This window comes from Pelecanus crispus, chromosome 9 (genome assembly GCF_030463565.1).
Source record: "Pelecanus crispus isolate bPelCri1 chromosome 9, bPelCri1.pri, whole genome shotgun sequence".
Classification (NCBI taxonomy): Eukaryota; Metazoa; Chordata; class Aves; order Pelecaniformes; family Pelecanidae; genus Pelecanus; species Pelecanus crispus.
This window is the reverse complement of record NC_134651.1, coordinates 38457008-38523226: the sequence shown is the minus strand read 5'-3', so window position 1 is coordinate 38523226 and position 66219 is coordinate 38457008. Positions and strand designations below refer to the sequence as shown.

The 66219-nt window shown below is 49.5% G+C and overlaps 3 protein-coding genes across 4 annotated transcripts in view; all 3 read right to left on the bottom strand.

The window, feature by feature from the left end:
* EXOSC2 (exosome component 2) overlaps positions 1-3551 on the bottom strand; it is a 4547-nt gene extending 996 nt beyond the window's left edge. The window contains exons 1-8 of the mRNA XM_075716480.1: positions 3412-3551; positions 3222-3323; positions 3060-3105; positions 2703-2792; positions 2300-2365; positions 2066-2134; positions 1023-1199; positions 711-839 (exon numbers count right to left, since the gene is read on the bottom strand). Of these exons, the coding sequence (XP_075572595.1) occupies positions 711-839; positions 1023-1199; positions 2066-2134; positions 2300-2365; positions 2703-2792; positions 3060-3105; positions 3222-3323; positions 3412-3536 (804 nt within the window). The 5' untranslated portion in view covers positions 3537-3551. The remainder of the gene's footprint in view (positions 1-710; positions 840-1022; positions 1200-2065; positions 2135-2299; positions 2366-2702; positions 2793-3059; positions 3106-3221; positions 3324-3411) is intronic.
* A 2628-nt stretch (positions 3552-6179) lies between these two features.
* PRDM12 (PR/SET domain 12) lies at positions 6180-14327 on the bottom strand. The gene is made up of 5 exons (XM_075717006.1): positions 14114-14327; positions 13029-13219; positions 11869-12024; positions 7570-7681; positions 6180-6562 (listed from the first exon to the last, which is right to left on the bottom strand). Exons 1-5 carry the CDS (start codon positions 14325-14327, stop codon positions 6180-6182), a joined length of 1056 nt encoding a protein of 351 aa, XP_075573121.1.
* Positions 14328-25684: 11357 nt separating this feature from the next.
* FUBP3 (far upstream element binding protein 3) lies at positions 25685-65960 on the bottom strand. 2 transcript variants are annotated; one of them, XM_075716327.1, is made up of 19 exons: positions 65874-65960; positions 58882-58987; positions 52507-52557; positions 51987-52020; positions 49985-50034; positions 48294-48365; positions 47490-47547; positions 44704-44866; positions 43705-43803; positions 41596-41700; positions 41101-41203; positions 40329-40429; positions 38898-39039; positions 33968-34128; positions 33038-33111; positions 32497-32573; positions 28347-28418; positions 27517-27644; positions 25685-26345 (listed from the first exon to the last, which is right to left on the bottom strand). In XM_075716327.1, exons 1-19 carry the CDS (start codon positions 65958-65960, stop codon positions 26337-26339), a joined length of 1692 nt encoding a protein of 563 aa, XP_075572442.1. In that variant the 3' UTR covers positions 25685-26336. The 2 variants fall into 2 exon arrangements, with proteins under 2 accessions (XP_075572442.1, XP_075572443.1); XM_075716328.1 differs by lacking the exon at positions 28347-28418.
* Between the last annotated feature and the right edge of the window lie 259 nt (positions 65961-66219).

The window sequence follows — 66219 nt, the reverse complement described above, 5'->3', positions numbered from 1 at the left end:
AGTTTTTACAGAGACCATAAGAAATCAAAGGAGGTGCTACTGACAACTCCTAATCTTTCCTGAAGGACACAGACCAGTATTTGGGAAGAGGAGAGATGACTTAAACAGAAGTATAGTTCAAAAGGAACATCCAATCTAGCTGAGTAGGCTGCCACTGTGAATGAAAGCAGAAGACAATTCAGATCTTATCCGTTCATGAAAAGAGAATTGCCACTGATCGTGCTGGCAGAAATCACAAAGAAAAGCTGTACAGCAAGAGGTCAAATTGAGGGAGCCTTCCAGCAGCGCAGGATATGGATAAAAACAGAAGACCGGTCTCTGTACCAATACATGAGACCTGCTTTTTCATTTGTTCTTGAAGTGCACCTTACCCTCACACAATCCCAAATTTAACACTATTTTCACAGGGATCACAGAGGGTCCATAATCCCAGCAAGGGATACACATCTATCAAAAACCGGAACTATTTCTCTGTAGGAATAGTTGGACTTTGCCAGAGGCAGAACCCTTCAAACTATCCCTGAAAATTTGCAAGGCATGTTATGTTATGCAGAAGGGGGGAAGTTCATATTGTCACTTACTACAGGATCCTTTGGAAAGTCAAAAGGAAGCCCCACCAGCTGAAGTTGCTGACTTCAGCAGCAACTGATGCGGCCTTTCCATTCCCTTGTCACAGTGTGGAATAAAGTAAACACCACTGGTTTCTATACCTGATGAGGAAGGGATGCTTCATAGCAATACAGGATGCTGGTGTCAAAGAGCATCAACTTCTGAGTAACCAGAGCCACAATGCAGTTTCGGAGCCGTGAGATCACCTCCCGGTCAGACAAGGGAACTGGCTGAGGAAGGGCAGAGGAGAAGAGATGAATACACAGGGAAATAATGCAAGTCTAGTGTAAACAAGCTTTGCCATGAACCTCATACCAAATCTTGAAAGTCTCAGGTTATTCATGTGCCTCTGACTATGTCAGACTAACAAAACATCATTGGTAGGAGAAGGTTCATCTTCCCTGAACCCTCACCTCCAAGTTGGTGGTGAAGCCCCCTGCCTCTTCATCTTTCTGCTCTGGAGTTGGGTAGATCCAGATGAAACCATTGTTGCCGAGGATCACAGATGCACCACAGGGCAAGTCATGGAAGTGAGTCTTCTGGCGTTTCACAAGGGAGGGCGAGACCTGAAGGAGCACACCCTGGCCAAGCTGAAGAGGAGACCATGAGACTCAGCATGAGAGACATGAGCCACCGTAGATAACATCAAGTCACCGACATGCACTCCGCTCCTGGTCTAGGAACCAGTCAATTTTAGCACCTTTTCCTGGGAAACAGTGAACATAAAACCTGCCTGCCTCTGGGAGTGCTGGGAGGATTAGCTAATGCCTCTGCAGTCCTTTGAAGATGAAGGACACTCTAAGTGCTTAGCACAAATGTTAATAATATCTTGATCGTAATTACACATCAACCATCCCTGCAGAAAAATGAGAAGTGAGAGGCCAAATTTAGCAGAACACTTTCCCTCTTAATCCAATCGCTGTCCTTCACCCTTTGTGCAATAAGCACACTTCGCTTTCATCTTTTAAGTGCTAATACCCTTGGTCTGGTAATCCCAAACTGCAGCGTACGCTCCAATGGCCCCTTGGCTTATTTCAATGCACAAAACCATGAGATAAATGCCAACTGCGTAAAGCCTACAATAGAGCCCTGGAGAGAGAAACAAGTCACAGGGGTAATGGCCTGCAGAAGAGTAGTGATGAAGTTTGAGAAGATTTTTCTCCCCGGGGTTTAATTCCCAAGCGGCTAGTGGGGGAAACAGGACTCACAGGCTGCAATTGTGGACAGGGAGAGCAGCAGCTCAAAGCGCGACTCAAGGGCACTCCCTCTGTTTTGGGGAAACTCTGCTCAGTGCTCCCATGTGGGAGCCAAGGTTCTTCCTAGCCCGCAGGAATGGGTTGTAACAACATCCCGCTCTACTCCAGAGCCTTTTTCTTAAAAAAATCCCTCCAAAAGGCCTTGCACAAGTCAACTGGAGCAGAAATATGCCAAGACTGAGAGCTTCTGAACAACTTACCTTCCCGTATTTCAGACTCCGGGTGTGCAGTGATACAGCCCCATCAGAAAATACAGACTGGACCTCTGCCTGTCAGTGCCACTTAAGGAAACAAGGTCCGTAATGCTGCCCAGTGCCAACAGCTGCTGGCCGCCCCCGGCAGAGAGCTCTCGCTACCAGCCAGGCTAGCCGAGGTCTGGCTGTTCTCCCCACGCCCTCGGCTCTTCTGTCTGAGCACAAGCGGTGGAAGGATACACTGATGAGGTCCCCTTCCTGCAGATAGTCCCTCATCGCAAGCTCATCTTCTGCTGATCTCCTTCTCTGAAATGCACAATACAAGAAAAATTACATGTAGTTCAGAATGAGAAAACATCAGTTAATACCTACGCTGTGGGGGGACCATAGGATGCTATGCAAAACGCAGTCTGGTCACCAAAGGCAAATCAGGCAGATGAGCACGTCTTTAGATCACCAATGTGTTTATGTCCAAATAACACTAAGAGTTAAAGATATAGGAGCACTACAGACCCACCCACAAAACCCAACGCTACCCTGTGGGAAGGGCTCCAGAGCTTCCCAGCTTCCCAGGGCCTCAGCTTCTGCCATGGAAGCAGAAGACGACGGGGCTCTGGCACTGCTCTGCGTCAGCTACACTCACCAGTTCCCCACCAGGTAAATTCACAGACGACAGCAACAGGACTGAATCTAGCCTGGAATTCGTTTCCACTTTCCATCGCTTCTGCTGAACCTGGAGAAGAAAAATAATCTGTTGATATCCACTCAAAAACCGAACAGAAGCTCTTCAGCAGAGCGGGAGGTCCTGCAGCCAACCGAGCCTGCAGAAGGAGACAGCTCTGCTGACGACTTCCAGCTTCATCTCGTTGAAAACCCACGCGCTCACGGCACCTCTGTGCAGCGACACTGAGGTGCTTTTAGGAGCATCAGAAGCGCTCCGGATCGGACCGAGACGCGCCAGCCTCCTCCTCCACACCACGCCAGGAAACCCCAGCTTTACCTCCGTGATCCTCCCGACCACGATATCGCCGACCTCGCCGTTGTACCTGGGAGCGGGGCAGAGAGAGCAGCCCGTCAAACTCCTCGTCCTCCCCAGAGAACGGCCCAGCCCTCGCGCAGCGCAGGGCTTCGCACCTTGCGCGGTGCAGGCGGCCACGCTCACCTGGTCTTCAGCGCTCTGACGCACACCAGCTTGTTCACCCTCTCCACGGCGCCGGCCACCGAGGCGATGAGCTTCTCCTCGTCCACGTAGGTGCCGTGGCCCCTGCGGAGAGAGCGGCCGCCTGAGGAGAGCCCGAGGCCGGCCGGCCCGCGTCCCCCCCGCGCCGCCTCGCCTCCGCCGCTGCCCTCACCTCATGTAGCCCGTGTCCGTGGTGATCGTGTCCCCCGGCGCCACCAGGTGCTTCTCGCCGCCCCGGGGCGCGCTCGGCCCCACCGCCTTGCGAGCCACCGGCAGCCGCATGCTGACCGCCGCCATCTTGAGTGCGGGCGGCGCGGCGCCGGCGACCCCGTCCACAGGCGCCTTCCGCCCGCCATATTGGTCGCTGGCGAGAACGCGCCTGAGGCTCTGGCGCCGCCATTTTGAGTGAGGGCAGCGCTGATGGGAAGGCTGTGAGGCTCTTGGGCGGCCATTTTGGTTCCTGGCAGGAAAGGGCGTCGTGGGCTTCACTGCGTTGGGATCCAAAGGGAGAGAGAGGCCATGTTTAGTGCGGGCAAGGTGCCTCGGCCCACCGCGGGCCTCTCCCTGCGCCCCCAGCCTGGGGCTCGCAGGGCCCCAGCACCCCGCTTTGGGAGACCACCCCCAGCTGAAGGGCAGCACCGCGGGCGAAGGGTGCGCTTGCCCTGGAGGGAAGCAGCCCCTCCAATTTCTGGGGGTGCCCGTGCAGTTGGGCGCACGCACCCGTTGTTCCCCTCGTGTTCTGAAGATAACCCCCTGATCCGCTCCCGAGGTGAAAGGCAGGCTCCTGGAGCTGCGCCTGCAGCCCCGCCAGCCTCGGGCGGGGAGGCCGAAGGGAGCCGGGTGGGCCGGGGCGGGCCGGGGGATTTCAGCCGGTGGTTGCGGCAGCAAGCCCACGGCCGGGGACCCCGCTCAGGTCTGGCTTAAACCTCTCCAAGGCACGAGGAATTACCCCTTCCCTCGGCAAAGCTGTTCCCGATGGCAGATAATATGTTCGTGTGGAAGTTTTAGTCATTTAATTCAAACACCAGTTAAAGTCTCAGAGCTGCTGAGAAAATACCCAGGAAAAAGAAGCCAGCGATGACCTTCAGCGAATGCTTTGCTTCCTCAGGACCGAAACCAAATGTTATTCTCTCAAGTAAACACTTGCACCTGTAGCCCGTCGCAGCTGAAATATGACCATTAATTCATGGAAGATACCAAAGGCTATCAACAGCTGTTGCTTCAAATAGAATCATAGAATCATTTAGGTTGGAAAAGACCTTTAAGATCATCCAGTCCAACCATTAACCTAACATTACCAAGTCCACCACTAAACCAGTTAAGGGTAGAGCAGCAATTTCATGTTTCCTGGCTTGGTAGCTGGATGACTGTACACCTGGAGACAGGTACCAGACTAAATAATACCACCCACTCCCCAGTTTGCCAGCGCTCACCCCTTCTCTTTCAGACCTGCAAAAGGGCTTCTATGGCCCAAAGCTGATCTTTCTTCTTCCCAACTGCGCTATTTGGTCCATCAGATGATGCTACCTCTCCTTATTCACCTTGTGCTAGTCTAAACATTCACTTATCCCAACTATGCCATCCTTCCCCCAGCACAGAGCAAAATAAAGCTCTCCAAACTATCCATCTTCTAAATGATAAATGTTCCAAGTAATTTTTATTTAGAATACAAGAGAGAGGTACAAATGTATTTACACTGTGTACATATACAATCAAATAATATATAATATCAAAGTTTTGTAAATAATGTTTACATAAATATTTACAAAGTTAAAGTGACAGTTCGGGGCTTGGTTTTTTTTTCTTTTTTTCTGGAAGTAAAACACAGTTTGTCAGAACTTTATACATCTTAGACTTATAATTAATATTAGAATACCTTCTTTTAAGCTTTATGATACACAGCCCTCCTTCACGTGTGGCAGGACTCCAGAGGGCGCTTAGAATTGTCCTTGGGGACAGAGCTGGCCCGGGGACCGCTTTTCTCTGTCCCCAGCGGGCAGTAGAAGTAACAGCTGAAATGTTCCCTCAGGGCTGCGGGGAGCGATGGGGAGCGGTGGGGAGCGATGGGGAGCGATGGGAGCCATGGGGAGTGATGGGGAGCCATGGGGAGCCACGGGGAGCAGGCACAGCCCGGCAGAGCACAGGGTCCCTTGCAAAACCTGCCTGTGGATGGGCATTTCCAGCTGGCACATGGTGCTGGGGGTGTCCCCATGGCACGGGGCCTGTCCCCTCTGCCCATGGCATCGCTTGGAGGCGTCGGGCAAACGCCAACGCGTGGCTCGGGCTGGAGGAGGGCAGGCAAGGGGATCTGGGGTGGGAACACGCAACTGTTTGCTAAATCAGGGCTTCCAAGGAGGGAAATGTGTCCCTTGGAAAGAGCCCCCAGGACCAAAGCTGCCCCTGGGGTAAACAGGCATGAACGGCGTGGGCGCAACAGGGCTGTGCCAGCCTTTCAACAGGGCACGGGGCTCTGCTGGGTGCTCGCACAGGAGGAAGGAGAAGAGCAATTTTTCTTTCCATCAAATTATCTGTAAAACACAGCCATGACTCATCCAGGCCCAGCTTTTAGGCTGCTCCAGCCCTCCCCCAGCGCACCAGCAAATCCACACAGGTTGTCCCACTGTGTCCCTTCGCCCCTCTCCCCCTGCCAACCCCAGGGACCAGCAGCCCCCCCTACACCACATCTCCCCGGGGAGGATCCCGCACGATGCGGCTGCACCGGCTGCTTGCAGAGCCGGGGATGTCCCCTCACTCACTGAACAGCCTGCCAAACCCCATGCAAACAATGATGCTCCAAAAATAAACCAGCACCCTCCCCTTCAACACACAAAGCAGCCCTGCCTCTGCCCCCCAGCTCTGCCAAGAGCCAACACCCCCCAGTTCATTGCATGTCTCGGCGCCAGTCTTTGCTGTCCGAAAACCCGCTGCCACGCCGGGGCTTCACAGCACCATGGTGGGGATGTGATGGGCCAGCGAGGCGGGATGGGGCACGGGCAGGGCCGGCGAGTGAGCCTGCAGGGAGGCGTTGGGGGGCCGATGGCGGGCGCTTTTCTGGTGTGCCCGCAGCCCGGCGAGCTGGGAATAGGCACTTTGGCAAACCTGGCACTTGTAGGGACGCTCGCCGGTGTGCAAGCGGACGTGGTTGCGGAGGGTGGAGGACTGGCTGAAGCGGCGGTTGCAGAAGCGGCACACGAAGGGCTTGTCCAGGGTGTGGATGCGCATGTGGGAGCGCAGGTTGCTGCGGGAGTTGAAGCCGCGGTGGCAGATGACGCAGCGCATGCGTCCCGTCGTGCTGGCCCCCGTCTCCACCGCGTGGAAGTCCTCTGGGGACAGCAGGGGACAGTCAGGCACTGCCCTCCGGCACAGCGGCTCACCCCCTCCTGTCTCAACCCTTAGGCTGTCCTAAATAACCACCCTGTGCCCCCTTGCTGGCTCCCCTGCCCGCTGAGGATGCCCATGAGCAGAGACACCCACCCCGGGCAGAGCGGGGTGGCAGGCTGACAGTTAGGGCTTTGGGATGGGGCCAGAGCTGGGAACGGGCTCGCCCAAATTTAGGTGAGGGGGGAGCACTCAAGCCGACCTGTCTCCCCTAGAGATGGGCACAAAAAGTGCTTTTCTCCTCCCTGGGCTGCAAGCAGAGCTGGAGGGGACGAGTGCAGGAACCCCCAGCCTGCAGCCGCGCTGCCTGGGCCCTTTGGCAGCAGCACGCCGTCCCCGTGCTGGTCCCGGCTTCTCCCTCTGCTCCACTGGGCTCCGACCCATCTCTCCCAGAGTGGGGAGCCGGGCTGGGGAGCGCAGATGGGGTCTGGTTCTGAACACAGCATCCCCCAGAAGCACCCAAGAGCTCTGCTGCCTTCCCACAGAGGAGCGCCTCGGGGAACCAGCAAGACAAGCAGAGAGCAAAAGCCTGGGGAAGGAAAAGCCTCCCGTGATGGTGATTTGGGGAAAGACCTGTTAAATGCAGAGTGGGGACATAGGCAGCTGCACCCACTGGGCGTTTTGCAGTGCGTTGGGGCTGCCTTCCTCCTGCTTACACCCCTGTCCTGCTTCTCCCTGCCCGGCTGGGTCAGGCAGCGACTGCTGGCTGCCGCACCAGCAATAGCTGTGGGCAAACTGGCCTGGAGGCAACCCCCCGAATTACTGGGGACCTGCTCAAGCCGTATGGATCTGTGTCATAGTCCCTGTGTTTGCCCCCAGAGAGTTGGAGGAACTGACATTTCCCCTGGGGTGTCCCTGCCCCATGCCCACCCCATGGCCTCAGAGGTGGGAACAGGATGAGCTGAGAACGGGCAGGGATGCTGCACCCATGGCTGTTTCCAGTGTCACCTACCGTGTTTGTTCTTCTTCTGCTCCTCTTCCAGCCCCGGCACACCTGGGATGCCCAGGAAGGTGTTGTGGGAGTTCCCGTACCAGACCAGCAGCTCTTGGTCTGGAGGAATCATCTAAAAAGAGAGAGATAGAGAGGGCTGTCAGGAGGTGACAGTGAACGGCTCCCCGTGCATCCTCGGCCAGTCGCTATGGCCACACGGGCCATACCCCATCTCCTGCCAGACCCTGCTGCCAGCTGGGACCTGCCAGCGGCCCCCAGCACCCCCCAGGCAGGCACAGCACAGCCCAGGCTGCAGCGCTGGAGGCGACGGCACGGCTCAGCACCATCCACCACCGGCACGAACCTGCGCCGGCGTCTCCTCCAGGCTGGGCCACAAAGACCATGACAAGCAAATAAGCAGCTACAGAGCACGCAGATGGAGCTGAGTGAAGAACCCAGAGGTCCCTGCAGCTTCGGGAGATGAGGACATGGAGGCACACGGGAAAATAAGCCATTTGTGGACCCACAAACTGCAGTGAGGCACAAGTGACAGGGAGCAAAACAAGGAGCCATGACACAGAGCCCCGGCTCAGTGCTCCTGCGGAGCGTTTCGGCTCCGGACAGAGCCATCGCGCCCTCCCGCTGTAGGGCACAGGCAGCATCTCCCACCCAACCCTGCTGGGGCTTATTTCAGCAGGTGGAAATACAGATGCGCCAGTGAAGGACTCGTCAGCCCGGGGATCGGAGGAGAGCTCGGCGGCTGCTATAGGAGAGCGTGGCGGGTACAAGGTGCTGCCTACGTCCCAGACCAAAGCCCTGGTGCCTGCATCAGCCCAACGAGGTCTACAGGGCCAGGGAAGGACTTTGCAACACCCACACTCCTGTTTCCCTGAAACGATGGCACTTCTACTTCCCCTCTTGTTCCCGTTATGTTCCTGCACTGCCGGGGTGGCCGGAGCGAATGGCCGGGAAACACCGTTCAAGCAGCCGTGGCTGGGAAGACGGATGCTCTCACACCAGAGCAGCTGCTTCAGGCAATGCTAATACCAACATCACTTCATAAAAAATACACATATTTTTCCCTTGCAGGTCCCCGGTGTTAAGAACCTAATTTAGAAATGGGAAAGTCCCCTGTTTCAGAGGACAGCTTTCCATACAGAGTAGTCCAAGAAAAGTATCGTCCACATGAAGTACAGATCGTAAGTTAGACCACCCGAGTGCTGAAAATGTGCCTCATTTTAAGCACCTGAAAGCAGCTGGAATTTGACTTCATATGTTTAAGTGTCTGTCTGCATAAAGACCTCACTGGGGCTGCAGAGTAGGAATTTGGGAGGCAGGGGAGCATCATTTCGCATCCCAAATTGGTGCTGTTTCTTGGTGTCATTTTCTCTTAACAGAAAATGAGTTATTTTTAAATACAAGCAAATAGAATAAAATATTGCCAAAAGGATAAAAGGCACTGCATGTGTGCATACATGTGTGCATGCATGTTTATATTCTGCTGGAGCTGGTGCACATATGCCAGCAGCGGGTGAGCACCCATGTGCATGCACCCCAAAGCAATTTAAATTGCCCCCCAGGAACCTCATGGCCTTCAGATCAAAGGCCAAAACTTGCTGCCCTCACTTTATTTTCCAGCAGCGGCAACTTGAAATTGGTGAGGAAGAGGATGGGAAAAACAAACTAGCAAGTAAGGGCAGGAATGGGCAAAACACATGAAAATATTAAAGGCAAATAGTGAAAAAGGCACCAAATAAACCTGATTTTGTGGCAGGCAGGTGAGAAAGGCGTCCTAAGGGATATTGTGCTGGAGTCATGGTGCAGTGGAGGTGGGTGCAGAGCGACAGGAGCCAGGCACAGCCCACGGTGCCCGCCGGGAGGGGATGCAGTGGGCGCAGGGATGGAGGGTGACAGCGCCCGTGCACGGATGCGTGTGCTGCTGGGAGAGGGCACCGCTAAGATCAGATCGGCGTTTGCGTATCCTGCCCGAGACTGAGCTACTCCAGCTGGTCTCGGGCTGATGCTGCGGTCTCCATCCAGGATTTGTGGTGAGGGAGGCAACAAGGCAGGAGCAGTGGGTAACAAGCGGGGAGCTCGCTCAGGTCCGAGATGCTGCGTTTGCGTGCCCCTGCCTCCGCGCTGGGGGATTAGAGAGCGGAGCAAGACCCACGAAAGGAAAAATCCTCCCTTGCTTTTCCTTTTCTTGCTGGATGCACAGACCCCAGTGAGTTTGAACACGCGATGGGTTTTGGACTGCATGTGTGTGTGCATGCACACGTGCCTGCAGGCGTGTTGCACAGGTGGGAGTGGGGACCCCACGAAAGATGCAGATCCTCGACCTGTCATGCCCGGTTGTGACCCGGCTCCTTGCACACTCCATGCTTCCCTTCCTCACACGGAAAACCCTGGCCCCTTCTGCTCCTCCAGGCACGGAGGGGCCCATGCCGACCTGGCAGCAGGAGAACCGCTGGGCGCCTGCCATGCCCAGGGAGCACGCCGCAGCCCGACAGCGGGCACCCTTCATCCCCACTTTCACCTCCCTGTCACTCAGGGCTCAGCACTCTCAACATTTCAACTTTGCTGCCTGTGCTGAGGGAATTAAACTCACCCCTCTCTGGCGCTCGGTGCTTCAGCCCCAGGAGCAAGCCTGTAGATTGACTGTGACTGTACGGGGCCTCTACACACACCTCCCCAAATATCAGCTCACCTGCCCCGTCATCCGTGCATGCACAAGGTGTGAGAAACACAGCTGTACTCCTAATTGCACCACGGCTACCTGGAATTATTTTACTTCTTTGCATAATTTAAGAACGGTAATTAAAAGCAATTAAGCTGCTGTCACAACAGGCGCAGCTGCCCGCAAGAATAGAATATCAGGTCTTAAAAGCGGGTACAGCTGAAGCCTATGGAGGGGTGTCCAGGATGGGGAGAGCAGCACAGAAGCACTTGGGGCTTTTGCAGCGCTGCACAGGGAAAGGTGGCAGAGCCCTGAGGAGGCACACAGGACTCTCCTGCAGCAGCAGAAAATACCCGTTCTCTTCTTACCCACCCACTCGCCTTTCCCATCCCACTGCGGCAATCCCAAACCCAGCCTTGATGCTGGCTCAATGCAGGATTAAGCCGTGGAGCATTTAAGCGTTTACTCTTCTGTAAGCCAGCGCAGGAGCCCAGATAGATGTGGGGAGCTGCCCCACGGAACCAGCGGGCACTGTGCTCTTTCCCAGCTAAGCCCCTCTCCCAGCTTCGAGCAGCTGCAGGAGCCCACGCTCCCAAGCGTGTGAGACTCTGGACCTGATACTGGAGAGGGACAGTCCCACAGTGCTGGGATGGAGTGGGAGATGTTCCCTCTCACGACTCTTAAGCTGCACAGGGACACCTCCCCAAGCGACCACCTTCCTCCACCTGCAACAGTGCCGGGGTATGGGGACACTGTACACAAGCAGGGCTGGTCCCCGCTGTCACGCTGCCGGCACTGCGTGACTTGTACGCACGTGGCATCAACGCTGCCAGGAAGCTGGACACAAACCTCCACCCCAGCATCTCTCGTGGGGAGCTGTGGGATGGGGGTACCTCCAGCCTTCACCCCGTGGCACAGCAGCCTGCACCCTGGGACCCAGCACCTGCCCCTGCTTCCCCGCTGGGCCAGCACCCACCAGCGCATCGTATGGGAGTGCATGGATGAGCCGGGCAGGATGAGGCCCTTTCCCACAGCCCACTGCAGACAGCCCGAGGCACGGCTGTGCCAGTGCCGCACCCTGCCTGCTCTGCGGCTCCCTGCCCAGCTCCGGCAGCCCCGATCCTCCTCTCACTCCGTTCACAGCCAGAGCTCCTTGTAACCCCTGGGTGAAAGCTGTGTGGTCAGGCACAGCCTGCACTCAGCACCTGGATTTCACAGAAACCCCCCCCAAACTTTTCCCTGCTACAGAGAAGCAGGTTCTGCACAAAATCCTATTTTTCAAGAGAGCATCAAAACCCCGCTCCTGCCCAAAGCCCCGGCTTAGCTGGAATTGCAGCTTTTTTCACACTTTACACCCCAAAGCAAGCTTAGGCAGCATTTGCACTCTCTCTGCTCAGCACACGGCACCCCATGAGCCCACCAAAAGGGGACAGAGAGGAGAAGGGCCACTCGCAGCTCCCTGGGGTCTCCCTGAACCCCTTGCAAAAGCCTTTCCCAGGAGATTTGGGCACCAGGGATGGCAAAGCCACCCTGTGCTCCCACAGACACCCCAGCAACAGCCCAAAGAACAAGGCAGGGTCTGTGGGGTGGGGGGGTCCCAGCGCCCTGCTCCCCTCCTGCGGCTGCCCCCCAGCCCTGCTTACCTCAATGGCCTTGTAGAAGATGCTGTTCCCGATCTGGACCACCTCCAGGTTCTGCTCCTGCTCATTCCGGGCACATTTGATGTAGGTCATCCAGCTGCGGTGGTCCTCCTGGCTGGCATCGATGAAGTACCGCACCGTGCCATCTTCGTTGAAGACCTGGGAGGGGGAGAGTGCAGTTGGTAGCGATGCTGCCCGCAAGGGACTGAGCTCCTCCACCTCCTGCCTCTGGGATAAAGTCCCCGGCTGCGGACAAGCTCAAAGCCAGCACAGCCTCGGGGCTGAGACCCTGCTGGCAGCCAGGAGCTGCCCGAACCCTTCCTGCTTATGGTGCTGGACCACGCATCCGCAGCGGGGCTGGGGAAGGGTGCCCTGCTCTCGCGGGGCGGGCGCGGCTGGCCCCACCAGCCCATGCCCACCCGGATAACCCAGCTGCCTGCCGCAATCCCCCTTCTCGGCAGAGCCCCAGCGGCAGCTCGGCCCGAAGGGGCTGTTCAGCCTCCTGCGGCTGCCCGCGGGAGCGGAGGCATCCCAGGGTGGAGGAGGAAGCTGCCTGCCAGACGTGGCCCTTGGGGGAAGATGCTTTGCAAGGTGGCAGGAAAGGTGAAGCAAGTTTCTATTAGGCATAAAATTATAATAATAATAATTAAAAAGTGCAAGTCTGACACTCAGTGAAAGGAAAAAAAAAAAAAAAGAGAGGAAAACCCCCTCTACTAGCTGGGCATATTACTGTGTGGTGTCCTGGCAGCTCAGATCTCCCCAAACCCCATGGCTTCAGTCAGGGTTAACCGCACTGGGGCTGGGACAAATTGGGGGACGGGGCAGAGCTGGTTTCGCCCGCCGTGCACGGTGCAGGCAGCTGCCGGCCGGGTGTTCCACCATGACGGCAAAAGGCAGGGCAGGGTGTGATCCTGCTGCGTGGGACATGAGCAACAGCGTTTCGGGGCTCCTCCGAGAGCCGGCTGCACCCCGAGGGCTGAAGAAGCCTCGCCCTTCTCCCGCCCTGCAGGAAGGCAGATCTTTGCGTGAACGGGGAAACTGAGGCACGGGGAGGGTGCCTGAGGGCACACAAGCAGAGGGCAAAGCCCCGGGCCCCCAGCACCCCGTCCCTGCCTCTCCCCGGGCCAGCCGGGGCTGGGGGTACGGCGGGGGGGTGTCGTTACCTCCCACATGAGGTTGTTGTTCTTGCACAGGTCCACATGCTCCGGCGAGATGACCCTGCCCGTGAACGGTCCCATCTCGGTGCCAGCCTTGATCCAGGTCTTGGAGAAGATGCCGAGCCCTTCCCCGGGGATGGAGCTCTGGGCGATGATCACTTCCGACGGCAGCACCAGGCTGGACAGCTTCTGCACCTCTGCGGGCGGCGGCAGCGGGCTCGGACCGGGCAGCGGCCGCCTTCCCCCCCAGCCCCGGCGCCCCCCGGGCGGGCCGCGGGCAAGGGCCGGGGGCTCGCCGGGGTGCCCGGGGAAGGGGGCGGGGGGCAGCGGCGACCCCCTCCCAGGCCCCAGCCCAAATCCCGGCTCTGAGCCTTTTAAACGCCCAACCGAGCTCCTACAAAGCGGTACAAGGTTTCCCCCCGGGGCATTGAGGAGGTACCTGGGAAAAGCAGCCCGGGCTGGGCGAGGGAGCGGGGCTGAGAAAGGGGGTTAAATGGTGTCTATTTCGGCCCATCCAGCAATTTGTCATGCTGTTAAAGTGATCTGCATTCATTAAACTCAACTAGAAAGAAATTGCTAATTCTAAATTCATTAGTCCTTTAGGAATGCTGTAGCGGTACATTGTGCCTGAATGGCGCGAGGGCTTGTTTAAAAGGGCCCAGGAATTCCTCTTACAAAATGGGGAGATGAGATGGTTGACATATCGTGAATGGAAATGGAATTAGCCTTCATGGTAAATTAAGAGAGGAACAGAAATCCGAGAGGGGGAAAAGGGAGCCGGGACGCCCCGGCGATGCCGGGGCGAGAGAAAAGAGATTGTCCCGGGCGGCTGAATGCGGGGCGGCCCCGGCCCCCCCCGGCCCCCTCCCCGGCCCGCGGTTTAAGTGGGAACTTTCTCAGGTCAAGCCCAAGTTAACCAAATGAATTTAAAGCCCTTCTTCCCCAGTCAACCGCTATTACACGCCTGGGGAGAGCGGGGCGCCGGGAGCCGCAGCGCGGCACCAGGGGCCCGTCCCGGGGCCCATGGGGGGGTCCGGGAGGTGGTGGTGGTGGGGGGGGGGTGCCCGTGGGGGTCCGGTGCCGCCACTCACCTCCGGAGAAGGACTGAGCCAGGACCTCGGCCGTGAAGGCGGTCTTGGGGCTGCTCTTCTCCTCGAAGAGCTGCTCGCCCAGGACGTTTCTCCAGCGGCCGTAGAGGAAGCTGTGCAGGATGTCGGAGGTGATCACCTCGGCCAGCGAGAGCCCCTGCGGCTTCAGCCCGGGCTTGAGCACCAGGGCTTCGGCGGGCAGCACCGAGCCCATCATGGGGGCGAGGCGGCGGGCGGGCCGGGCTCGGCGGGGCGCGGGCGGCGGGCCGGGCTCCGTGAGGCTCGGCGGCTCCCGCCCGGCTATATATGAGCTTCATTGACCCTCCTAATTGGTTATTAATGACCTCCCTGACGTTGGCGGAGAGACTGGGGCTGCCGAGGCGAGGCGAGCCGTCGGAGCTCCCCCCCCCCCCCTCCCGCCTCCCCTCCTTCCCTCCCCTCCCCGGGGGTGGGGTGGCTGGAGGGAGGGAGGGACACGGCGGGCACACACGCACATGCACACACATGCACACGCACATGCACACACATGCACACGCACACACACACATACACAGGCACCGGCTCGGCCCCCCGCACCTCCCGGCCCAAGGAAAGGGAAACCCGGGCACCTGCCCCCCGCGCAGGGCGAAAAAGCCACGAAACCGGCAGAAATGCCCACGCCGCTGCCCCACGGACGGGGCGTACCCTCGGGCAAGGTCCCGCCCGGTCCCGTTCCCCGTCCGCTCCCCGCGCTCGTTTTGGGGACGAAACGCCAGGCTTCGGGGCTGCCACCGCGCTACAACGAAATCGGCGGCCCCGACGCCGCCAGCCCCGGCTGCTCGGCGGCGTTTGGGCCCCGAGGCCCCCGGGGAACGGGCCGGGGCTCCCCCGGAGGGTCCCGAGCCGCCGCGGCTCCCCGCTCCCCCCCGCATCCCCGGCCCCGCGGGTCGGTACCGGCGGCCCCGGGAAGAGCCGGGGAGGAGCCGGCGCTGCCCCCCAAATCCCGGGGAGGGTCGCCAAGCACAGAGCGGGGCGGGACGCGCCCCCGGCGCTGGGTCCCCGCTTGCACCCGGGGCCAGGCTCGCCCGGCTGCGACCTCCAGCCCGGCCGGTCCCCAAACCCGCATCCCCGTTGCGTTTCCCCGGGGAAGGTGGGAAACGGCCGGGAATTGTGCCCACGGGTGTAAGGGGCCGGAGTGGATCCCCCACCTCCCCGCAACGGCAACCGTGTCCTGCCGCGTCCCCCCGGGGCCGGGCCCCCGCCCCGGGGGGGGCTGCAGCCTCTCCGGGGCTCTGCCGCCGCAGTATCCCCATCTCCGCACCCAAAAATATCCCCGGGCCAGCCCCGGTGCCCTCGCCGCCCCCCGCCCCGCCGAGCCCCTGGAGCCCCGCAGCCACCCCCGTCCCCCGGGAAGGTGGCACCGGAGCGGTCCCCACAAATTCCGCGCTCCCCTCCCTCAGGGCCCGCAGCCTCGCCGGCTCAGCAAAGGGTTAATCTTTCCTGGATTTAAACCCAATCCTGCTGTGTCGGAGCTTAGAGCCCTCTCCTCAGCCTTGTTCTTTTGATTTTCATGGGGACGAGGGGCTGTAAAGGGCTGGGCTAGGGGGAAGAAGGACGGGTCCCCAAATTCCTCAGGCGCTCCAAGGCCGGCTCCTGCACCCCAAACCCCCGGGCAGCCCCGCGGGGTCCAAACCGTGCCCGGAGAAGGCGCTGGGCACAGCCAGACCCCCCCGGCCCCCCCGCCCCAGCTCCCGGGTGGGTATTTCACGGGGTGAGGCTGTCGGGCGGCTTTTCCCCTCGGCAGGGCTGCCTGGCCAAGATGATCTTACAACCCGGGTGCAATTATTTCTATTAACCCAATCAAGAAGAGACGCGAAATGTCAGGAATCAACCCAAACCCGCCGTTACTGATGGTGTTTGCCCGGAGAGAGGCAGCGCTGCCCTGGAAAGGGGAGGGCGATAACCTGCCGGGGTTTGGTTTGGGTTTTAAGACGCCTAAAAATAAGTTTATTCTTGGTTTTCGGGACTTTGGCTATAGGAGCCGTCAGCCGACGCGGTGCGTGAATATTGCAGCTTTGCTCAGTATAACGCATCAGGTGGAAAGCCTGCACAGCACACCTCTTCCTCCGGCCGCCGAGGCAAGCGATCCCCTCGGATTGCTTTCCCCCACCCCAGGAAACACATCAACCCTCAAGTTATCCCGGGACAAAAAAAAAAAAAGAAGGAAAAAAAAAAGAAGAAAAAAGAAAAGCTCTTAAAAACCCCCGCTGCTCCCTTGCGAGCTGCGCTGCAGCCCCGGGCCCGGCTGTGGGGGGGTGCGGGGGCTCGGAGGGGGGGGGCGGTGGAAAAAGGTGACCAAAAAAAAAAAAACCTTCCATTTTCTGCGTGGTTTTAAATATCCCCAGCTGTTTCCCAAAGCTTCTTCCCGGTCCTAGGAAGGTGCTTTGGTGTGTGTCGTCGTGTCGTGTCCCCCCCCCCCTCCCCTTTTCTCTTTTTTTAATATCGCAGCTATCCCTCCTTTTTAACATTTAAGAGGAAACAAGTTTAATATTCATGGCTGTTAATAGAGAAGGGCCATTATCGCCGCCCCATTGTTCTGAGCCCCGCACAATGCTGCTTGTATTTTCATGTGTATATTCCCAAAGTTCCTTCTGAGCGTTTAGTGAGCACTTTAATATTCATGGGTGTTAATAGAGAAGCCCTCAGTATATTGGCATATTGTTGGGAGGTGTACATATTGGTCTGACTTTGAATAGCCACAGTCCTCTTTTCTTTTGCTCTGTTTTGCAGGGTTGATGGGCCAGGAGTAAATGGGCATTTTTCCCCCCCGTCTCCCCCTTACAGAGAGAACATCTTTATTCCAGTCCCAGACTTTCTGGTTTCCCATTCAGGACCCTCAGAAATAATGTCAGGCAGAAGAAAAGTGGAGCAAATCAATCTTTCATGGTCTTTTTGAGACCAATTTGACATCCATGGACTCTTCTTTTCTTTCACAGCCTACAAGGGGATGGTCAGGATCTGGACAAGGTTGGGGTCTGATGAGGGGAGACATGGGATCATAATGCAGCAAAGAGAGAAAAGAAAAGCAAAACAAGAAAAGATTGCAGGGATGGGGTGATGGAGGAAAAATGAGGGTGAATGACAGTGCAAGAAAGGAGATTAGAGCCCAGCAGCTGCTTTTTGGGGGGCGGGGGGGAGGGGGGCAGCTCTCTCCCCTCTTCCAGCCCTTCGCATGAATAGGATTTGAACAGAGCGGAGATTGATTTATAGTTATTGCAGTTGAACATTTATTGCTCTTAAAGAGTGGCGGGGAGAAAAGAGAGAAAAGGGGGCTGAAAAGCTCCTTTCTGTATTAAAGAGGTATCAAATGAAGACTGCTGAGATAATATACAGTGGCCAATGGGAATTTGATTTGCTTTAAAATTTAACTCTTCTGGGGCCGCCGCTGGCGGGGATGGAGGCGGCCCGGGCGCTGCCTCCGCGGGCGCGCAGGGGCGCGGAGCCGCCGCTGCCCCGGGCCGCCTCCATCCCCGCTCCGACCTGCGGACCGCAGGCAGCTCCGGGCGGCTCCGTGAGCGGCTACGGCCGCGAAATTAGGATTATTTCTTCGTTATTACGATTTTTTTTTTTTTTCCCCCCTGTAAGGGGGGTGAAGGCAGGCGGGATGCGGAGCTAGGAAACAACCGGCGCAGGGAAGAGCCCTTTTCGGAGCTGAGTTTTCCTGCTCTAAAATCGGAGGTTTCGCCTCCCCGGCAGCAGAAACGCGATCGCAGCCGAGTCCCCCCGGGCGCAGAAAGGAGCCCATTGTTCAATGGGGAGAAATACATTTTTAGCGGTGATTGAAAGCTCCCCTCTCGTTTGAACTCTAGAAGAAAGTCCCTGGCAGGGAAGAGCATCCCCCTCCCTCTGCCCCAACATCTGTTTGGAGCAATCCAGGCTCTAGGGCAGAGCCGGGCTCTGCCCCCCTCCCAAAGTCATTAAAAAGATATTAGTGGAGCTGAGAAAAGTCCAGCGCAGCCGTCGATCCGGGGTGGCGGGGGGGTGGGGTGTCATTAAAGACGATTTTGGATTTGCCAGCGCTAACACCAGGCGAAGGACACACGGGGTCCGAGTTCAAAAGCCCCCCGTCCCCGGCCGCCCCTCTGCGCCCTGCCCGCTGCCCGGGGCCCTGGTGCCCGGGGCCGGCGCGGCGCGGCCAGCCCGACCCCATCGCCCGCCCCGAGCGCCGGGGGAAGGGGGAACGGCGGCGAGAGCCGGGCTGGGAGCCGAGGCGGTCAGCTGCTTGGCCGCATCCCCCGCACCTCCACGGGCTGCAAATGCCCCGGGAGCCGGAGGGAAGGCGGGGGCGGGGGGCAGGAGGGATCATTGCACCCCTGCGGCTGCCGCAGGAGCCAGGCGCCTCCGAAGTTGCTAAATGTGTCATTTATTAAAGCATTCAGGGGGCTTTTCTTTGGCGTTTGCTTGCAAACTCACAAAGGCCGAGCTGCTGTTTGGGGGTCTTTTCTGATGGAAAAAGGGCTCGGAGACCCCCGGCACAAAAGAAATCCTGGCAGTGCTTTCAATGGCCAGGACTCAATGAGGGGGACCCTGTGCGCAGCGGGCGGGGGTGAGGGGCCGCCCGGTGCTGCCTGAAAGGCAGGCCTGAATGTAATGGGGAGATCTGCGTTTATTTGTTGGGATCACATTTAATTAGCTTAGTACAACCCTTGAAAGACAAAGGGACCTCAATCTGGATCCAATCTGAAGCTCGTTTGGAGAGCGAGGGCTCCTGGAAAAGTCAAAAGAGAGAAAGGAGAAAGAAAGGGGAGGCTGGGAGAGAAAGGGGCTGGGGGCCCAGCCAGGTGACTGGCACGCGTGAAACAAGGGGGCCTTTTGGGCACAAGGCAGGGCTCAAAAGGGAGGGAGGAAAATAGCCTCTTCCTCAGGTTTTACCTACTTAAACCCCCTGAAGGGGCCGGAGCTGAAAAGCCTCAATAGGGGCTAAGGAGGCTGCAAAGCAAACAGCGGCGCTGGAGAGGGGGCTCCGGCCCTGCCGCGGCAGCAGTTGGCGGCACTCGGTTATGGGAATGTGCCCAAATGTTACCTGCGCCCGCGAACGCTCCCACCGCCACCGCCGCCGCCGGCTGCCCCGGAGCAGGAGGTGTGGGGGGACGAGGTGATGCCTGGGGTGAGCCTGTGCTGGGGGGTCGGGTGGGCTGGCTGCCCCCCACCCCAGCACAGGGTCCCTCACTGGTCCCCATGCCCCCCCATAGTGTGAGAACCCCCTCACACCCCTCTGGGGCCCACGCAGCACCCCTGCCCCATCGCTTGGGGTGCTTCCTTAGGTGCTGATGGGGCCGCAGCTGGCCTGGGGCACCGAGGGGGGTCCTCATGGGTGCACCCCTTGCTCCTGGGCAGCCCCCAGCGTCTCCCCTCCCTGTGCCAACACAGGGCACACGGGGTGGGTGGTGCAGGGGACGCGTTGCCACCTCCCCAGGGGCAAAAAGGAGGGGAGCGGCCGTCCCCAAGGCGCCACATCCACAGGATGGGGCCGAACAGACCCTCGTCCCCCTCCAAACCGCGCACTGCCTGTCCCTCCCTGCTCTTCTCCAGCGGTGGGGTCAGGAGCAGTGGGGAGGGTTTGGGGTCCCCTGGAGCAGTCCCAGCCCCTCAGTGGGTGCCCAGCAGCTCTGGGCGGGGGGGGGGGGGGGGGCTTGGTGAGGTGAAGCCATGACCCTCCCGGCGAGCGCTCCGGCGCAGAGCGCTGCAGCCCCTCCGAACCAGGCGAGCTGATTGCACTGCTCGGAAAAGGAGCTTTAGGGCATTATTTGCCTCCATTTCACTCTGCGGGAGGCCGCGGAGCCGAGCAGAGATGTTGAGTGCTCGCCCCTCCGCTCTCGCTTGCTTTCTTGTCTTCTTGCCTTTTTTTTTTCCCCCCTTTCTTTTTTTTAAGTAGTATTTCCAGGATTATTTTGGAAAGGGGGTCACAGTGCATGAAAGCAAACAGGGAAGGAAAAAACCCACCATCCGCACCTTCCTGGCCGCGTCCGACTGCTTCGCGAGGCTCAGGCAGCCTCGAAACGAAACACGATTGTGGCAAATCACAGCGGTAGCTCCTCGGCTGCCTCTGCAGCGCTGCAGCTCGGCGAGCGGGGCCGGTGGCACAGGGCGGCTGGATGCCAGCCCCTGCCGAGGCCACCCCAGCACCGCAAGGCCCTCGCTGAGCTGGTGGGAAACACCAAGTGTAAAATAGCCTCGTGATGGCTTTTCTGCCCACAACCAAACGTGTTGGCTGGGGGTGAACGAGGCATCGGGGGGTTCAACCTCCTCGAAGCAGCCGGGTGCTCCCTGGGGGTCCTGGCGAGGCCGGGGCCAGGCTGTGGGGCCAGGCACAGCCCCACCTTGCTTGCCCTCATCCCTGTGGTCTCTGCACCCAGGGTGGATGCCAAAGTGCTCCCCACCGTGAGAGGCTCCTCCCCGACAGCACGGAGCAGGAGGGAGCGAGGGGGGATTTGGACTGGAGAACCAGGAAAATCTCGGCACCTTTTCCTCCCCTCTGGCAGTGAGCTGGGGATGGGACAGTCGCATCCCACCACCATCTCTCCTGCATCCCATCGCCGTCTCTCCCACACCCCACTGCTGTCTCTCCTGCAGCAGCAGCTCCAGCTGCCGGACTGGGACCCTCGCTGGTGACTGCACCGGCACCGGCTGGCCCGCTCCAGCGGTTGCCGTACCCACGGGCTGGCTGCGATGGGGGGATCGATGGCAGGAGCCGCTCTTGGGAGATGGCACCCAAGGCTGGGCAGGACCAGGGTCCAGGGTGTCCAGCCCAGCCTCCCTGGACGGCGACCGGGCAGCATCCCCGGGGCCAGGGGACGAGGGGAGGGACGAGCCCGGACACGCTGGAGGCAGCGAGGCCGTGCTGGCCGAGGCGGAGGGCAGGGATGGGTGCCGGGAGCAGGGCCGCCCCGCAGACAGGTGACCCCGGCCGCGGGGCCGAGGAGGCAGGCGGGAGAGACGAGCCCTCCCGCGGCTCCTGCCCTTTGCCGGCCCTATTCTCTCCAAAACAAACAGAGTGGCGGCCCCTGCCTCCCCGTGTAATGACTCCATGGCGGCAAAGTTTAATATTCCCCGGTGAATGGCCCAAACAAGGAGCCCCGCCGGTCGGTGCGGCTCGCCAGGGCACGGCTGCCGGTGAGTGACAGCTCGGACAAAGGGACGGGACCATCTAATCCCCTGGGACTGTGGCACCTGCACCCCGGCCTGGCCGGGATTAAAGGGGAGCGAGCCGGCCTCTGCGAAGATCAGAGGCTTCTTTATAGCGGCCTTGAAATAGGATTTCCTCAAGCGGTAAGGGGCAGAGAGGGGAGATGATAACCTGGGGGTGCTGTTGGTACCTGCCCCCAGAGGTGCTCTTTTGGGTCGCCTGCCTCAAACCAGGTGTCCCAGACCTGGAGGGAGGTGGCAGGGGGGACCCGGCCACCCCATTCCCCTCGTCCCAGGGGTGGCTGGTCCCTCCCCGCCATCCCCAGCACCCGCTGAGGTGACACCGAAACAAGGATGGGGGCTCGGTGCCCACCTGCTCGCTGCCCTCGGCTCCAGGGGCTGCCGTCCCCTCTCACCAAGGGACCAGGCAGCCGTGGCTGTTCCAACTCATCCTCACGTCACCTAATTCCGGTGTCCGTCCTGTAAGCAGTTTCCCAGTGCCCAGTTTCTGCTGATTTCTAGCGTGAAAAGTTGCGGAAAATTCCCTTTGTTTCTTTTCCAGCCCTAAGAGGGCAGAGAAATGCCCCGTCTGCGACAGTCACCCTGCACCGCTGCTACTTACAGCTAATCCAGGGAAAAAACCTCCAAACCTGCCAAATGAAGCCTAAACAGCTCCTTAGAATAAAACACCCGTGTGCTGCTTGACAGGATACACCAACACCTTTATCTGCACAGGAACAACCTGCCACCGTGAGATCCCCATTCCTCACCCCGCGCCACAACCCTACGAGCACCAACAGCCCCAAAACTCCCCCCGAGAGCGAGATGAACCAAGTGGGTTTGCAGGAGAAGGAGCAGCACAGGTGGGACCTCACGAACATCCTCATTGTGTCCAAAAGCCACAAGTTAAATACCACGAGCTCTCCCTCCAACCACGCTGTCCACCACCCCCCCAGCTTACTGTAAATATACTGTTGCTCTAATGCAATTAAATATTTAATACTCGGGGAAGAAAAAAAAAAAAAAAAAGTCGCATGCCTGGTTGTCTCTTTCAATAATCATTTCGGTTTAACTCGCAACGTCCATAATGTAGTTCGTTCTCAAATCATGCAAAATTAAAGAAAGTATTTTAGACCATCTTAAAGTCTCCCCTCTGCTCCCAAAATAGCCTTTGCCTGTTCAGGCACACTGAATATAGAGCACAGGAGAGCATCGGGGTCATCGCAAACCCAACAAGATGCTTTAGTGACGTGCTTTTTCAGGCTGCTGCTCAGAAACGGTTTGCGGAAGGACCGCAATAAATCTCTACTTGGAAAGAAGTCCCTGTGCCCGAAGCGCGGGGCAGGTGCCGCACGGCCCGGGCAGCCCCCCGGGGCTGAGCCGCCCGCACCCACCCGTGAAGGATGCGCCGCTGAATGTAACTGCGACGGATTCATGCCAGGAGGGACCGAAGCCATCGTGTGCCTGTGCCGAGGCCTTGGGAAAGGGATCGTGCTTGAAGGAAGGAACGTTATTTGTAAAAGATAGGAAAGAGCAGGAGGCAACAAGCCGGCGCTGGGGACCTCCCGCTGGGGCACTCACCTGGGATGTCCCTTAGCTCTGGTTCCTCCGTCCCCAAGTGCTGCGCTCCAGAGGCAGAGCGTTCCCCAAATGCAAGGTCTCCTGGCAGGAGCTCCTCGCTGTCCCCCACGATTAACACCCAGGCACGGCCCCGTGCCAGGCGCTGGTCCCCCGTGAGGAGGAAAAGGCTGTGCCGTCCCCACCGCCCTTCGTGGACCCCGAAGCCCCGAACACGGCCCATGTGCCGGCTCCTACACAGTGCCTCGGGGACCCACCCCGCTCCTTGCAGCATCCAGCTTCTGCCCAAGGGGCAGACGAACCTTCCCTGCCGCAAAAACTAACGCGGCCAGTGCTTAATCCACTTTATCTGGGGATTAAATTTGCCCAGAGCTGAGCGGGAGACTCTGTTCCTCTCTTGGAGACCACAGACTTGGCTTGAAGGCATCACAGCAGCTTCTGGGCTGCACAAGACACCCGCGGCAGGAGACAGGAGGAGCTGCCTACAGACCCCAGAGTGAAACGTGAGGTGCCCTGGCCCACCCTGGGCTGGGACCGGCCACCGCACCGGTCCCCAGGACCCCCCCACGGCCGGAGACCGGGATGGCGGCAGGGCTGGAGCGGAGTTTGGAGGAAGCCAGAGGTCACCAGCCCCTCGCGAGGTGCCAAGGCGTCTCTTCGCCTCCTGCCCTGCCCCTCTCCAGCCTCAAAACAGAAAGAAGTTTAATGGCTGCGGCCCCGCCGCCCGGAGCAGGCAGCAATAATGGAAAACAAATTGCTGAACTTGGGAACGTTTCAAGCACTTTAGCCTTCCAGGACACCAGACTGCTGATGAAAACCCAGCTTTGCAGGCACCATCTTAATGACAGGCCAAATTTCAAAGGCTTGCAAACTATTTCTTTTGCTGCCCCACCCCCTCAATAAAAGGTTGCATCAGAAAGAGATATTTCCATAATTTATAGTATGGGTATTTCACTGGGGAGACTCACTAATCTGTACTTACAGATACATTTAAGAAAATGCATCCTCCCACAATCCTGTGCCATTTACGACTATTGGCACAATCTGTAATACTCAGTCTTCAATTAAGGGACACCTTAGGGTTCATTATCACACAATTGCTCCCTGTGAACCATGCCAAATGCTGTTTTGGCACAGAGCTTGGAAGATGAATTAGAAGGAAGTCTTCTCGGTAATGCCCGCTCCCAATTCCCATCAGCAGCCTTTATGCCCTCCTCTAGCCATTTTTTCCCCCCTCTCCCCTCTTTCCAAGTGGCTTTTACTATCCCATCTCTCAATGTCTCTCTTGATTCTCTGGAGGTATATTTAGAGATGCTACATCTCCTTTTCTTCCGGCTCTCAACATGCCTCCCCTGCTCCCTGCTTTGCAGATGGGATCTTCTTCCCTCCCTCCCCCCATCTGTGACTCCCCTGCAGCTGGCTGGGGAGCCATAGATGAAGCTATTTTAGGTTAGAGGAGCACAAAACTCACACTTTACAAGAAAGGCATCTCTGAAGGGGCGAGAGTTATCACCAAACTGGGCCTGGATACAACTGGAAGTTCCTGCTCCTTAGCATATCCAATAGACGAGAACGGCCCGAGCCGCATCCCTCCGCACCCCGCTCCCGCCCCGGGCCGGCGCGGCTCCAGCAATCCCGTTGGCAGGGAGGGCACGGGGCGGAGGGCGAGTCCTGGACGGATTCAGCCACAAAGACAAAGTTGTTGAAGAGCAACAAGTTCAGGGTGTTAAAACCAGGGGCTACCGCCTCCTCAGCAAGCAATAAAACGTTTATACGGCTGTAGATCCATGCCCCTCGCTTACAGAAAACTTGGCTTTTTTAAAATAGCTCTTTCTGGCCCCAACAGCTACAATTACAGCACCTTACTGTGGAAATCCTCAGCGTCACGGTGCCAAGAGACGCTCTGACGCGACGTTAAGAGAGTTTCACTAGAGTTGAGGCTCAAGCCGACCTCGCTGCTCATCCCAAACTGCTCGGGCGACACGGCGCGAGCACGACGGCGAGAGGACCCAGGGGCCCGGGGGCTGCCGGCTCGCTGCGTGGGGACCTCGGCAAGCGGAGAGGGAGCAAACTCAGCAAAACAGACTGGAAATACTTCACCCACAAGACACCTTGTGGAAATTTTATTATATAGAGTGTAAAATGCAACTGTCAGTCAAATAAAAAGAACACTTTTTTTTTTTTTAAACACCATGCTCAACATTATCCAATTGCGTTTCTTTATAGTTAGACATTTCAAGCATAAGGAAAAATAAGGAAAGAACCCAAGAACAGTAAATTCAGTACATTTCAAAACGGAATGTCCTGCAGGGCAATTAAAAATGCAAGAAAAAATAGCTTCAATTCCGTTTTTCCTTTAAAAATACACTGTTATCTGTACAAGAAACACTACAGTAAACATTGGAAATCATATTATCCCTTTTATTAAATCAAAATTATTTAGCGCATACTGTGGTTAATACTAGATTCATTTATTTCTCTAGGTAATTTGACAAATATTAGATAAGAAAATATTTAAAAGAAATGAAAAAGCAAAAAACACCTTGGAATTAAAAAATAGTTACTACCTTTTATATGGTTTTATGTTCCACAGTGTTTGTTAAAGGTACTAATAGCAGATTCATTTTAATATTAAAAATAACAGTATTTATATTTCTGAGAGCATAGAGGAAAGATTTTTTTTCTTTTTTTTGTTTTGTTTTCTTTTTTTTAAACAAGCTTGGAGGTCTTAGATACATAAATGCAACTAGCAATGGAGACATGAAAAAATGTATTGCTAAAAAAATTAACACATTTTTATATTACCCCTTTAGACTCTAGAAATTATACAAACCCTACAAAATTCCCCCCCACCCATAACTTGCCTGACAGCAAAACAGTAACTGTCTCAATACAGAATTCACATAATTAATTACAATACATATCATAGTTCAGTTTTTAAAAAAGGCAATAAAATCAAAGACAGCCAAGATACAAGAAATTAGAAGTAAAACATTTAATGAATTTACATATTTAAGAATATTTAAATACTGTTTAAAAATTTTTTTTTTCTTTTTAGGATTTGTTACATACCACCTAAGACTTCCAAGCCACTCTTTCTGTTGCAACAGAAAAGATCGAAAATTAAAAGGAAAAAACACACAAAAACCCACATGTTGAAATGTCACAGCTCTGGGGTGCGTTTTGGTGCCTGCAAATTCTCTGGCTTCTCTCCAAAAAGAATCCCGGAGTTTGGTTTGTTTTTTTTTTTTTTTTACAAATTTGGAAACAAAATTACCAGCATGTCCATAAGTTTAGTACATTACTAATTGTTCCTGATTCTTAGAAAAGTTCAGTATAGATTATCCTACAACTAGTGTTTCACAAACAAACAGAAAAGTCTTCATCAAAATGTTGCAAATCTAGAAACCTCTGTTACAAAAAGGTTTTCTTCCACAATGATTCCAAGAAAAAAAAAAAAAAAAATTGCCACGAGGACCTTGTTCTACTGCTCCTAGGGAGAGAGAGAGGGGAAAAAAAGGAAAAAGTTACTCAGCGGCAGCAAATTCGTAACGCGGTCGAGCCCTCCTCCCCCGACACAGACAGGTCTCTCATTCCCGGTTGAGCCAAGCAGGATGTGTACCTCCAACGATGCTTCAAACGGCTATGGAGGAGATCTCTGCCCTAATGCCTGCTGTCCCCCAGCTCTCCTTCCAGGAGTTCATGCCTCTGATCGAACAAGATTTCTCTTCTCTTAGAGGGCCAGACTTTGAGAGAGGAATGAAGGGAACTCCCTTTTATCACCGCTTCTAGGTCACACTTGGCCAGCGCCGGCGGCAAGCGCCGATTCCTGCACCCGGCTCGCCCCGCTCGACCTCGGCGGTGCCGGAGAGCGGCAGCGGGGAGGCTGCAGCTGCCTGAGGACGGTGTTGCTCCGCGCGCCGCCTGCATCCAGACCAGCTTCTGCTCCGAGGAGCCAGAGTGAAAGCACGATTCAGTGGGGAGCAGTGTCTGATCCCTCTAAGGTGTATGTGTGCTCTGCACATGCTTTTTGCCAAACACTAAGACATTTGCTCTGTAAACCCAGTGCTCAGGAGAGCCCTGCAGGTACGATCAGGATAAATCCCACCCAACCCTTCGGTGGTCTGAGTGTCAGGTGAGGCGAGATTTTACTTGGCAGCTGGTTAATCCAAATTATTTTTCAACAGTTTTCCCCTCCCTTTCAGGATGGGGTGCTCCCTCCCCAGGCAAGTACACAGCTCCTGTCCCGGCACAACGTTCGCAAGAGAAAAGGCAAAGTCTGCAACATGGTCCCAGACTGCACGATGTGTCAGTGTCGTGCTACCTCGCCAGCCTGGCTCCATCATTCCTTTTACTTTAATTCCCCAAAGCCACAAAACAGCCTGGGGGTTACGAGGAAAGGCCCCCCAGCACAAACAAATAACCTCCCAGTCCTTTCCCATAAAACCCCCTCACCCTGTACAGGGAAATAAGACTCTGATGTCGAGACAACACAACAGGGAGGAGTGAACGATTTCTCATTTCTGTGATCACCTCCTCAGCCACAAAACGTACCTCTGCTTCATTGTTTGAACCCAAAGCAGAGTCCCCACACCAGGGCAAGGCCAACCTACCCAATTCCCCAAGGAAAAGAGCACTGGGCTTCAGGAAACATGAATACAGACCTGGCTGTGGGCCTGAGCCTGCCCTAGTGTCTGCCCATAGTAGGCAGCCTGCTGTCTGTAATACTCTGCCCAAGCCATCGTGTAGTCCGGCTGGGAACTTGCCTGAGAAGCAGCACTGGCAGCATGACCTGGAGGAAAAGAAGGGAAAAGGGAGAGATGAGAAATTCCGTAAGACCAAGCCCAGGCTTAGGAACTCCTTTTGTAAAGCTTAAAGAAGAGCCAGCCCCCTTCCAACAGCTGCAGACATCTGAAAGCGACACCGGCTATCTGCTGTTTGGATACGACAGGACAGGCTTTTTGCTGGCTTGCAGGTGACAAGCCAACAGCAGCCAGAAAGCGTTAAGAGACCGTTCCTGCGGCTGCAGGGACAGGGTCTGACGTCCTGCACCCTTCATCCTTGGCCCGAAGGTTCCAGCAGCACGGTGTCAAATGCAAATCCAGAAGTCGGCATCATGCACTTCTTAACAGAGTGGAGAACGCCAGGCCCATGTTTTTCCACGTGCGCAGAGCTCTCCTACCCTCTCCGCAACCCAGCTTCAGCTTTCTGGGTTTTGTTAGCATCAGGTTTTGCCGTGCGCTATGTTTCACCCAGGCAGGCCAACTGCCAGAGCGGACGCGAGGTCTACTGTGGACTGTGGTTCAATGGGAGCGCGTCTGAGAGCTTTCAGTGGAGAACTACATGCACCATCACCAACAGGAGAGGACCAAAGGGGTTTTGTAGAGGACTGGAAGCTAATAATGGCAGGGGTTGGAGACGCAAGTCATCGGATTAGAGTTAACTCTGTTTACAACGAGAGCTGATTCATCTCCAATAACCCTGTTTCACTCACTCTGTTTTTTGAAATACTCCTCCCATGCTTTGCTGTAATCGGGATGGCTGTTCTGCTGCTGGCTCTGTTGGCCTGTGCAAAGATGACAACAAGGGGCACGTCAATATGGAACAGGTGACAGTTTCCAGCCAGTGACATCTACCTTTCCACCAGACAGGCCCTCAGTTGCCCAGACTTCACACTTCACCTTCCACCTTTCTACAGTGTTGGGCACCTTCAGTTCAGGGAAAGCCGAAAAAAAGCTCAAATCATCTCACCCAAGCCAAGTCTCCCCCCTGCTGGGACCTGCTCAAGCCACAACACATTTGCTGAGAGCTGCTCAGTCCGCATAGCAACCACCCTAGGCTGCCAGTCCGCTCCCATCTAGCACAGGGCTGGAGGGTTCAAACCCCTGACAGAACTGAGAGCTGTCACCTCCACCTCCAGCCACGGAGCTGCCAAGGAAACGGCCACATCTTGAGTCATCTCACTTGGTTTTCAGGGGTCTGCATCTTTCACCCCCACTCTCACCAGCAGGGCAGGTCTGAAGGAGCCCCGGTGGGCAATGCCCAGCTGGATCACGTGCCCACACACGAGCCTCCAGCGTAGCAGCTGCCCCAGCACACAGCTCCAAACTGCTACCGGCTGCAGAGTCCTCAGGACCGAAGGGAGCTGTGAGCCCAAAACAGCCAGCTCTGCCTGTCCTCAGCACTACCCCAACACGCACTGACCGGAGAGGCATCCGCGACACCCTCCCAACAGCCACGACTGGCTCTGCGGCGTGGTCTCCAGACTCCCACGCTGCGCTAAGTGGTGCCAATGCCTGCACTGAGAGACACGTCGCAGACCCCAAAACCTTGGTCTAGCACAGACTCTCCCTCTTTGAGGCACTAAGACACCTTCAATCCAGCACGTCTAAGTGCTGTTGCAGGGGAGAATCCAGCCAGCTGGGTGCAGAGGCAGGGTGCCCGCACTTCCCTTAGTCACAGTTAGAGCAAAGAGCCCTCAGCCAGACACGCAGCAAACAAAAAAAGCCCTGAACAGAAAACACAGAACAATCAGAAAACTGCAGAGAGAGGCAGGCACAGCGAGAGGGTGAGCGCTGAGCACGAGCCACTATGCACACGGAGGGCAGGGAAGGAGAGGAGACACGCGTGGGGCAGAGCTCTCCCCAGCCCGTCCAACTGCCTGTGCTCCGCGTACAGCCCTGCCCTGCGACGCCGGCCAAAGGGGGGCTTTGAAGTAGGGGGAAGGGGGAAAATAATACACTGCAAGTGTGAAGTGGGTGGAGGGAACAGGGCAGCAGTGTCCTGTCCAGGGGCATAAAAGCGGGTTAAAAGACTTGACCAACGCTACAAGTCAGGACCTTTTCTGGCAGAGGTCAAGGCTGCCTCAACTGTCCACCTGCTAATGCCAACAAAGGACCTCCTTCAATGCCTTTTCTTCTAGGAGAATTACAGTCCGCAGCAGGCTGAAAGGACACACAGCTAAATGCATTTCACAGCAAAATGTTTCCCCAGCCAGTTAATTTATTTAAGATGGGGGAAGTAATTAAAATCTAAATACATGTGTAGGGGGTGGGGGTCTGCCCCTCCTCCCACAAGGAGGGCACTCTCAAGTCTGTCCCTAGGAAGCCTGCTCGGAGAACAACTCAGCCGGCTCTTTGACAGGGCTAGCAGAGCAGCGAACAAACGGGCTGCAGCACTCAGGGAAGGGGACCCTTCACAAGACTGTTTTCAAATTAAAACTTAAAGTGCAAAAGCGGGTATTTACCTAGTTTCTTATAATAATCCTCCCACGCCTTGGTGAACTCCACCTGGCCTGACTGGGTACCATTGTGATCTGCAGCAGAAGAAAGCGGTGAAGGCTGCTTAAAGCACAGCATTATCTTGTCTGTCCTCTCTCCTTACCAAGACTGCCTTCAGTATGCCTGGCTACAAACAGGAACATGGAGCATCCTAAGTAGACATGGAACTAGAGAGCCAACATTTTCCATCAGGTTCAACAGCAGAAATAAATCACCTGCCCCCCAAACATGGCCTTGTGGTACTAAACCCACACAAGGGAAGGATAATGGCAAGGAAGGATGCTTCTTCACTGGTCTTGGGAGACACCAGAAACCTGACAAGCTCATTGCAAAGCAGTCATCATTGGGATACAAGCTGTACTATCGGTAATCAGGGGATTCAAAGGGTATGTGCTTCTTATACCAGGCTCTAAAGCCAGGAGCTTGAGACATGACTATATCTTGCAGGAAGTGAGATCCCCCCCCCCCCCCCCCTCCCGCCCCCCAGTGGGTGGTGGGCAGGGTAAAAGGATGTTTCAGGGAGGTGAGGAAGAAGATAAGTTACTAAGGTGAGTTTCTAAAGTCATCTTGCAAGGCAAGTATCAATGCACGTTTCATAAGCATTTATTCAAAGGCTTTAAGGAAAGATCTTTTGTAGAGTTTCCCCTGCTGCAGTGACTGCTCTGCTTCCCAAAGCTCAGGGAAGTCCAGTGCTCTGCTCTTAGGGGTGCACAGGAAAGGACTAGAATAACAATTTTTCCTGTAAAACAAGCTAATGAGAAAATATTCTTTCTTCAGTACTGTACTATTCCACTCCCGTACAAAAAAGTCCTTTCAAGCCCACCATTGCATTTTGCTGTCCTGAAAATACAACAGCTGACCTTCTACAAGTCCCTAGAGCTCAAAGGAAAAGTCATGATTTTTAGACTGTAATTGTTAAGGAGGCAGGACTCTTCCAGTGGCTTTTTTTTTTTTTTTTGAGTTCAACACACACTTCCTATGCAGGGTTCCTATGTCCTACTGTAGCACACATTTTAGAAGTGCACTAAGTTAACAATGCAGCATTGAGGATTTCCAGATTTCATTATGCACAATTTCATAAACATTAAAGTGTGATTAGTGTTACAGGGAATCACAAGTGCAATTGCAGGCAATGCTCCTCCCACGTTTCCTCTACCTCAGGCACCTCAAAGAGTGGGAATTTATACTGAAGTTAATAATCCACTTCATTACTAAATCAGTCTTCGCACTGAAAAGCGCCTGTCATTAAAGCCCTTTAAAATTACCCCCCACAGACACACACTTTTTGGTCCTTAGGTTTAATTTTCACAAGACCAGGCCATTAAAAAACTCGTAATTCCTGAAAAAATTGTGATTGAAAAGCATCTGTCGTACATTACCAAGCAGACTGTGAATCTGCTCCGTTCAGGGCAAACCATTACTCTGGCTGTTGAAGACACAGGATGATGCAGTGACCAACATCACCACTAGCATTTACTACCTCAGTTATTCTGAAAAGGGGGACTCCTCATTCCAACCTCTTGAATTTTGACTAAACAGGGTTTTAGGAAGAAATGCCACTTCGAACCTTGAAGAATAACAGCCAGCCTGACTCAGTGCTGGTGGTTTAAAGTGGAAAGCCCAGCAGCAGGGGTGCTCCGGGTTCAGTTTTTGAACTCATGACTAAGGATGTGTGCAGTGTTGGTTTTTATTTATTTATTTATTTGAAAGCTGGTTATCCCGCTGGCCTCATTCTGAGGCCACATTTAGCACTGTGGAGGCTGAGCAGTTCTCATCAACTCCCAAAAGGAGGGAAGGGGACACTACTACAGCCAGTGTGGATGAACCAGGACAGAAGCCCTGCCCATCCTTTCTTCCATTTTCTGCACCTCCTTTCCCAGTCTTTCCATCAGACTAGGAGTTGAACAGTGAGAAGAGCTCAAAAGGAACATTTAAAAAAGAAAATAAGCAAGAACTGGTAAGGTCAAGAACAAAGAGATGGGAGGGCTCACCACCAGACACGGTGTGCCTGCTAGGGGGAAGTGGGGTTGGCAAGTGCTTGCCTGAACAGTGCTGGCAGAAGAGAGCCTAAGGCAGAAATATTTTTGTTAGGAACAGACAGCAAGGACTGAGTTTCCACACAAAGAGAGCAGAAACAAGCAGTAAGCAGTCAAGTGCACAAAAAGCGTTGCAGTTTTCGATGGACTTTGGCTTACTCTGAGCTCAAACACCACAGCATGCCTCCACACACTTCTGCTTGCTCAGGAAATTATTTTGCTGTTTTCACGCAAGTGGTCTCATGGTTGAACCTGTGTTTTGCAGGCACAAAGCAGCAGGTGCAAAGGGAACACCAACCCTTCTCCAACCCGGGTCCTAGACACTTACTTGGGACTTGCTGTCCAGGCTGCTGCCACGTCTGGTAGGTACTGCCCCAACCCTGCGTCATGAACGCCTGAGGACCACTGCAGAGGACAAAAAGGCATGCTGAAGTAGACAATAAAATACTTAACAGGCCGTATACACGAAATTGCCCACAGAAGCAAAATTGTTACTTATGGTCAGCAGCTGCTGAGCAAACAGGTCAGCATGGGTCTTAACATTGGTCTGTTCATGAAGCCAAGATGAAGACACATCATACTGAACAGCACTCCTTGTGCTGTACACAGTTCAGCCTTCTTTCCGTGCTCTCACTGCACTAGAGACAGGAATTTTGGAGATGCCAATCCCTACCCTGTTCATAATTTAATAGCTAAAATCCTTCCTGTAGTCAAACTTAAAGGATTAATCTCACTTGCTTCTGAATGCTCACTCTTTAAAAGGCTCCACTTATACACCACCCCTTCAGGGCCCTCCACCCTTCTCCCAGTGCTTTTATAGCTCCCAGCCATTCCCCACAGCCCATCCACGATGAGGTTGAGCAGCTTACTTTTGATGAGGTGTAGCAGGTGCTTGGCTGAACGGACTTTGACCAAATCCTCCAGGTCCACCCATGCTGGTACCCTGCCACAGAATCCACAAATATTTAATGCCAGCTCTAAGCACAGGGTGGAGGCAGTTAGTCTGAGCAGTAAGAAAGGGGAGAAGACAGCCTGGGACACGTTCCACTAAACCCCAGCACCTGAAAGAAGTGACTGATTCTCCAAGGATGAAATTCTCAGGACTGTCAGCACATTCCAGGAGCCCAGCTTCAAAAACAACTCCAGCCAGCCCACAAAAGGGCTAACGGGACTATGGCACAGTTGGAAATTCTCCTTTGAATAGCTTGGATCCTGAGGTTGGTATCAAGCCTTCTCCTCTCATACAGTTCAGCATAAAAGTTGCTTTCAGCTTTACCATGCCCCAGTTCAGTATTTTCCACACCTTCTTTTACCCAAGTCTCCCCCTTCAGTAGTACTCCAGCCCGACATTATTAAGCTTCAACACCATAGCACTGCATTAAGTGGAAGATAAGTCATCCTGGATTTACTAGAGCAAGGAGTTGAGCGTTACTTTCAGGATGATGATGCCAGGCACTGTGTCATTCTCACGCAGTGATACTATCGTCTTCCCTTCAAAAAATCTCCTCTGACAGCCTTCTCATACTTTATTATTGCTGTTCTTCCCCCTCATACAGCTGCACGCTACCCTTGATCATGTCAGCAAACAGTCAGATCCTTCTGGGACCACAGCAAAAATTAATCCAATGGATGCTGGAGTGCCAAAGCTCAAGGAAGCTGCTAACAGGCAAATGGTTTTGAAGCTGAATAACGTAAGCATGCGTATTCTGTGCCATCCTGTAAGTCCAGGCCTACATGTACCTAAGAGCAAAAACATCACACTGAAAGAGACAGACTAAGATAACAGAGATGGAACTTACACCAACTTTCTCATCTATGAGATGTCTGGCGAGTTCAATTTGCTGGGGAACTCCTCTGATTGTGAATATTCGTACACCAGGGTCTGTGTTCGGAGGTGGGTTTCTCTGGAGCTCCACATGGGCACCCGACTGTTGATTTATGCTCTTGATGTTCTCACCACCTGAAGAAAACCAAGACATAAGGAGGGATATTCAGCATCCCTTGCCATAAGAGCACATCAAAGTCAGGTTCTCATAATGGAATACAGTTTCAACTACCTTCTGCATGCCTCAAGGGAGGTGGGCTGAGGATGGCAACAGCGTAAGAAACCACAGTACCTGAGCTCCTGTTGCTCCTTTAAACTGCCTCATAAGCACAACCTGAAACTGTGAGCTACTGCAACAGTGTCTGGGGTCACGGATGGTGCTGTTTTAGGAATTCATACAGTCTCCCTTGTGTGCACATTGCTAGGTTCCCAAGAAAATGCAGCATGGCCGATGCACGCTTTGACAAACCAGATGCAAAAACTGTACTGACTGAATTCCGGTGGTTTTGCACAGCTGTTCACAATCCTCAAGAAAAGAAAGTGACCTGCAACTGAAACATGCTTTTCCTTTCTTCCATGAGGCTTTTTTTCCCATCACTAGACATTTCATTCCACTAAGGCAAAAAACCACTAGCCACATACCTCGTAGCTTAAAAATAAAGCTTAAGCTTTCTCACAATCATGTGCTGCTCAATAGCTTATTCCCTTAAAGAAACGTCCGCTTACTCTGCTTCCTATTCACACCGCAGTGTACGCAACTCTCCACACAACTGCAGTAGCGCAGGATTCCAGGCTGTCTTCCACAATTTCAGAGTTAGTTGTGCATGCAGTGAACATATCTGGCTAGTTTGCCATCTGGATAGACTAGAGCACAGGAGTGCTTCGAGCAGGATGCAGCAGGGCCAGCCAAAGTAGATCTGGTTTCCTGAAGACCTGCTAGGTCCCGGTCTCTTAATGAAATTTGCTTAACAAAAGCCTCAGCCAGTGTTACAATGGTTCAATTCTTCTTTTGGAAGCTCACACAACTTACAGACCAGCTCCACTCAACTGGAGAAATTAAAGGGTGCGGGGAACGAAAGCGTTTTACAACTTTTAAATCACAAACCAAAAATCACCAGCCAAAAGGACATACAGCAAGCAGGAAAGAGAGCAAAGAAAACTAACTGGAGATTTTTGTTTGGTTTTAATTAAAAAGAGTCTCCAAAAACAATCTCCTCAATTTTGCTCGCATTTCCATCTCTATACATCCAGCACAACTTCAAAACAAACTGTGGATGTTGCAGACACTTGTTCATTTCATTGTAATGGACTCGTGACCTTTTTAACATTTTAAAGCCTTCTTGGGGAAGGGAGGAGGAAAAGTTGCCAAAGGGCAATTAACTCTTTCTAAATGAATTTTTGAAGATGCATTTAACAAAAGATAATCGTGTCACATCCCTGGGCAGACAACAGGGATTGTGTACTGTGCAGCCAAAAGCCAACCCACTTATTTTCAGTCAAGCATGGGAAAGTGGAAGATGAAGTTTCAAAACCAAGAAGGTTTTTTTTATGTAATTCTTTTGTCTGATGCAGACTTGTTTGAAGCTCTGGTTTTTACATATTGAGGCGAGATCTGAATCAACAGCCATTTCATCTGCTTAACGACAACAGAGGACCCTGTCAGCCAACACAATTTGGATCATGACAGAGTGGGAGAACTTCTTTACTGGGAGACAGAGGCATAACCATAGGTTGCTACCCGCATAGCAGACTAGGCTTCTCCTTCCAAAAGGGGATTAAAAATTGAAACATTCTCAAACTGGAAGCAAGGAGAATATAGATTTCAAATCATTTCACCATTTAGCATTCAGCACCAAGTTTGTAGTTGTTGGGATTGTTTCCACATCAGGTCCCTCCTAGACCATGTTGCAGGATCACGTTAGTTGGCTCTCCAGGTTTGGTCAGAGGCTGCAAGCTCCCACCCGCCGTACAAGGACCCGGTGCCTTTACCCTCCAGTCTGGTACACACCAAAGTGCTCCCTCCCATCCAAGCTATCCCAATTCAGCCTCCAGAGCATGCAAATGAAGTGACGCAGTCAACATGATGCTGCACGATGCCGGAAGGAGTTCATCTTCCCCCCTAATGAGGTGACCCGCTCGGCACATGGTGGCTGTCTATAGACGCATTCAGCAGCCCGCTCCATTCTTCTACCTGATGGGGGGCAGAAGTGATCCAAGAGCGGCCCCCCAGCTGGACGTGAAATCGTAAAGCAATTAATCAAACCTGCTAAAAGGCAGAGCTGACAAGAGCCAGGCCAGCCACGTTATCTGTCAATATTGCTGTATTTATCATGGAAATCCAGCGGGGGCCCAGAGAGGCTGTGGTTTGTTTCCAAGCACGACTAAACAGAGAAAGCACTTGACATGTGTATGGTGCTCGTCTCCACCCTTCCCTCGAGTCTTTCAGAAAAGAAAAGCTGCACCTACCCACCCTCTAGAGGAAAAAGCTACGCACAGGATTTGCAGGGAGCTGAGCGCTTCTTATCAGCTCATAAAGGCTCACGGTCCCAAGCTGAGAAGTGATGCCCACAAGAAAAGGGCCCTAGATCTTCCATCATACAGGCTGCAGAAACTGGGCTGAGGAACTTCCTCATCTCCCTCTTTTCCCCGCTTCTCGAGTGGCGACATGGAGCTGGAAGCACAGCAGCAGTTACCTGGCCACATCGCATACACTACACCCAGGGGCCCAAGATCCCCATTGCCTGGGTGCTAGCCTCAGAGACCAAGCTACATGTGCACAGAGGACTTGGCCAGGTTTTACAGAGAAGGCTAACAGCCAAGTCCTGTATCATGGAAGGGGGCGGGGGGGGGGGGGGGTGGGGGGGGGGGGTGGGGTGGGTGGCAGGGCGCGCAAAGAGAAGGGAAGAAAAAAAAAAGCTGGAAACCGCTCAGAAACTAAAAGAGAGGGAGCAAAGGTTTTACAATTGGTTACTGTTAAAAAAAACCCACTAACATCCCCTCTCCCCTACGCTGCCCCACAGGCAGTGGTGTCTTGCATCAACATATGGAGAGCGCAGTACATCCATCCTGGTCCAGGCCCCAAAAGGCAACGCTACAGCCATCACTCACTTGACAAAAATGAAGGCTGCAACAAGACTAAGAGCATAGGCGCTGTAAGAACACCGATTACAAGGTGGTATTACAAAGCTACGAGCACTCAAATCACCATACAACTAGTAATTAGTCACTCCAGAAAGCTTCTGATCTGGCCGGTTAAGAATCCCTGTTTTGCTGTTGTGGAAACAAAGGTAAAAAGCTACCCTTCACCCCCACAGTGAGCCTGTGCCAGGCCTTGTACTTGAATGCTAGGACATCCAACTCTGCTACCTGCATTTATCTTTTCAGCACACAGTGCTCTCTGTAGTCACAAATGCTCCACTTCAGTGCACTGCTGAACAACAAGTGACCTTTTCTGATCCTTTATTAAGGATGACTAATGGATACAACAATAAAGTTTCATTATAATTTGATTTTTCCATACATATAACTCTCACATGTGAGCTTAAAATTTGCTTTGCTTGATCTTTTGCCCAACTGAACTGTTCAGTGAGACCAAGCACAATGACTCTGCAATTTCTGCATAATGGGGAGAGCAGGTGTTTTTTGATATTGAAAAAGTTTTCAGGTTTGTGAACAGGTTTACAGCAAACAACAACATCTGAAAATAATTGCAGATATGCTGCTGACATGCCCGTGTCCCACATCTGTGTCCCTTGCCATCCAATAAGGCAGCAGTTCAGGGTGCCACAGGGGCCAGACACATGGAAAGGAACAAGTGAGATGCAGCAGGATTGTGCAGCAGGGGAAAGAGACCACAAAATGTTTCATTGCAAGCTCACTCCTGCCCAACAGGAGGGCAGGAAACTAAATGTCACTGAAACATGGCACAATGCCCTCAAGTCTCTGCCTCCTTTACTGCTGTAGCTAATCTGTTCCTATTCTATTCACCTCACCTCTGCTGAGGCTAAAAGCCAACTGTGATTACTTAAATACTAGTTAAGGCATATGTCATTCTTCCTGAAATAAGCAGATAGAAAAATTAAATACAACTCCTTTGATACGTCAGTGTATTAACTCAGAATCATCGTAACAATTCAGAGCGATAAAGCTCTTCTGTTCCTGGCTCTAATATAAGTACTGCCATTACCTGATGCTCATGCTCTATGACAAATTGAGATGGCTGCTGATGCTCTGGTTTCATAACAGTCTCAGGGTTGTACTGGTTCTTGAGAGGAAGGCCAGATGACTCCTTGTCCATCTCCTTAGCATGGAGAGATTCAATGGCTAAGACAGCCGAGGGGCCTCCATGGCAGTGAACACGCTCATCTGAGCGAGATGAGGTGCACCAGCCTGCTCCGTGACAGGCTCAGATACAGACAAATCCTGCTACTTCACTTTATTCATCAGACACTTCAGGTACATGGCTGGAAGCAGCTACTCTTATTACCACATTCAGAGACCTTCCATTTTATCACATGGCACTCACAGAAATCCAGCATGACGAAATGACTGTTCTGCTTGTCCCTGATAAACTGTCCTTTAAACGAATTCTCTATATAAAAAGAATCCACAAATGAACCTGCCTTTTCTCAGCCAGCTGCTTGTTATAACAACCTTACTTGACAGCTCTGCATGAAGAGCCTCTTTTACAGACTGTGAACAAGGGCCTGGAGAGTAGAATTGAGTGAGAGCACCACAAAGAAAACAACCACAAGTGCTTATAGCTTATTCATATGCTGCATTCACTGGCTACTAAATACCTGCAATTACAGAAAACTCCAAAGCCTCACTGTCAGGCAGCAAAAATGCAACCATCCCAAGAGAGAAAGATTGCAAGCTCTAGTATTTATTGTCACCGGACCCACCTTTGCCTATAACGAGACCACACTTATCGGCTGGCACTGTGTAGGTTACTTCCTGCATGCCCCCAGGTGTTCCAACGCTCCAGTCCCCACGGCCACGACCTCTTCCTCGGGCGACAGCCAAGCTTCCACAGCCGTCTCGTTCCTTAGAAGGCAAAAAATTTGTATCAGTGGTTTTTTTGTTGGCCCCAATGCACATTAAAAGCAAAATAAAGCAAGGTAAGTTAAATTGCATTATAATCAATGGCACTGAATTAAGATATTCTTGGACTTCAGTTTCATATTCAAGATTTTGAAGCACTTTAAAGAAATGCCAAGTAACGTAGGTTACAGCTGCCTTCCTGACTCAGGAAGGTATTTATATTTTTTAAATGCATGCCTTTATATCTGCTGAAATAAACCTATAAACAAGCATCAACTACTAAAGGACTTTTAGTTTGTGATGGGGGCTTTCCTTAGAGCAACCAATAGTTCTTGGCACTGACACACACAGAAGCTGCTTCCAAACCCTTTCAAGTGTCACTCTTTAAAGAACTGCTGGAATTACTCAGCTGAAATGCACATTTTCCAAAACTTCCAAAGGAAGCTTTTAAGTTCAAAGACAGTTAAAGGACATACCTATTTTGGGTAACTGATTCTCCAAAAGCAAAAGGTGATGGGCAGTCAGAGGCTATCGTGACAGACCTCAAAATTTAAATGGATGATTAAAAAAATTACGTAATTGAATTCAAACCAGATCTCAGGACAAGAAGAGATATCAAGACCTACCCTTGATGGAGAAATTATGCTTGGGTATCTGGTCTGGAATGGCCTAACATCTTTACTTCTCATAATACAAAGTGAACACACAACCTCCTTCAGTAGTCTGCCCTACTACTTCACCCATCTTTGTACTTCTTGCTCTTGGGCAATGCAATATATTGGCATCTTTCTTATGACCGCATACATGAGTGTTCATTGCCTTCGCCTGCCTCCCACAGCCACTAGACCAGAGGACTGGAGTCTGAAGAGGAGGGAGGCATCACTGAGCACTGTTAATGCTCTACTGCCTGAGAGTTACTCAGCCCTACTGAGCAGGGCCTCCACTCACTGTCTCATGCTACTGCTGGACTCCATTCCACCAGGTCACTGTTTCCACATAACTTAAGAGCAACTAAACACGTGGGGTAACCATGAAGCTACAATGACACCTCATAATACTGCCTGAGAATAGGAGACCTTCCCATAGCTCAGTCAGCCCGTATCACATTAAAAAAAACAAATAAACAAAAAACAAACCTAGCAGCTCTGCCCTGGGCAGCAGCATGTGTGGCCTACCAGAGGGAAAATTTAATACTGCTGTTCTTCAGATGGTGGCATCCATCCACACAGCTGCATGTGTGCAGACTACCTTCCCACATAAGCACTTTCCTCCCAAGAGCCTCCAGAACCCACCTGTGCCGTGAGAATGAGCTCACTGATGATGTGCGCTGCGTGTTGACACCTATCGGGAAGCCCCATGACCTGGGCGACTCTTTCAGAACTAATCCCATCATCTGTGAAGAGAGGTAGCAAAGACTAAATTAAAAGGAGAATACATCCACCCGCCAACAAAAGCTTCCTTTTAGCACCACCATTACTAGCAGCATTTTCACATAACATAACTACCCCAAGAGCTACCTCTTCCCTCCACCTTCAGCCCCTCTTCCATGGACTGAAAGAAGACAAAACCCAACCCACACTGCAGAGGGAACAACATTCAAAAGGCAACACTTTCAAATGTCAAAAAGCCATGAAAGAGACCGATACAATTTTAGGAGGACAAAGGCAGCTTTGATAGGTGATCAGACAGCCAAGGACCCAGAGAAAGTTACTTAGAATTAATCAACTCCTGATCCCCAAAGGCTTTAATGTGCTGAAGGAGAATTCTTTAACAGAATATAAAAGTTTTTTTGTTATTGTTATTTGTTTATCCATATAATTACCACTCAAGACACAACTCTTGTGACATCTAATGTTTGCAAATGAGCTGCATATAATCTTACTCTCTGAAAACCAGAAAGTGCACAAGGAAGCAGCACATCATATTTGAAGGGATTTCAGAAGGAGACACAACGCACCTTTAAATTAGGAAAGCCTAGCTGCTGTAACCTCAGATCAGATTCATTTTAGCAATCCCAAACTGTAACACTGGTCAGAAAGTAACGGCCTCCATCCTCACACAAACCTGGTTTAAATTGAATCCTAACTCCAGCATCATTCTGAATCTTTTTGATCATTTCTCCATTTCTTCCTATCACAATTCCAACAGCAAACCTGGGCACAGAGACCTGATGGAAAAGGCAAAGCAGTATGAAAGCTCAGAGAACTAGGCTGAATTACTCTGATTTTACAAGGAGATGCTCTTAACTATGAGGACAGGCCACATTAGGCAGCTCCAGGCTACAGAACCATATTGCTAAGAAAAACAAACATGTGGCCACAAATTCCTTCCCCACTAAATGAACTCTGCACTACAAGAATGCAGCTTAAAAAGACAATTAGAAAAGTGCCATCTGGAAGTCCATGCGAACTCCTCTGCTTTGCAGCCAAACTCACTCTTCTGGCAACAGAACACAATGCATTTAAAAATAAGCTTACAGGTTACATGTGCAATTTGATGACTTCCACCCACTACCCATCCCACAGGGAGGTTAGCAGAGTACTTGTGAAGAAAACATACCTCTATGCTGCCTCCTCCCATTCTAGAACTGAAATCATTGCGTACGCCTCGGAAGTCTGCCTGATCTTTCTCTCGGATGATCTCCAGTACCATTTCCCTTGCTTGCTACATGGGGAAAGAAGTTACAGTTAGCTTAAAATTATTCTGCTTGCCATCTTGGTGTTAGGGCCTCAGCAGTGGCTAATGGTCAGGCTTCAGGCAAAGCAATCTCCATCTGCTTAACAGAAACAGCATTCTGATTTAGAATTTCTTTTACCAGTCAATGGAGATCTGTTCTTGATGGCATCTTCCATGTCTGACAAAACCTGCCAAGTGTGCGAGGCAGCAGTTTCTTGTGTGCAATTGCTTCTTTTAGCCTTTCAAAAAGGCCCTTTAGCTTTTAAAATATCTTTGATTTTTTGTGTTTTGTTTTTAAATTAATGGCAGGGAAGGCCCTTTCCTACTGGATAGAACTGAAACTGATATAGTAAGGTAGAAGCTGCGGTAGCATAGCTGGGAGCATGTCCACTAAGAGCTAGAGAGCACGTACCAGGGAGGCAGGTGGGTAGTAGTGAGCTTACTGACACTCAAAAGTTAAGCCCAAGTCTGCAGCAATCCAGCAAGACATTTTGAGACAAATGAATATTCTTCCTATCTACTTGCAGCCCTCAACCATTCACAAGTTTGCATGTAGCCCAGCTAGTAAAAGTGTACCTTGGAAATAAGCCAACAGTAGCCACCATTAAAAAAAAAAGCCTACACGTCAAAACCAAAGCCTTTTTTTGTATATATTAACCAGTCAAGCTTTTGACATTTTGGTTTTATTTCCAAGTCTGAGGGACACGGGTGAATCTGACTCTTTGCACATTTTTACATATTTTCCATGCCCCCGTGGTATTTTTTTTACAGAAGGAAACGACTCGACATTTCAGAGATGCCAAGACAGAAATAAGGGCAATGGAGAGATTTCACAGGGATTTAAGAGAGTTCAGACACACTGTCGCAGCATCCAGAGAATCCCACCAAACCCAAGGATTCATCAAGCTTCTTAAGTGCTTTCTAAGTGTGCTCAACTCTACTAAGCGCCTCAAAGATCTTCCAGCCTATGCAGTCTCCATGATTGCTTGGCATGATTTATGGCACGGAAGATGTGACAACAGCAAATCTTGCAAGGCAGAATAAACCACCTGGGAAGTAGCAGCACTTAAAGCATGATTTGGTTAAAAGTAGCAAGATTGCCATTAAACTCCTTTCTGCATATCTATACCTCCACAATAGGAATTTGGAAAAAAACCCAAAACAAACAGCCTACCACATTTAAATCTAAAAGCCCACTTGCAATAAGAGGCTTGAAAAATACAACCCAAACATACTATCCCTGAGCAACATCAACTGTTGCAGCAATTTATGATTAGGGAGATCCTATGAAACAGAACTACTTTTATTAGAGCCAGGAATGCTAAGCTAGATTTAAGTACTTAGCAAGGTATGAAAAGCACTTGCTGAGAAGTGGAACATGCCACAGCTAAACTGTAATTCTTTAATTCAAGCATTCCCATCATGCTGCAGTCTTCCAGTCTCCAGCTGATCATGTGTTTTTGCTTTGAACCGCAGGTATGAACACATCTGTAGAACCCTGACACAAGGAGACTGAGGTACCAATATTAAGCAAACCCCTTGGTTTCAGGAGTTGTCATGGGTTGTTTTTTCTTTTTTTAATTACCTGCGTCAATTGGCTGTCTGAGATAATGAACCTTCCACAAAACTTTCTCAAATGTGTGGTTAAGTTCGTCACTAAAAACCCATTTGCTCAAGTAACATACACCTACGATTTTGCTTCATGGACTGGAAAGCATTTCAAAGCTACTTTCTCCAAACCCTCCTCCTCAGCTCTTCTCCTACCCATGTCTAATATCTACATGAAGTGAGATCTCCTAGGCTATGCTGTAAACAAGCCAACACTTGCCAGTCTGGTGTTTTAACTTGCTCTACTCAAACTTCAACCTTACAAAACAAACAAAACGAGCTTACATTTACAGTTGGATTTGACTCCACTACATGCTCACAAATATACTAAAGTCTAAATTTCTCCTCAGTTCTCTGGGGCAACTGCTTACTTTTATTACATACCTGTACTTTAAATGCATCTCCAGTAATACGGAGAGGTTTATCTGCTCCAGTAGGCAACGGACCATCTTGGATCATAATCATTTTCACACCTGTTCGCTCCTGAAGAAAAAGCACAAAGCACTTTGCTAAGCAGAGTCCCTAAAACAAGGGACTATATTTTGGTTACTAAACATTACATAGGTCAAATCAGCAGCTTTACAGACCACTACTTTAGCTCTTCACAGGTACTTATAGCACAAATTCAGTAACAGTCCTAGAGTGTAAAGGACTGCCAGAATGTGTGCTACTCCTGAAGTTCTCAAATAGCTGAATTCCTTGCAAAGAGAATCCCTCTGCCTCAACAACTGATTTTTCAGCCCTTTCCAAAATCTGTAGCTGTCTGCATATAATAGTTATTAAGTGACCAGCCTTAAAACTATTAGATGACAGAGGCCTAAATCATGGCACTCAAAAAACCACATTTTTGACCTAGGCGCTTTTCTGAAACCCTCTGTTCTTTAAAAAAACTTGTCCCAGATGGAGGAATAAAGAATGTCTAGGAACACAGACTTATACATAACACAACACTTTTAATTAGAAAGGGGTGGGATAAGAAAAAAAAAAAAAAAGGAAGACACGCCAGCTTTATCACAGATCAGCAACAAAAGAGAAGCACAGTACAACAGCATGGCTGGCATTAAAAACTATTGCAGCAGCAGGCTAGAGATAGCCTTTTCTTGGCTACAAGGATCCCCTCCTAAACAGTGCGCACCAAATGTTATCTAAAGCACACGAGTTTCGTTCACAGTTCTGGCAAAACTCCACTACACGTGTAGCTGGGGCCAAACCGATTTCTTTTTTAACACAAGATTGGATTTGAGTCCAGCTCTCCGAAGGCAGAAGAGTAGTCCCTGCTGTAGAAGGTTAGAGCATTTAAGGCTCTCCATTTCAGCATGCTCTTGTTGATCTAGAGAAGCTGCAGTAGGGAAGAGAGCCCTAAAGTAAATGCATCTTGCGCACCTGCAACTGTTTTATTGTTTCACCTCCTTTGCCGATGACTAGACCCACTTTGGATGCCGGGATCAAAATCTCCTGAATCGTACTGTTGCCATCAACATCGTTGTGAAAACCAGGTCCGTTCCGACAGCGATCTACAATCTGCCCCAGTAGCCGTTTTGCTTGTCTTTGGAAAAGAATCGAGGGAAACAACCATTAGACAACATTGTTCCACGTGATCAAGAGACCAGGAACCATTGGAATGGGAAGCGATCAGGGAGAGGAGAAGAAGTGAAAAGATGGAGGAAACCACAGTTAGCACAATGTTTGCTTTTTTTTTTTAAAAAAAACCTCTCTGATGTATATTTTCCCCTATCATGATCACTTATAAGCAGTTTGATTTTTGAAAGGGGAAGAGAGAAGGAAGAGCAGCAGCATGCTCCGACCTCTTTGGAAGTTAAGGATAATAGCTGAGCTATAGCATTTGGGGTGCTTATTTTGAATGAAGATGCTCTAGGTTCTAAACTTTTTTAACATATATACAGTATTTGGTAAAACTTAAACTCTGTTCTCCTTCTTGATGAAGACAAGAAAACCACACACTGCTCTGATGCTAGCACAGCATGTTGGTTAACCACTCTCCGATCAATCACAGGCAACTGCCTTGCTCTTCTCTGCCTGCTCTTACCAGCAGCACCAGAACACTGTTCTAACACAGCCTCTGCCCCAAGCAGTAAGTGCTGAAGCTACACCGCGAAGCAAGGCAAGGATACTGCAGCAGCAACCAGTGAAAGACTGGGTTCTTCTACTCCTGGTGAGAAGAGACACACAAAGAAGCATTTGGGAGATTAAAGATCCCTTCTCTAAAATCTTTAGCATGTCAGAGGTTAACTGATAGGGTTTCCCTTCATCTTGAAGACTCCTAGTACCAACACATCGCTTTTCTGCCCTTCTCCCACAGCCCTTCTCCCACAACCCTTCTCAAAGTAGATAGAAGAAAGTCACCAGTTCCCTATTCAGTCTAAAGCAGCATCTTCCCCTCTCTCCACTTCATACCAAGCCATATCAGGCACCCTAGGAGGACTGTCTTCTCTCTGGCAATTTGAAGAAACAGTACAAAGTCATCCCTTGCAAGCAGACATTCACCCAAGACAGCTCAGGGAGTAGCGATCTGAGGCTGCACACAGATCAGGCACTGCTTTCTCTTGACTTTCTCACAAAACAAGGCAAAAGGTGGAATTTCTGGAAGCCCGCTTCAAATATTCTGGAAGACTCTTAAGAGGTTCTATTCATCTACTTTCATATTTTGCATAAAATTCTTTCAGTGACAATATAGAGACTACAACAGTTAATACACAACATATTTCAGATGAGAAGGGGTCATTTGGAAATTAACCCTATCAGTTTGCCACTGGATATAACTAATGGAAACACTCCTCACAAAACCCTTCAAAGAAGTCTGTCATCTAGATTGGTTTCCTCACTTCACTTTCTTTTTCTACAAGCAGCCTGAAAAAATAGTTCAAATAACCAACCTGACAAGAATTTTAGCACAAAAGTAAATTAGATTTCACCTAATTCCATGTCCTCAACACGTTGTTCCGCTTCACAAATCGAGTATTCTCACTTTTTTTTTATTTATTTATATTTTATTTAAAGACAGACTTGGACATGACTACATTTAACTGCTTATTTCAGGACCATGAAGTCTTAACTATACCTCTCCCCCATCTTCCCCCAACTGCATCTCATCAGGCATCCCAGCTTTTTAATATTTTGCTCTTGTTCTGAAATATCCTTTGCTAAAGGGGGAAGAGCACTTCAATATCAGCAAGAATACATTGCCTGCCCTATAACGTGAGCTTGCCAATTATATTTATTCTGGCTCACTGCTTGCAGTATTATGGTAGAATAAGGAGATTTAAGTACCCTTAGATCTCTTAGGAATGGAAGAATGATGAGTGTCTTCTCTTTAGAGAGACAGTCTTTGCGCCCATGTATTTTCACTATCAAATGCAACTCAAAGATTTCCAGATGGATTTTAAAAAACCCACCTACCCAAAGGCTGGGGAGAGAAAGAGCAGCTCCATATGTTAAGTGTGTTCCTGTAAGCCTGAGGATCCTGGATCCAGTTCCAGCAGGAGGTCCTCAACTGGTTTGTGAGAGTCTCAAACTCAGCTCCTGGGAAGGGGGAGGGAGGAAACACTGTCCCTAAAGTTTCTATAGGTCTAAAGAGTAGAAACCCCTGCTGGCTGGCCACGTGTCTCTACCATGCAGGGATCAGAATTCAAGACTTTGGTTCAGTCCTTTGCTTCTTGTTGGCAGCGATGCAGAGGCAAGCACACCCATTGGCCTCATGCTGCTCTGCAACAACACCAACACCTCCAGATTATTCTGGAGTGGCACCGATAGGCTTTGGAGGCCTCATGCAGCCCTTCTTCAGCTGGAAGGATGGTCATCTCAATAGGAGTAGGGAAGCGAAGGGGAGAAAAGAAGTGCCCTTCAACAGCTTAGCTCAGTATCCTGAAAAGCTGCAGTTAGAAAACTGCATCCTAGGTGCCCTAAGAGCAACCTTGCCCTGCGGAGGAGAATTCCAAGGAAATTTCTGCAAAGGGTTCAAACTGCAACTGGAAAAAAGCCTTTGAGGTGCACAGTTTAAAGCATCAGACCAAGAGGTTCTATGCTCCAGAGACCCTCAAGTTTGTCTAGGCCAACATTTGCTGGTGTGGCTAACCAAGTAGCACTGACAGAGCACAGCATTAGGGAGAAGAGAGAGAAGGAGAAAGGAGAAAAATGAAATCAGAACTCACTCAATGCTCTCTGGCGTCCCGGTGAGTACACAGGGCCGCTCGGGCATCCCACCGCTGTCTACAAAGGAAACAAGGAAGAAACTTTTAATACACGGAATTAAAGAAATGGCAGTTGTTTCAGTAACTGTCAAGCACTAATGGAAGCACTGCCCCCCCGCCCCTGCACACAGAGCACATTAATGAATTCAAAGACATCCAGGGTCAACATGTTTTAAATGATTTGCTGGATGTCTGCATTCTTTTAAAGCCATCCCCACCAAACTAACGGGAGGGGTAAGAACTTGATTACGGTTTGTTGATTACATTCATCAACAGTTTCCTGGACAGCACTGCAGTACAGTCTTCCCCAAAGCAAATAGGCACTAGCACAGAACAAACTGATGGTCCCATTTTTTCGATGCAAGGCAAACTGTACAAAGGGCTGCTGCCACCCTCCTGAGATGTCTTCTGCCAGGAGTTGGACCTCACCAGACTAATCAGAGACAAACCGCAGAGCTGAGCAAAGCGGTACCACCAGGAGAAAACTCAACAGCTGCAATGTCAGGTCTAAGTACCACATGGACTGTCCGTTTTCACTGTACCCATCTGTTGGTTAAAGACAGTTCCTTAATTGTTTCATTCCCCAAACCACCTGACAAACCTGTTTCCTATGCTAGTCAGGAGCTCTCCCATGCATGTTAGCCAAGTATATATCAACTGTTAACAGGGATAACACACCATGCGCATGGCAAGGCACCTGATCTAATGGACATAACACCCTTCAACATTAAAACCTGTTCACCTGCCATACAAAGAGGCTCTTACCTGGAGCAATTTGAATTTTGCAGCCAGACTCTGCCTGAATCCTTGAGATCTGTTCACCTCCCCTGCCGATTACTGAAATGAGTTCAAAAAGCATCAGAACATACCATTTTCCTGAGTAACTACAGAGCACCTTCCCCCTTTTACTCCGCTTCAGCTATCTATAAAGGAACAGTTTGACTCCAGGATTGCAGAAGAGGCATCCACAGCATGAGCAAATTTATCATAGCAGAAAAACACTAAGACACTGCTGAAAGTTATTCTATTTGCTTGGAAAAACAAAACAAAGCAGCCTGCCTTGCACTGGAATGGAAATACATAGTATGCAAGAAATAAGGCACTAATTTGAGTGCTGCTAGAAGAGTGTATCTTGTTCAGCCTGAACCAATAAACCAGTTATTTGGAGTACTAAAAAAGGCAAAGACTTTTGCTTTTATTTCTTTAAAATTCATATTTTACTACCTCTTTTCAAAGGACATGCTATTTGTCTGAGTGCAGACACGCCAAAACTGCTACATACTGAAATGCTCTATCAAACCTTAAGTGAAAACAAATACCCATCTCCCTTAATTCTTGGCATCGGCACATTGCTGTTTCACAAAGAGACGTACTGGGGAGAGGCTGTGTGCCAATCACCATTCATACCCTTCCCAGACTGCAAAAAGGAGCAGAACTGTCAAGTCAAACAGGTATGCCTAGCTCAAGATGCTCTCACAGAAGCATCTCTCAGCTGTAGGTTTAGCACCTTCCTGCATCTGTCTGCCCTGAACCAGGATTAGATTTAACACAGAGATGATGCACTGACAGAGCATGCAGGCTGCCCTCTCACAGAGCTCCAGCGTCCCTCCAGTGATCCCCAACATGCGTGGTACCAGGACCCATGAGGTCTGGTAACGAACGAAGAGGTCTGGCTGGAGGAGAGCGAGTGTTTCCTTCGCAGGAATTTGAGTTACAGTTTTACAGTGTCTTTAGATTCAGGACAAAACCTCACGCACTAAGGGGTAATTATCATGGCCTGTTATTTTCCTTTTTACTCTTCATATATCAAATGGGAAGAGATACACAGAGATCTAGCAGTGGAAGAGTCAGTGCAATCACTGTAGTAACACAACAGCAGGAGGTGCCATTGAAAGGAAGAGTAATGATCATCAAGAGGAAGAGAGAAATTAGGATCAAGCTTGAAAGAGAACAGTATCAGGAATGCAAATCTAGGAAAAATTCTCATCTGAGCAATGCATGCTGGTTGTATTTCCCTGCAGCAAGCGTAGGAGAGATTTAAAATTCTGTTTAACTTGCCTTAAGTCAACTTTTATTTTAGCATTTAAAAGTTGTTTTCCTCCCTCAACTCTCACAGTTTTGCATACTCAAAGGAAGTAAAACGTTTCAGTAAGGGGAAATAAATTCACTTTTGACTTGTTTATGTACTATGCTAGTGGGAATTTAAAGGAGAGAACCACTAAAACTCTCAGTAACCTGTACTACACAGTCTTGTTCTTATTACTGGGACATGAAGCTTTTCCATGCAGTTTGCACCCGGATTTTAAACACAGTTCATCTGGTCCCCATGAAGACAGCATTAGACAAGGCTTATCCAAGGCCAGCAAGCACAAAAACTTGTGAGCATATGGGAACAAACAGCATTTCTGTACAGAAGACACATCAAGAAACATATGAAAAGCATCCAAGGTACTTACTAAATCCAACCATTTTATCAGGCACTTTGAAGTCTTCTGTTATTACAGTCCTTAAAAAAAAAAAAAAAAAAAAAAAAAATCAAATAGTCATTACAAGGAACAATTTGGAAGACAACTATGTCCATGCCATGGAAACCAGGCACAGCATAACGCTTTTGCACACAACAAGTAAACACTACATCACAAAATCTTTTGTTTTGGAAGGGACCTCTCATGGTCACCTAATTTCTCCTACGCTGGATACATGGATACATTTCCAGCCTACCCTCCAGTATCCTTAATGCAACGGACAGAAGAGCCTCTTTTTGTCATTCTTGCTCCAGACAGTTTTAACGGTATAATGGCAAAATTTCTTTAATATTTAGCTTAGACCTTACAAGCCACAGTCTTTGCCTACTACTTTTGCATATGCTCTTGCCAAGAGACACTAACCAAAGCCAACCCTCATATGAATGTCCCCTCCGATATTCACAGATTCTTTTTTTGCCTGTTTGTCCCTATCATTCTTTTCCTTTGAATTTATAAAAGCTGTCTTCAATTATCCTTTGAAGTCTTACCTCAAGACTTCCCTATCTATTGCTCTTTGGACTTTTCCAATGTGTCTCTGCCTCAAAATGTAGCACCCAAAGCAATTTCTTAAGACCTGACCGTAGTCAGAAAGAAATTACCTTGGATGTTTTTTTGCTTAGCCATTTCTCTCTTGTAGAAAATACAACACAATGCATATGGAATTTACAAACTCCATATATTTAGACATGCATTATATACAATTTGTTCAGCATTCTCAAAAGCAATGAAACACCTGCATAATAAGTTCAATGCAGGTTTTGTGGTGAGGTATACTAAAATCTTCCAATTTTTTGATTTAGATCAGTTAGGGAAGGCATAAAATACACATTAGACTTCACCAGCTAACCTGCAGATAAGTACTCTCCACCATCCCGAGGCTCACCAGCCGAGATGCAAAACCAAACAGTGCCATCCATACCCACAACAGAACAGGGAGGTTCAGAATTACCACTGTGTTAACCTGGAATAAACCCAGTCTGTTGCCAAAACATCCAATCCTGCATCATTTGTTAACCACCCTGTGTTGGAGAAACAGTTGCAGCTGGACAAAGAAGCTAACCTAGCAGAAAACCAACCACCAAACCCAGAAAGAAACCACTTCAGGCTTTACAGCCTATTCAATTCCCTACTTGAACATCACTCCTGGCAGAAGAGAGGTGGCAGGTAGCAGCAGAGCAGACAACGCTGCCCACCTTTCTCTGTGCTGCCCTAGATAGGCATTAGCTTTAACCTACCATTAAAAATTGAAGGTCTTTATGTGTATTGTTTGTCCTTTCTGCTGAGGCCCTCAAACAAACAGCTGGTTACGATGGAAATGCACTATTATTAGCTCGAAGGTGAATCCAGCTTTAGAAATGCTCTCCCCTTCCTACTCAAAACAAGACAGTCAACTTCTTAAGAGCAGGATTCAAGAAAAACTGAGAATTTTACTTTTGTATTAGATCCTAAGAAATGCTGCACAACATGTCGTACTTGCTTCAGTCCCCCAAACCCATCTTTGACAAAGGAGTCATCCCAGGTCATATTACACCAACAAAACTAAAATAAAAAATAAAATAATAATAATTTTAAAAATCTACCTGCTCATTTAATACTTCCAACTTCTGTCAAAATGCCAGAGCGCTTTTTTTTTTTTTTTTTTTTACTTTTTCTTTCTTCCCCCCACCCAGGGCAGGGGAAGGGAGAGGAGAGAGAATTTATTCTGCTCAGTCCTGCAGATTTTCAGGAACCAAATCCAAGTTTCACATCAGCTCTTCTTTCTTCATCACAACAAACAGCCTTAAAGGGTTAGCAGAAACTCCAGCCTGGAGAAAACCTAAGCTGACAGTTTCTCCACATTCTCAACCTCTGACTTCCTAACACTACTACAGATGGTGGATCAATAAACAATTAGAATTGATCAATAAATAATAAAACATAACCCACTGCTTACCTTTGATGTACCAGGGCCCCTAACTGGTTACCTACTGTGGCAGAGAGAGAAAAAAGGAAAAAAATCAAAGCATTAGCACGGATAAACTAACTTCATCCCTATAGAAAAAGAGTTCTTACCATTTCATCAAAAAAGAAAGAAAAGCAAAACAGTAATTTAGGTTCAGTGGCTGCAATGAATGTGTTATGTGGTACAAAACAGGAGGGGATTTCTTGATCAACACACACCATAACCCAGTGTCCAGCTGAACACAGGATAAGGAATTGATCTGTGTCTCCCCATGCTGAGAGTCATGGGAGAAAATCCTGCCTGCTGAAATCCAAATCCCTGCAACTAACCTCCCCCCTTCCCAAATGAAGCCCAAAGTAGTAAAAAAAAAAGGAAAAAAAGGGGGGAGGGAAGGGGAAGAAGAGAAATTTCAAGGAGACTGGTATGTATTAAAAAACAAACAAACAAAAAAAGCTGAGCAGACTCAGAGATTTAGTCTAGTCAAAAAGCATCAAAGACCACTTGCACATACTTCTCTCTGCATCTCTTATCTGTGCTCCATGGAGCCCACTTACACGGAGACCTGTTAAAGGAATAGGTCTGTTAAGTAACCTTGTGGCACCCAAACAGTAATTTTTATTTTTTTTTTAAAAAAACACCACATTTTACTGAATACACACATTCCAGGCATATCTGTGATGTTAGCTGGTGGTCCATTTATGATTAGCAGTTATCTGCCCAGCTGACAGCCCTCAAACAGATTTCTTCCCCCCCTACCCCCATAGATTAGATCTTCCAAATGTTAATGGGGAAAATATTAGACCAACTCATGCAAAGTGGGAACACATGCCCTGCTGGGCTTCCTACTGGACTTTGCCTGCAGCAAACCAGCTAAAAACCAGACCATTTGGTCCTAACAACCAGTTGAAAGATTATATTGCATGCCTGGAGGGCACAAGTAGCGAAACAAATGAAACCGGCCAACATGTGAGCTGTGATAATAAAGATGCTGTTTCAAACTACCTTGCAGCAACCTGCACATTCTTTGACCTGAAATAAATTGGCAATCAGCTGGCAGGGTTAGCAAGCGGATGCATCCCACACTCTCTAAATCCGGTAGAAAAATGCATAAAGTTTGCAGCCCAACACTTTACTCAAATAAAATAGACAAAGAGCGTCAATACTGTATTTCTGCTGCATGTCAATACCGTCATAATAGTTCACGACCAAAATATCGACAGCATATATATTTTATTACTCTCCCCAGCTCAGTGATAAGACAACTGCTGCGTTATTGACTCAGTTAGATTTGTCTTTGCATATTCTCACTCTGAATATAAAAAGCTCTAATTTGATAACTATCAATAGTGCAGTTGAAAAAGGTGGGTGATGTAATGGGGAATATTTGCTCTAGCTGATAAGCTACTACCGCAGAGCTGAGCAAATATGACCAAACAAATTCAGGATCTTGCCATCTTGCCCCAAACTGTGCTCCGAACATTCCTACTAGGCACAATAGGTCTGGTAGCTATTCCTGTAGTATGGGATTGCCCTTGCCACAGACCAGGCCACTCATTATCCCAAGATGCCAGAAAGAGTGCTCTTAACACTACCAGGCTGTATTTAAATATCCACTTCGCATTTCAATTCACCATAACAGCTCTCTTAGCAGTCTGTTCCACTGCAGCCGCTGCCCACAAATTATGAGACAGATACACATCCTATAATCAACTCCTGAAGTTCACGCAAGGAACGGAAGAGCCTTCATTTTGTAACACAATCCTACACTTGAAAAAGACAACTTCTTAGGGGAAAACTGTATGAGCACAAGAAGTTAAATCAGTCAGGGAAATAATGCTTTAGATGTACTTAATGTCTCCAACCCATTCTATGCAAACATAGTAAGCCATTCATCACTCCAGGCAGATATCAGCCTTACTATATATTTGTTGTACAAATTAGTTAAAAAAATTAAACCACCATAACTCATGTGCGAGGTCATTCCTTCCACATTTCACAAATAACCTCTCCGTGAGCCGAGATAGAAGGCAGATGGAGAGAACTGGGAGTGATTTACTTGAAGTCAGTTATGATTTCTCTCTGTTTTGGGGGGAAAAAAAGAAATGACATGGCTCCCTATTCCAACAACCTAAAGGTCCATTCCTTCTCCAACATGCCCATTTTGCTCTGAAAGACAGGGACTAATAGAGAGGCAGGGCTGGGGCAGACTGTGCTCGCTGCAGTACTGAAAGCTGATATTCTGTTCCACCATCTCCCTCTTCACACCAGGAAGGGGGCTGAACTCTGACAAACCGCGTACGTATTTCCCCCTTTTACATCTATTGAGTACAATTTAACTGTAACTGCAGTCATTTTACTGCAAATAAGGAAAAATACTGAATAAAATCAGCACAATTTCCTATTAATGGCACCTGCTGGTTGATAACTCTTCACTCTGCTTTAGGCTTCACCTTAACTGAATTCTACCTAACAGACACTCAAAACAAATGTGGATTTTTTTTTTCCACCCCATAAAACAGAGCAGTGCCTCCCACTAAATTAATGTGCATGATGGGAATATACAATCTCGTCAAGAATATCTTCATGGCTAGAATAAAATCAGAGCAACGCATCTCCTGGAGAGCAGTAGAATAGGGTTGCATTTCATAATTTTGAACAAAATGGGGTCATCATCAATTTTAGAAAGCTACAAGGAAGACATTAGTTACCCTAATTCTTCATCATTAAATACTGCTAGGTTTTTCTTTAATTATATGGTCAAAACCTAATAATGCCTTCACTGCAAATCTTTATAGGCTTCCCCCCCTCTCCCTTAAACTGCCTTATTTTAAAAAATGGTGATCTGTAAAGTTGAAATTTGAAGAACACTGGGATTTTGTGTATTGCACTAAACCTTTTGCCAAGAGATTGGGACTTTGCCCTGGTCCTACTGCTGCTACAGATCTGTCAAGGAGCATCACTACTAACTTTCATCATCAGTAAGACAGGGTTAAGATTTCCTTCTGCCCATTGCCTTTTCCATTGAAAACATGTTGGTGCAAAGGAATAAAGTATTCTGTACAACAGGATCATGGTGCATTTCAGCCCCTCGGCTCTACTACAATGAAGTTTTATTACACCAAAACAGGCCCTCTTCATATTTGGATGCACCACAGAAGCTTGGGGAAGGCAGGGGATGGAGAGAGGGGGGTGTGAGGCTTCTCCGAGGTCTCTCATCTTTGTTTCCCCAGACTCAAAGGATGCCCCAGCCTTCAGCTGCAACACCGCTGCTTAACCCTACATATATCGCTGGAAACTTCTTCAAAGCAGTCCAAAACAGGGCTAAGGGAGGCTAATGTTCTGGCGATCAGTCTCTTTCCAGCAGACTAGACCCCTGCTTCCTTTGAACAAGGAGTCTGGTTTTTTTAAGGATTATTTAGCATTAAATAAACTTATTAAATTGTGCTGGTAATTAGAGGGACCCATTAATTAGAATGGAGGCCAGGATCAGCCGTTGACCATTAACAGGAGGGCTGGGACCTATCCTCAGCAGCGAGCCACGAGCAAGATGCCACCAGGTCTCTCTGCAGCTCAGAGCAAACCTGATCTCTAGTGCTCACCTTCGCTGAGAGACATCAACTGCTGCAAGTGGCCATATAAATGCTGACTACGACTTACTGTGAGCAGTATAAATAAACCTGATCTCCTCCCTGCACTATAGCTATTTACAGGATTACTTTAAAGTTGTTTCCAGAAAGGGGAAATAAAGAAGCCAGGGAAAAGAGAAATAATCAGTCTCAAGCTCCATCTAATACCAATAGGCCAGGTCACCAGGGCCAATCCTAGCAGCTCTTCGTTTCAGATGAAGGTTATGTTAAGGGAAGTGCAAAAGGCACTCACACGTTCTCGTTTCCAATACTATGACAAATCTATTTTTCCTGGAAAGGCTCTGAAAGCAGCTGAATTTGTTTTGACCAGCACACTGTCACCCTGTCTTAAGACCACTTCCTAAGCTGACATCAATCAGCCACGCCAGCAGCCATTTACAAAAATGGACAGGCAGAATTAGATATTCCTGAAAGACAGACAGTTTTCTTGTCACCTTAAATACTTCCCCTGAACCCAATTTTTTTTGAGGAGTATTAGGAACAGAAGTAATTTTCTAACAGCTACATGGGGATAAGGCAGCAGCGACAACTGCACCCAGCTGTGAACACGCAGTATACAGAAGTAAACAATCAAAAGATTTACCACCAGATTTGTTTCCAAGCTATCCAGAGCAGCAGAATGCATCCAAACCCCCGCACTATAAAATTTCTAGAGCATGTGTAACAATATAAATAATTGCTTCTTGACAACAATGTCTCCAAACTGTGGTTCGCAGACAAGCAGAAAATGGAGAAAAGTGTGGGCATGCAATCCCAACATCCCTTGTTCACAGCTAACAGAGGACTAAAAGATCATCCAAATAGGAGTGCTTTCCTAATTTAAGCATCCTACTAAAAGCACCTGCCATCTTCCAGACGCCTAAAGCCAAAGCTGCATTATAGACTTCTAATGCCATGGCAGCGAGAGCAGGTAGCCCAAGACTGAGGTATGGATCATACCACAAACAAATACAGAGCAAGAAGCACTCGCTGCTTCAGGAGTTCCTTTGCCAGGCTGCAGTTCTGGGTATGCATTAAAGAGCAGCGCAGGAGGATTATGTGGTTAGGTGGGGAACTCGTCGCACAATTGTATTTCAGTACAGGATTTACTAATGCCATTAGAAATAAAACCCACGATGACCAAAACTGAAAGAAGCGATACAACCCTTGCTCCTACCCTGACAATTCTGTTTTCTTTGTGAAATTCCAGCCCTTTAAAATATCACTTCCATCATTTCTCCTCTAAGATCTTACAGATCACATTTTGGGGAAGGGAGTTGAACAAAGCTGTAATGTCTACAGATGTATACGAAGAACCCAAGGGCAATACAGCACTTGGAGCTACTTTAGAAAACAGTTACAAAGAAGGCCCAGTGCTGAATAAGCACCCACGGTAAGCAAACACCTGTAGTCTTTACATCAGCAGAATAACTGCCAATACAACACTCAAGAGTATGGCCACCCTGGAAGGCTCTCCCAGGAATAGTACCTGCTCCGTGGAGTTATCTATCACAGCACAATAAACCAGCAGTAATGTACATTTATAGCCCAGACTCCAACTGTACTGACATGGTTTGTGTCAACACAAACAAGGCTCAGCAAGTAATAGGGCTCACCAGTAAAAGTTTAAGTACAAAGTCTAACTTGTGCTGTCACTAAGCGCTACGACCATTTCACATGTTAAAAGTTCATGAAAACCTGTTTTGTCAAGAGGTCAGATTCCTCAGTTCAGTCTGATGAATCAATGAAAGAAACAGGCAGGACTAATGTTACAAATGACTAATTCCTAGAAGGCTACTTTTATTCTTTTACACATATAGCCGCTTATCTAAGCCATTCAGACACAGCTCAAAGTTTTTCAGCATTCTTCAATGCTGAACAGCCTGCTTGACAGCCGAGCACCTTCCCATACAGAAACCAACACATACCACTAATACCAGGCCTCTGGCTTCTCATAGCAATGCTCCAGCCTGAGATATAAGGCACAGACCCAGAAAAACCCCAGTCTTTCCTAAAACACCAAACCAAAGGAGCAGCAACCTCTTGCTCAAACACAGCCAACACCAGAGAACAAAGTGGGTTGTGGCATGCATTCAGAAAACAGTAGTGTTAGCAAGCCAGAGGACCCACATGAAAGAAACTTCTCCCCGTGCTCCAGCACGTTTTTTTCAGAATGAGAAGCAGACATGCAGTATTTTCAGTCTTTGCCTCACGCAGCTTTGTATCGGACAGAAAAAATTATTTTCAAAATGAAGTGCTAGGCAGCAGCTTTGCTTTTCTCTTCAATACTCCTGAACATATCTGTGAGGGAGAGAATCACCCTGCAGGGCTACTTGTGTCAGTAAAAATACTAGAGGAAATAGGAAAACGAAGACATAGCCACTTTTTTTTTTTCCTATAGCCAACCACAGGAAAAGGTGAGCTCTTTGCATCCATACACCAACAGATAATATAATTTAAACACTTCTTGTAACAGTGCACATCATTAGATTTGTAAAAAAAGAAAACACCTGTTCTAACATTTTTGTTGTTCCCGCCAAAGATAAGAAGCTAGGAACTTATTTTAAAATTGTAACACTTCATACAGTATTAAGTCCTTACAGTTACCAGATATGGTCCACCCAGTGAATTATTCTTTGGCTGTGGCTGATGTTAAATGCTTTAGAGATTTAAGAATCCTCAAAGTACCATTATGAAAAAAGCTAAGCCTAATATGGGAAGTTTCCTTCCAATTTGCATCAACTTACACCAACACCCTTTCCCCTTAAAATTCATGTACAAAGCAATCAGAGCTCTTGACAGCGACTCAACTACTGTGCTGTGACCACTGCTACACATGGAAAGGAGCACATATAATACTGTCCCTACACTCTGCCTGCTCTCAGAAAATAAGGGTCATCAGGGAAGAACAGCTTTACTATGTACATCTGGTACTCTATACACGGGCTCCAGCACAGTTCCAATAAGCACATCCTCCTCTCCCCTCCACCCCCCAACTACCACAGAACAAGATTTAAATTACAGAGTTCATTTGCTAATTCCCAAAGTTCATGAACTAAGAAAGAATTGTTTCACATTAATAACACTAATGCCTAGGAGCGCTGCGCTGTCTAGATAAGACTGAACAGCACAGGGAATCTTCTATAAAATTTCTATACCCAGGACAATGCATTGATTTCTGTCCTTAAAGCAGACAACTGCCTCCACAGATGAATTTCAGGAGCCGCATCCACAAGACTGACTAATCATAGCCCGCTTACCTCCGTCATCCAGGGGCCGTTTCTGCACTCCATAACCATAGACTGACGGGTCCACAAGTGTTGTGGAATTATTCAAGTGAGGAATATCTCCAATTTTAGCAGCAATCTATAAAAACAGGGGATAAAAGCATGATTAGCATACCTGAAGTTTCAGCCACCACAGCTAAACACACTTTCTTCCGATAAGGCATTTACCCCAGCCCAATCTTCTCTCAGCTATTTTCTATATAGGTGGCTTTGTAACAGTTCCAAGACAACAGTGTTTCATTTGTAAAGTAAACAAATTTCTGCTTGCTATTGATATTTATTTATTTAAGATCACATTCACCCAGTTCCTCTTCCCGATCATAAGTAGGTATTTACTCCCTGGAACATCATATTCAGGTTGGTTCACTCAATGGACAGCTGACAAGCTAAATCTTGCAAAGAGGAAAGTTAAACAAGCTCACTTTGTCCTGGAGAAGCTGCTGCTACCAGCACAGCCGTGTAGGAGGACACATGCTTCCTCCTGCTTCCGTGCGTACCCAGATACATAGAAATGCATACTTGCACATCAGCGGGGGGAGCAGAGGGAGAAGAATGTGAAAATACACAACACAAGGACAGGTTTGGGAACTCCTTGTCAAAGAGACTGGATCACCCTGTGTTTACTGTATGAAGAATAAGCCAGTGGGCAAACTATTAGCCCAGAATTAGTTTCCATTTCCTGCTGCAGTCAATACAGCGTGAACACGACTAATGCTGCCTGTGCCTCTGCTTCCATCCCTCACAGAGGGGCTATTCCCTGCCAAGCCAGGATGCAGGGAGGATATTTACAGGAAAGAGGAGACCGTCAGGTATCACAGTAAGGGGACTAAGGTAAGCAAATAAACTAGGTGAGAGACCTAACCACCACTTAATAAAAGCGAAAAGTTAAGCTCGTCTCTAATGATATTTGGGAGACATCTATACATACAGATGCTGACAGAAGCGAGCTCTTTCCCCTGCCCTCCAAGCTAACTGATGCAAGCCCACTCTAGAAACATATGGGTGCATTATGTCTGTGCTGCACCCCAGTTAATACACCCTTCAGGGACAGGCAAACTGCAGTCTCATAGCACCCCTTGCCTATACAAAGTACTTTGCTATAATAAGCAAGTGCAGAACAAAGTAGTTACAGAACAAATATAAAGCATGGTGTATTCTACAGCGTTTGCTTCCTTTTCCAGCAAAAAGAAAATCATTGAATAGGATCTTTACTAGGAGTCTGATCTTACTCTATTATAACTGAGATTTCACCAGACAATAAGCAACAGGAACATATGAAAGAGCATTTTACACAGATATGTTTTAAATGAAGACAAGGGCAAATGACAAATATAACTAAAGGTGTTTCTAAAATTTGAGTTTTATTGCAAAGAAAAGACATCTACAGTAACTCTGGTTGTTGACACTATCGGCTGCTGCAGTGGAATAAACAACTGCCCAAGATTCAGAACCACAGGGTACTGGAAAAAAGCTATTTGAAATAATCTTGAAAGATTGAGGGCACTGCTTTTAGAAAGAGAATAGAAAACATTCTCTTCAATGCCTGGCATGAAAAGGGCTCCAAGTTTTGACCATTTTCCTCTCACAGTCCATTCCCTTCTGTCGTCTTTTAGGAAGTCAACAACTTTGTTACAGTGTCAGAAATGCCAGGAGCTAGAGAGTAAAGTCTTCCTGCAGGACCAGCACAGTGATCATGTAGCAAAGCTTTGATGGCAAGCACCTTGTATAGCAACATCTCCAAAAACTAATAAGCCCATAGAAATCCGATTCTGAAAGCATTAACACAGACTACCCCTTGTCCACTCCATACTAGGGAGCGCCAGGTGATGCCTTGCTTTTTAGTTGAAAACTGTGCTGCATCCATGGTCCCAGCCCTTTGCCCACATGCTTTCCCCTTACGATTGGGATGCAGAGGATTTTAATGAAGGTAAACAGAGCATAGATATTTCCTCAGTACTTCAATGCTGAAAAATAAATTTAGAATTATATTTTATAACAATCTATTAACAGCTTTCACATAAGAACTTACAAACGTATGCCAAAAGGAACAGCATCAGGTATAACACACCCTGGCATGTTTTGGAACATTTGATTTTAACACGCACTTTATGAACTCTCTTTCTGTTAGTAGTTATTTACTTGAAAAAAAAAATCTGTAAGTTGTGGAAACTGCTAGCTGATAGTTTGGAGCTGAAATCACACACCACACGCTCAAGGGACAGGAAAAAAAAAATAGGCTGTGGATAGCAGAAGCTGGCCTGCAAAAGGAAGCGAGCATGAAGCACAAAGGTGTGCACAAACAGATCACCGGCACTATGGCTGTCTGCTCCCAGAGCAGGAGAGCTTTGCAAACCCCTACTCATGCTTAGCACACAGTTAGCACCCTGGCACAGAACCCTCCAAGTAAAGGGCAAAAATAAGAGAGTCAAAGCAATTTTTACATTATCAGCTTTTGGGATATTTTCCTCTTTTTTTTTTCCCCTGCTTTATTTAAATTTGTACCCTTATCTCTAAAGCCTCCCAGCTGCCACCGGATTACAGGCAGACAACACACCACCTCACTACAGCAGGAAAAAATACCCGGCAAAATTAAGAGTTGAGCTTTTTAAGTAGATGTAGCGGTTAAAATAAATTTTAACTTCTTATGTTCAACTTAAAATGGGAACCTTAGTTTTTACTATAGGTTCACCAGGGAGATAAGCACAAAAGTTAGAACACAGCAAAAGTAAGCAGACCTAGCCCTTATCTGACTAAATGACCTTGAGTAATGTACTGCTAGCCACTGCTTTTGTCCCACTGTATGTCAGTCTTCATTCCCCCCCCCCCCCTTTTTTTTTTCCCCTAAACCCAACACATCCATTTTACTAAGCTCTGAAATACACTGGAAAAAAGCATCACTACCACAGAACTGTTTCTGCACCTAATTTCCCCAAAATAAAGCTCTCCAACAAACACTTTAAAGGACACAGTACAAACCTGAGCTACAAATTGCACTGGTAAAGCCAAGAAAAGCAAACAAAATAACCCACAAAGTTGTGTGAGGAATACATGTTTTCCTATACCTTGCACTTCTGTCCTCCTATACCTTTGACACTCTTTAAAAATGGTGTAATACCAAACCACTTTTAAATATGAAGCTTCTTTGCTAGGCACAGCAGGACTCAAACACCAATATCTGCAGAATTCAGCTTTCAAGAGAAAGGGCCTAGCTTCTGGGAAGAATCTCTCCATGCTGTCCTGCAAAAGAACAACAACCGATAAAATCGCCAATTCTAGGTATTAGCAGGATAAAAAATAATAAGGTGCTGTCATCTGGCCCGTCAGACAATTCTAGTACTTCTGCTACTCTTCCCATATGTCGAGTAGAATACTTGAGTTTGCATGACAGACATTCCTCCAGAGCTCAGTAGGAAGCAGCAAAGCCATCCACAACCATTTAAGTTTCATGTCACAGGTGGTTTTCCTAAATACTCAAGTAATTGCAAAGCCCTAAATCTATCTGAGGATGATCTGAAAAAGTACTCTGCAAGGGGATAAAGAAAAGTAAGTCTTGGACCCCTCCATCCCCACAGAAATTAGAAGTTAAGAATCTGATAGTAGAAAGGGCTTTTAAACGTACAGCCTGTTGACACTCAGTAAGTCTCAGGATATTCATCCACTTTCAAGGTAGCCAAGATGGCCTTCTACAGACTTACCAAGCCACAGCCTTTCCTCTTCATAAAGTTCCCAGAAATTCAGATTCAGGCAGTACATATGGCAGGTTACAAGAAGAAAAGCACACGTATGAAGAGGGAACCGGTAAGTGCTGCAAACACACGCGCTGTACTGAAAATGAGACTGCCAAGGAGAACGGGAGAGGGTAAGAACCAAGCAAGACGCAGTTTTGTCAGTAAGAACAAGACTCAAGGACAGCCCGATAGAAATCCATTTTTGTCCAAAGCACAGGCTTATTTTCTGATCCCGTTACTCAAAAGGGGAGCAAACATCCCCCCCTCAAAATGCCACAGAAGAAAAGCCACCCTGCCTAGGAGCAGCTGAACAAATGGACAGTCACCACCTATGATCCATGAACTAATCCACGCACTGGAAGCATGGTGCAGAAGATGCAGGACAGACCATATCAAAGCCCTAGCATTCACTTGAAAAAGTAATTTTTGATATATCTCAAATATTTAGGTCCACAAAAAATACAAACAAGTCCAGCACAAACATCCAAAGCAACACACGAGTCATTTCTGTCAAAGGTGTGCCAGATTTATTACTTTTATGTCATCTCACATCCCAGTGACTTTGAGGAATGCAGTTACTGTGATTGATCAGGAACGTCTTCCCTGTCCTGAATTATTTAGTTATTAATAACTAAGCATTTTATTCCACAGTCCGATTTCATTGTTATGGCTTTCAGGAGAACTGAATTTATTAAACTTGATTACTAGTCTTTGAAAGAGTTCAAATGTCAAGCCAGGGATGCCATCCCAACTCACGAAGCAAGAACTATGAATTTTTTTCCTCTGCTCCCTCACCCCCTTTAAAGCAAAAGTCATACTCGGAAAAGGCTATGGCATTGGCCACAAACAGCACAAAAGCTGACATTTGCATACCAGATCAGTACAGTTCAGGCAAATACAACATTAAACACACCCAGTGAAAGCTCTGCCATCACCTCTGGAGAAGTGCCTTTACACCCCACCTGATTCTCAGCCGGGAAGTTCCATCACAGATTGCTTGAGCTTAATATCCATCCACTGAGCAATGAAGACCATCTTCATTCACATTTGATAACCAGTCACCAGTGACAATTTAGTCCTGCTGAACTGTGCAGAAGACTACCTACTCCCTTACAAAGCCTCTATGGAACTAGATTAAATCAAGTACTTTTGCAGGGGGGAAATATTTTAGCACTTGCCAACAATTCTTTTCATCCCACAAATACTAATAGAAAAAAAATCACATTCAACAGGCAGCATATAACTCATGGCAGAAAAATGTAGGCCACTGCACTCCCATGAACATGTGCAGAGTGCGTGTTTCTCAACACACCTGCTTCCAGTGTGAAAAGATAGCAGGAAGGTTGCTACGCTGCAGTGCCTGACCTGAAGTTGGCAGCTTGGAAGATTTTGAAATCTTCCAGTTCAGACTAACTCAGGTCGTAGGCTCAGGGAAAACCAACACATTCTTTCAAGCGTAATAAACTTAAGAACAGCAAAATCAGAGTAAGTGAGCACAGCTAGGTTACAGAATTATTTAATATTCCGTCTCCTTCACATGTGGGTTCGGGGGCCTCACAGATTCACCCTACAAACAGGATGACAGCAACCACGCAACACCGATTCAGATCAACTTTCAATCAGTGTCATGTTTTAGCCTAATAGTATCCGAGGCATCCCATTTTCACATTTAACCTGTTACTGATCAGATGAGTGGTACATACCGTGGCACTTTCAACACACTCACAAAATAATTTCAACAAGCTGCAACTTACCAGCAAATAATTATTTTCTTCTACATAAACAGGTTATTCAAAGATTTTTCAACTGCTAGCAGGCGATAATATTACCAGATATTGAACAAGATGTTTTTGCAATGAGAGGCCTTCGGTAACAGACAACCAGGTCAAGACAAACACAGCTGCAACATCTCTCAATTTAACTGCATCACATAGATAACTCTGGGCTAACAGCAAAGCTTTCAGACATCACATACCATCAAGGCCACAGTGCTTTGTTAGCCACTGAAAAAAGGGATGCATGGCCTCATCTGGGAGGCAGCTAACACACAACTCGCCTACTGCAATACTTATGCTGAGAAAAAAAAAAATCAACAACCGAAGAACAGACTAGCTCGTGATCTCCTCTGGGAAGGTGCAGGGTGTTCATCTAGAACAGCAAGCGCCTCTGTACAGGTCACTGAAGACCGCACAAAATGCAGACTTGCTGCCACACTGATTCACAAGTGAGCTGTGAGCGACGGTAAGCCATTTAAATTCCATTAGAGCGATCGCTTGAAAGGTCTTAGGGTCCAGCTTAGCTTCTTCAGAAGTTTCTCAGTGAAATGAGAAAAGCGAGTCTGGGCAACAGAAGGAGATTTCTCCCACCTGGCCTGTAACATTGGAAAAAATAAAGTCAGGGTCTTTAAGCGCCACTTGGGCTGCGGTCCTGGTATTTAGCTGTATGACACCTTGTTAAGGTGCATTTACTAAGCACGAGTAAAGTGCAACCTGTTCAGAGATAGAATAAACACCTGTGACAGCCGTGGAAGGAGAGATGCGATGAACAGTCACAAAATCTGCACTGTTAGCAGGAGCTTCTTGTTTCTGGAGCCACTTTCCACAAACTGAGAAGCGTGCAAATATTTGGAATATCCTGTACTGAAGACGAGGGTGTTGATTTGTGCAGGTCTGGGTGCCTTCACTGAAAGTTTGCATTTTGGCACTGTGTAAGCTCAGAGATTCTTTTGGGGAGCACTTCACTCCCCCCCTCTCCCTCCCTCCTAGGAGGGAATGCAAAGCTCCCCCTGTGCCAAGGTTTCTACTCATTAGGCGAACGCACAACGAAGGCCTCGTTTAAAAAACTAATTAACCTTAGCTCACACCCACCCGCTGCAAAGTGCAAGCCGACAGCTTCGCAGACGAGAGCTCCCGCAGGCTGCAGACCGCCTCCTTCCCCGCAGAGCCGCGTTTTTGCCGTGTCACAAGCCCCGGCCGCCACTCGCGCTGGAAGGGACTGTCAGAGAGCCCCGCCGCCGCCCCCCGCCTCTCCCCCGGCCCGGCCCGCCCCTCTCCCCGGCGCCGCCGCCCGCCGCAGGGGGACAGCCCCGGGGGCTGCTGAGAGGGGCCGCCGGCCCCGGCCTCCCGGGAGAGGGGCAGCGGGGCCGCGGCCCTGCCCCTCACGGCGGCTCCGCGCCCCGCCTCGGCCCCGCGGCCTAGGGCGCCCCGCGGCCTCCTCCCGCCCCCGGCCCGCGCCTACCTGCCGGACCCGGTGCAGAGCGTCGACGAACCCCTCGGGCTTGATCCCCACGGGCGCTGCGCTCTGCCCCTGCGCCAGCTCCGCCATGACACGCGCCCCGCGCCCGCCCGCCGCCGCGCCGTCCCGCCGCTCCGCCCGGGGACCCGCACCCGGAAAGGGAAAGAGCCCCCCGCTTCCGCCGGAAGTGGGCCGGGGGGGCGGGGGCGCCGCGGCGGGGCGGGGCTGGGGGGGGCTCGCGCCGCACGTCACGGCCGCTCACGTGCCGAGGGAGGCGGGGGGGGATCTGGGCGGGGCGAAAACTTGCCCCGCCCCCTCCGGGACATTCCCCCCTCCCCCCCCCCCCCCC

Coding starts and splice junctions, on each gene's coding strand:
- PRDM12 (XM_075717006.1), bottom strand. CDS start 14,327: ATGATGGGCTCGGTGCTGCCCGCCGAAGCCCTGGTGCTCAAGCCCGGG. Junction 12,025..13,028: donor ACAACAACCTCATGTGGGAG/GTAACGACACCC, acceptor TCCCCCTCCCAG/GTCTTCAACGAAGATGGCAC. Junction 7,682..11,868: donor TCTTCTACAAGGCCATTGAG/GTAAGCAGGGCT, acceptor CTCTCTTTTTAG/ATGATTCCTCCAGACCAAGA.
- FUBP3 (XM_075716327.1), bottom strand. CDS start 65,960: ATGGCGGAGCTGGCGCAGGGGCAGAGCGCAGCGCCCGTGGGGATCAAG. Junction 43,804..44,703: donor AAACAATAAAACAGTTGCAG/GTGCGCAAGATG, acceptor CTTTTTCTTCAG/GAGCGAACAGGTGTGAAAAT. Junction 39,040..40,328: donor AGCTCATTCTCACGGCACAG/GTGGGTTCTGGA, acceptor TTGCCTTCTAAG/GAACGAGACGGCTGTGGAAG.